Below are 72,089 nucleotides of genomic sequence, written 5' to 3'. Positions count from 1 at the left end.
GAACAGGGAATATCCATTGATTGGTGGCCATACTTACAACTGCAATCCAGATATAAGAAAGATATGGAAGAATACGGAATTGACATGGAACCAAAACAACTAGATAAATTAGTGATTGGCCCCGAAAGAAAATTAATATCTAAATTATACAATTATTTATTAGAATTCGACAGAGCAGAGGAAACAATCTGCTAACAAAATCGGTTGCCTATAAGGAAAACCAGTATAAAATGCTCTATCGTTGGCACTTGGTCCCAACAAGGCTGGCTAAAATGTACCCAAACCTAAGCCCCAAGTGCTGGAAATGCAACCAGCACCAAGGTACCTTCTTTCATGCTTGGCGGTTATGCCCTGAAGTGAAAAAGTATTGGACTAAAATACAAGGTTGGCTACAAGATTTAATAAATTGCCAAATTGAGAAACATTTCTCCTGGGAATATTAAAAACTAAATTTGATAAAAAAAAAAAAAGATATCTGATCCTACATATACTAACAGCAACAAGAATTGCATTCGCGCAACGTTGGAAGAAACATAATTTACCACCAGATAATTGATTATCCAGAAAATATTTGAATGTGACAAAATGAATGAAAAATGAAAAAATGAAAACCTTAGAATTAAAAGAAAAAGATGATTCAGAATATTATGCAGCTTGGGAAAATTGGTATAGGTGGATAGACAACAGAAACAAAAATAGGTAATATTTATAAGGAAGTTGAGGATGTATATATATGTATATAATGTAGATTTTACTTGAACTGTTAATCTAAAGCATATAAAAATGGAAAAAATAATAATCCTGTTCTTCAGCCTGTTTGTGCGGCTCGCTATACTTCTATATCTCCTTCCCGATGGTAGGAGGATAAAGAAGTGATGACCAGGGTGAGCGTCGTCCCTCTTCAGTAAGTCCAATTCTTCAGCATCCTAATCTAATTTTCCACTGTGGAAATGAACAAAAGCGACACAACATTATCTTCCCATGGCAAGGATAAATCCCTGCATTAAAATTCTGTTTCAGGAGGAAAACAGCGACCCAGATAATTCAGATAATCATCAACCTTAACAGTCACATTGAATCAAATGCTTGACTTTTATGTGGCTGTGATTTAGACTCGGAGCACATGCTAGTCTTGGGAGAGGCTGCCATTTTCAGCAATAGGCCTATGGTAAGAGTAGCAAAATCTGTCATACAGGCTGGATACGGCTAAAAGGTTTTCTTTGTTCCTTTACCTCTTTGTCTATTTGACACATAGCTAAACAGTAGCACTCAAAGCAGAAATGCTAATCAGAGTTCATCCCTTCTGGGTAGCATCACCTTAGCTTGCAACCCAACCTTTACTTAAATATATAGTCCAAAGTCCCAGGGCTGCACACGGCCCTTGAAAATGTTAAGAACAGAATCCAGAGCATCTTGAAAAATGACCGGCAAATTATAACGTGATGTGCAGTGAGATTGTAACGAAACATATAAAGACTATGAGGCAGGGGTGAAATGTAAAATTTGTTACTACCGGTTTTGTGGGCATGGCTTGGTGGTGGTGGGGTAATGTGACTGGGTAGGTGTGGCCGACTTTTTTTTATTTTTACTTTGAAAGCATTTTTTCTACAACTTCTTTGATGGAAGATGTTGTAAAAAATGCTTTTAAAAGCCTCTGATGATCAGGCAACTCAGCTGGGATCGCCAGAGGAGCCTTTTAAAAGCATTTTTTTAACAGCCTCTTTGGCCGAAGAGGTTATAGAAAAAATGCTTTTAAAGTGTTCTGATGATCCCAGCTGAGATGCCTGATCGCCAGAACCCTTTAAAAGCATTTTTTTCCAGCCTCTTGGCGGAAGAGGCTGTAAAAAAAAATACTTTCAAAAGGTTTTTCTGCTGAAGGAAAAATGCTTTTAAAAGTAAAAAAAAATACCTCTAATGATTGTGCGGCTCAGCTGGGCATGGGGAAGGGGGAGGGATTTTTGCTACCGGTTCTCTGAACCACCCACCGCCATTGCTACCAGATTGGGCAATCTGGTTCAAACCGGGAGCATTTCACCCCCTGCTATGAGGTCTGAATAAGTTTGGAGCTCATTCTATCCACAGATTCTGAGGACTGAAAATGTGTTCTTTTTTTTTAGCCAATGAGAAGCTGGGTCTTGTAGCTTCTTCATGGGCTGGTTGGCCATTAAAACAGCCAGAATAAACATCAGTTCCAGAGCTGGGCTAATAACTGAAAGCAGATTTAGAGAGAGAGGTGTCCGTGCAACCCTACCCCCATCCCCCTGGAAACTTCTCCATTCCCTAGCCAGACATGTTGTTGTTACATTATTGTTAGGGGAATTCATAAGAAGAAACTGCCCAAGGGGTAGGTAGTCAGGTGCTGTTTGGTTCCCTTCCCTTAATGTTATGGTAAGGAAATGTTTTAAAATGGGGGCTCTCTGCTCTTTTTAGTAACTCTTTTAGAGGTAGTTTCATCTTCTTCTTTCCCTGATACTCTCTTCACATTCAAGGTCACAAGAAACTACTTTTGTTTGAAAGTGTCTGAATTTCATGTCTTTGTGGACAATCCCCAGTTTGCTCCAGTTTCTCTCTTGCCTGCAGGCCATTTTCTTCTTTGGCTTTTCTTCCTCAGATTTATCCCGGTACCTGTGGTCAATGCAGGGTATTTATCTGCAGTTGCTGAAGCTATCATCCAGTTTTCCTCCCAGCACTCTTTGCCTGCCTTTCTTATCAGACCGGCTGGCATGTATGAACCAGGGAAAGATGGAAGGGAAGAAATTATTTATCTCTTATTCTCTGCCTGACTTCTAATAAGCAGTGTTAAAGAGCACAAGAACCTAGAGAATTAGGTCCTTTAAAACACCTTCAGGAACTTGAGAAAGAACTGAAAAAACACCAAACTTCAGTATTTCTAAGTTACAAATAAGGGGGATCGGACAACTTGCCACAGCCAACTCATTGCAGCCAACTTGCCATAGCCAACTGCCATGGCCAGCTTGCCATGGCCAACTTGTTTTGGTACAACTTGCCATGGCCAACTCACCACTGGACAACTAGCTGCAGGACAATTTAACAATTCAATTCAATTTAAATTTAATTTAACACTGACCTCTCATCTCTTGATTGGCAAGTTCTATTCTCTGGCTGTAATACTGCCAAAGACCATTATAACATTTTCTTGCTCGAAATCAATAGAGTTATTAAACTATATGTGCCACTAATCACCACCAAAACCAGGAAAAACAAATCACCCATATCAATAAGAAAGCTCCAATCCAAAAAAAATAAATAAATCCCTCTGGTGAAAAAACAAAACTGACTATGTAGCTAACTTTAAAAGCCACTACAAAAATATATCCCACCGAATAAAGACTGAAAGCACCAATTACCACACCAAGCAACAAGAGGACCTACTGTGCATGAAATCTAACCACAGCTTCTATAATTTTATAAACAACAAATTTAAAGACTCAAGATCCATCCCACCTCTAAAAGGACCTAACGGTAAAGAATGCAATGATGAAGCATTTAAAGCAAACCTCTTCAACACATTCTTCGGCTCAGTCTTTGTAAACAGCAATGGCTCATGCCCAACATTCCCTAGTCATACCACAAATAACTACAATGATCTAACACAAATAGATTTCATAGAATATAATGTTGAGAAGGCACTACACAGACTAAAGCCATCTCTATCTATTGGACCTAATGGACTATGTGCATACTTCTTAAAAAAGCTTTCCATTGCTATAGCAGAACCCCTAAGCATAATCTTTGAAAAAATCCTTCAGGACCAGCCCCCCAATCTATGGTCACTAGCCATGGTCATCCCTATCTTCAAAAAGGGAGATCCCAGCCTAGTTGAAAATTACAGACCAATCTCTTTATGCTGCATCACCTGCAAAGTCATGGAATCAATCATTAACCAATTCATTACCCCCCACCTAGAAACAAACAACCTATTCTCTAATAAACAATTTGGTTTTAGAAAAAAATTATCCTGTAATCTACAACTTCTACACTGCAAAAACATACGGACTACAAATGTCAATCAGGGCAAAGCAATAGACTCAATTTACATAGACTTCTGTAAAGCCTTTGTTTCAGTGGTACATGACAAATTACGTATAAAACTAAAATCCTATGGCATCTCCGGACCCCTACATAATTGGATTGCTGCATTTCTGTCAGACAGACAAATGGTCAAAATAGGGAGCTCTCTATCAAATCCTGCACCTGTTAGTAGCGGTGTCCCCCAAGGCAGCATTCTAGAACCAACACTCTTCATACTATACATAAATGACCTTTGCAATATTAGAAGCAACTGTGTTCTCTTCGCCGATGATATAAAAATATTTAACACCACCAGCAGTGCTGCTACCCTTCAAAAAGACCTTTACTTTGTGTCAGAATGGTCAAACAATTGGCAACTCCAAATCTCAACCAACAAATACTCTGTCTTACACATTGGCAAAAAGAACCAGACCACAAAATACAAGCTAAGTGGACATGACCTTGTAGATGACCCTCACTCTGTCAAGGACCTTGGAGTATTTATATTTAATGATCTAAGCACCAAAGCCACTGTAACAACATCGCCAAAAAGGCATTAAAGTTGTAAACCTTATCTTGTGTAGCTTCTTCTCCGGTAATATCACACTATTAACCAGAGCATACAAAACATTTGCTAGAGCAATTCTTGAATACAACTCATCTGTCTGGAACCTGCACTGCATATTGGACATTAATACAAAATTGAACGTGTCCAGAAATATTTCACAAGAAGAGTCCTCCACTCCTCTGCTCGCAACAAAATATCTTATGCCACCAGACTTGAAATTCTAAATTTAGAAAACTTAGAACTATGCTGCCTTCGGTATGACCTAAGCATAGCTCATAAAATTATCTGCTACAATGTACTACCTGTCAATTACTACTTCAGCTTCAACCACAACAATACACGAGCATACAATAGATAAAAACTTAAAGTGAACCGCTCCAAATTCAATTGCAGAAAATATGACTTCAGCAACAAAGTGGTCAGTGCCTGGAATGAGCTACCTGACTCTGTGTTTTCTTCCCGAAACCCCCAAAACTTTAACCTTTGGCTGTCTACTGTTGACCTCACCCCTTTCCTAAGAGATCTGTAAGGGCGTGCATAAGAGCACCAGCATGCCTACTATCCCTGTTCTAATGTTTCCCCTATTTGTATCTATTTTATGTATTCAATTCATGCTTATACTTATATATATTATCTGTTCTTTCAAATAAAAATAAATAAAATAAATAAAATTATTCAAAATAGATAAATATTTTAATTTTTGCCATTCACATTTCATTGAGTCCCTCCCTTTGCATCCTTTCTTTATTAATTCTATTCCACTATTTCTTTGATATTAGTGTCACTCTTGTCCCACAGCAAATTGCCCTGTGGCGAGTTGGCCATGGCAAGTTGTCCCGAGGCAAGTTGGCCATGGCAAGTGGGCTGTGGCAAGCTGGCCATGGCGACTTGGCCATGGTGAGTTGGCCGTAGCAAGTTGGCCATGGTGAATTGTCATAGACCCACAAATAATACCTGAGCTATTCATTGTCTAGGACCTAGGTTTTATTCTGTAAATCTGTGAATGCAAACATTTAAATCTGGAACATGACAGGTGAAAGAAAGAAGAGGGGCCCCTTTTTCTGAGCAGAGGCGCAAAAGATTTGCAGAAGGTGGAGGGCCCATTGGTGGACGGATATCTGTTTGCTTATTTCAACTGAATGATCCACCAGAGAGGAAAATAACCCTAAGCATTCATTGACCCTGCAGCAGAATCCCGCCTAACATATTGCTGCAATCCAGGATGCCAGTGGCATGGCCTGGGGTGGGGATAAATATTTACCAATGAATATGCACTCCTTACCATACTTATTCGAAAATGACACTCGTGGAATTTATTATTTATTTCCAAATAAACCATTGGTGCCTCCTTAGCTCTAGAATGTTTATTGCTCTTCTGTGAATGCAAACATTTAATAATCATATCCAATCATAGAAACTAAAAAAAAGAAGAACCCTCCGGCAAATATGATAAGTGGTTGTTCTGTCAACAGATCTGCTCAGCACCTATTTATGGCTATGCTGCACAAGCTTATGAAACAGGAAGTAGGTTAGTCCAGGGCCTGCATTGCTTTCCTTTGGGCTGTTGCAAGTTCAGGCTTCACCCAGAGAACCTCTTTAATATGCTTTGCTCCCTAAGCAGGAAAGTGCATGACGTAAACTGTGCTGCTCCTCACACAGTTGTGCTTTACTACACCTTAGCAATGAGGTTCTACTTAGAGTTTGTATTACATAGCAGTGAGTGGTAGGATGGTGGGAAAACAAACCACCAATTCCTCCATTGAACATGTGGCTTGGTGGGGTTGGGAAGTGATTTCTCCTACTTCATTGTATGGTCATGCATGCTCCATTGGCCAGCTAGTCAAAATATTTCTGGTATATGGCTTCTTAAAAATGCAAGCCTTAAGACAGCATCAGGCATCGGTTTAGTGCACTGCATCTAATGTTTATAGTAGGTTATGACTGATGTGTGGTTAATAAAGTAGATGCATATTGCTGTCTTGAATCTAGGGAAGGAATAGATAGTGGAACTGGTGAAGGTGATGAAAACTTTGTGGAAGAGGATTGATTCGGATAGTACATGGTGAAGAATTGTGTGAAGAGAGAAGATATGGGGAAGGATTGGAAAGATCGACTGTGGATGTTTGATGATCCTGAGGAAAGAGGTAGAGCTGCTGGAGTTTGCTGTGACTGGTTGCACAGTGCAGCTGGAGATTGGCTAGCTGAGCTTGTAACAGAAATATGAATACCTCATCTGTTTTTGAGTTAAATTTCAGGAAGCCACTTAATCAGCTGGTGGCCATCATTCCTGTCTGGATCTGGAGCAAAGTAGTTGATCGTGATTAAGTCTTAGGATGGCTTTGGCCTAGAGATGAGTTTGGCTGGCAAGGCCATAGACTCCATATGTTACAATATTGTTCCTTGTTGCCATGTGAGGAAAGGTGCCAATTCCAAGTGTGAGAGATTGTGAGAAAGCTTTGTGAGAAAGCTGAGAGTCAACTGGATGCTTATCTTGGAAAAGGCAACCCCGTCCACAGGCTGAGATACCTTGGGAAAAGCATTGCAAGTTGGTTGTACCCACAGCAGACCTAGGCAACGAAGAGAAGAGAAGAGAAGAGTTGGAGGGGACCTTGAGATCTTCTAGTCCAACCCCCTGCTCAGGCAGGAAACCCTATACCATTTCAGACAAATAGTTTTCCAATCTCTCCTTAAAAAGAGAGATTACAGTGTTGGAGCATTCACAACTTCTGCAGGCAAGTTTTTCCACTGATTAATTGTTCTAACTGTCAGTAAATTTCCCCTTAGTTCTTAGGTTCTCTACTTGATTGGTTTCCACCCATTGCTTCTTGTCCTGCCCTCAGGTGCTTTGGAGAATAGCTTGACTCCCTCATCTTTGTGGTTTGACTCTGTCTTCTTTGTGGCAGATATTGGATCACTGCTATCATGTCTCCCCTAGTCCTTCTTTTCATTAAACTAGACATATCCAATCCCAGCAGCTGTTCTTTATATGTTTTAGCCTCCAGTCCCCTAATAAGAGCTGAGGAGGATCTCTGTACCTAATCCCATCATTCCAGAATGTGTTGTGTCTCGCTCGCTCCCCCTGCCGCAGCCGGGCCCCTCTTATCTCCTGCCGGACGCTGATAGTTCGGAAGAATGTCCTGGAATGCCTCCAGCCCCCAGCCCTGGCACCATGCCCGGACAGGCCGAGCAAGACGAAGGGCCTGACGTGCCTTCAGCCCCCAGTCCTGGCACCATGCCCAGGCAAACGGAGCAACTAAACCCCTCCCCCACAGCATGTGAGCCTGAAGAATGTGAAGCCAGTCATGAGCTAAGATTACCAACAGCTGGAGGCTGGAGAGATCCTCGCTTCCAGAGAGTAGAGAGGCGACGTCAGCAAAAGGAAGGGAGGGGCAGGCCTGGATAAGTGCTGAGTCATGGAGCCACACCCCATGGCCTATATAAAGGATCTGCTTTCTGGCATTCTCTGAGTCAGGCAAAGTCTAACTTGGATTGCTGAAGTCACTTCCTGGTCTCCTGCCTGCCTTGAGAACTCTGATAGGACTTTGGCAGAGCTGCAGAGGCATGCTTGATACGGACTTCCCCGACCCGGCCGTCAGCGGAGGAGTGGGACACGACAGAATGTCACTGAAACACTAGATTTCCCACATGGGAAGGATTTGTGTTGGGAGAAGAATGTAAACCCCACTTCCAACCTGGAACAGCAAAAGAAGTCTTTAGAATGCTTCAGCCTATGCCTCAAGAACAGGAAGATATCCTTGTGTTGCGGCATGTAAAACATGAGGTTAAGTTATCTGCAAGACCAGCTGAACAAAAAAAAAATAGATTTTCCCATCTTTCCTTTAAAAAAAAAAAGATCGCTGCCCACAATGCTGAGTTCTTTTGTCTGATCCTGCAGAGACTCCCTAAGCATATCTCTTTAAGATCCTAGCCTTCGGATTTCAATGTCTCGGAAGCTTCAAAAGCAATATGTGAAAAATCTGCAAAAGAAGTATAAAATTGTATAGGAGAAAACAATCCATATTATCCTGTTATTGAATGGAAAGCCAAATTCCTTTGCTTTGAAGGAGGATTTGTATGGTGGGTGAAACGGCAATATAAACTTAATTGTACCATATAGGGAGGAGTGAACTGATGTTTGTGGCACTTGGGAATCCTTGATTTAAAAATGCTCTATCCTGGGAAATAAGATCGGATGTGATATCCCAGCATGTCTGGGTGATCTTAGGCTTGAGCGGGCTTGACAATTGAGCTAAGTCAGGGTAAGGCTGACTTAAAGCAGTACATGTATCCATAGCAGATTAATGAACACCGCACAAATAAGAGCAGAGTGGTGTATCTTTCTACATGAAGCTCTCTGCCTGAGAATACCTCATTGCTGGAAGCAATCTATTGCTTGTGAACTGGTAAAGCTGTTTACTCTTGTGTATTGGACTATGACTGTCATAGTGACTCTTTGATTACTACACCTTGATCTTTGCTCTCTTATCTTTGCCCTCTGGATCCTTCTTGAAGCTTTAGATTGGTTTGATTAAGGATTTCTGGTTTCATTTCTGTACGTCTCCCTGGCCACAACATTCTTCTGAATTTGATCCTTTGCTGACTCCCAATCCCAATCTGGGACAGGAAATTACAGAAATATCGCCCAGAGCTGGTTACATGAGGTTTTTCCACAGGGATTGGTATGCCAGCCGTGGACTTCTGAAATGGCAACACAATGAAAGCTTGTCAGTGAGAAATAGCAATGAGAGAGAAACAAGCAGCCATCGGGGAAATAGCTTTGAGAATTGAAGATGTAGTGGGAGAAAAACAATCAACAATGCCTGGGCTAGTGATGGAGCAACAGCCTCCTTGGACCTGTAAGTACAACCAACCGAGTGGAAGGCCCTGACATATCTCTGCCCCCTTCCTGGTCCTGCTGATCAAGTCCAATCTGTTAAGAAGACCTGACTTCAGGCAGCTCAGAATGTTTTTTTTCCCCAGGAATAAGCAAGGATTTGCAAAGAAGCTGAGGCTTCAGATAGGCTGTCTAGCTCTCCAGTTACTCCTTCAACGAGGAATAGAAAAAAAGATCTCGAAATAAAGTATGATTTTTTTTATACTTTGCCGGACATAGAGGTTAAGGTTTTCATAATGTTTCTGCTCCATTATTCATACAGATTGCTAAGTTGTCCCCTCAATCAGAGACGAGCACAAAAAGGCTCCCTAGCTCAGATACTCACACAGATGTACTTGCAATTCCTTGCAGGATTTATCCCTTTCTCTTAGGTTCAAGATGATCCGTATTGATTAAATCTGCAATCCACACCATCTTCCAACACGATCTCTGCCTATCGGTACTTGTTCTCTCACCCCCAAAACAGGGGTGAAATCCAGCAGGTTCTGACAGGTTCTGGAGAACTGGTAGCAGAAATTTTGAGTAGTTCAGAGAACTGGCAAATACCACCTCTGGCTGGCCCTAGGAGTGGGGAGGGAATGGGGATTTTGCAGTATCCTTCCCCTGCCATGCCCACAGAACCGGTAGAAAAAAAAATTAGATTTCACCACTGCCCCAAAATGGAAGTTTTAGTCCATAGGTGTCAAACTTGATTGCATCATGTGACATATCATGATGTATTGTGACTTTTAACAGAAATGTTGGGTTCAATTGTGGTGGTACATTGAGAACTACCTGTAACTGGCGTTACCCCTAAGAAAAAGTTAATATCTGGAAATGAGGAGGGGGAGACATATGGGAAGGGGATTCCCCATCAGCATTGCCTTGTAATAATCCCTTTTCTCTTCCAATATTTCCTCCTGTTAAAGCCTACAATAATTAGGATGTCAGAAGTAAGGTTCCCTCAAGGAGAGTAGGTTTCTAGGCAAATTGAGGGCTTTATTACTTGCCTTCTATAATATAAGTGGAGTTATCCTTCTATCTGGTACTGTATCTTTTATCAATAATTGTCCTCTAAGTTGTTGGAGTGAAATGGGGATCCATGTTTTGTCACTAGGTCAATAGAAGGGGGAGACAGAAATTCTTTATTTAAAAAAAAATACATTGATCCAATGTAAGTGTTGAATTGATATAAGCACTGAATCATTAGTTACATGACTTAGTTCCTTACACACACATTCACACCTATACAAACCTAAATATACTATGAGTGAAATGCATTGCATTAGTAAAGTTTGCTTACAGAAACATACATATTAGGCAAAATCAAATTAAATGTATCTCTTAAACAAAACAGAAATAAAAAATAGAAATAAGCAAAGTAAGCAAAAGTTTCTAAAAACTTTTCCTGCAATTTTATTTTTTGAACAACAACAAGGTGAAAATCAATGCTGAAATAAGAAAAAAATAATAGAATCTATAACCTGGTGGATATGTCCATTCTAACTTCTTCAATATAGGTGCCAAAGGCATGGACTTCAAGTCCCAGAATTCTCAGCAGAACAGTGTTGGTAGGGGAATTCTGAAGATAGAAGCCCTGGTGTCTGAACTTGCAGAAGCTTGGCCTGTTCTTCTTGGACTTTTTAGTAGCCAATAATTAGGATTGTCCCTGGGAAATTCTGCATGTAATGTATATGCCCTATTATTGAGCTATAGTAGGACATACACAGATCAAAATGGTGAATTTGACCAAGGATGGATTTTTTTTTTACCCTTTCACTTTTAAAGGTGAAAATGACCAGGTCTAATCTTCTATTGTGAATGCAGGCATATGTTTGAACATGTGGGATTCTTCTGATATTATTGGCAGACTTAGATCTCTGCATTGACTAAGGTTAGAGGATTCCTATTCAAACAACAAACCCTCTGGAAACCTTATTGTCAGTTTTGGCACAAATAATCTTTATTTGATGTTAGCACAAAAGAGCTTTCATGCGTTCACGTTTGAACCCTTCGCTGAAATAGAAAGAGAAACATGAAGGGTAAGCACCCTATGACTTTCCACAGCGCCGTCTCTTCTCTTCAGTGCTTTTGTTCTACCTCTGCTCTGCGGAACATAGATTAGGTGAAAACCCATTGTACAGTTTAGTATCTGTTGCTTCTAAAGGAAAGGCAGGATCAGACAGTGTGGCTCCAGAAGGTCTAGGTTTAATTTGTAGTTTAAAAACCGATTTGTATAATTATGGTAGTATCGTTTGAAAAGCAATGAATATTATGATATTATTGTAGAAAACAGAGCACAACAGACTCATTTTTGATAGGACTGAGATTTTCTTGTGGCTAAATATTTAAAGACGAGAGTCAAAATAAAGCATAAAACTGAACATAGGTAACCTGCTTGTTTTCTTGCCAAGTTCAAAGTGCTTCCTATAAACCAAATCACCTCCCTCATCAAGCACAGGGCACCCATCACATATTATTGTTCTTACTGTATATACCTGATGATCTAACTGTTGGCATAACATCTTGAGGGGAATGTATGAAATAGCTGCTGTGTACTATGCATGACAGGCGAGCAATGGTGACCGTGAAGAAGTACCATGATGATAGATTGCTGTTAACTTCCATATCGGGGTGAAATCCAGCAGATTCTGACAGATTCTGGAGAACCTGTAGTGGAAATTTTGAGCAGTTCAGAGAACCGGCAAATGCCACCTCTGGCTGGCCCCAGAGTGGGGTGGGAATGTAGATTTTGCAGTATCCTTCCCCTGGAGTGAGGTGGGAATGGAGACTTTGCAGTATCCTTCCCCTGGAGTGGGGTGGGAATGGAGATTTTGCAGTATCCTTCCCCTGGAGTGGGGTGGGAATGGAGATTTTGCAGTATCCTTCCCTGCCACGCCCACCAAGCCATGCCTACAGAACCTGTAGGGAAAATTTTTGACATATGGACATGTGCGAGGGCCTAATAAGCATTCTTTGTAGTGCTTAGCCTAAGATCAACCGAGATAGCTTGGGATAGAATTTCAGCCATTTCTCTTGCCTTGTATTCTGCTCTGCCAGTCTGCTTGCCTGATTCCAGTCACAATCCACTCCTGCGCTTCTTGAAGTGGTCTTGTCCAGTACTTTGATCCACCGTTCTATCTGTTCATTGAGTCTAAAAAAAAGTTCATATGAGTTTATTTTTTAAGGATAGGCAATGCCCGGTTTCATTCTAACTCAGCTCTGATTTTCTGTAATATTCCAGCCCTTCTATAAGATGCATTATAAGTTGCTAGCCTGTCAGAGGCTAAAGAACTTTAGTCAAGGAATAAAGTCTGGTGATACTTCACGGGGAAAAAAACACCTTCCTTTATTCTAGTCATTCCCCAGAAATATTACCCTTTCCCCGAGAGAAGAAGGTTAAAATCTGAGGTCTGGCAATCCTAAAATAAACCAACTGATGTGTAACATTACATCTTCCTTCAAAGGAAGAAATACTTGTTTTAGTCTAGATGTATGTCCAGAAATTTATCTCATGTCTAATTCACAGACCAGTCAAGATCTCTTTGATTCTTTTATAGATCTCTGTATCACTTGACAACCCTAAAGGCTTCCCACAGAAGAAGGAAGGAAGGGAGGGAGGGAGGGAGGGAGGGAGGGAGGGAGAGGAGGAAGGAAGGAAGGAAGGAAGAGAGGGAGAGAGGGAGGGAGGGAGAGAAGGAAGGAAGGAAGGAAGGAAGGAAGGAAGGAAGGAAGGAAATAAATTGCCAATTAAAAAAACAACATAACAAACACTGTCATTTTATTCGAAGTATTTAATCAAATAAAGTTGCTTTTTTACTTTACAAACCCCTACATTTTATATCAAAGCATGCAATAATACACACATTAAAAAGGATTTATCACGTAACACATAACACATTCAACCATATTAAAGGCAGTTAAGGCCTGGGGAAGAACCACATAAAAACTAAGTTTGGATGTGACCTCTTTGCAAATGGATCAAGGCAGGATATTGACTACCTGCTGATGTTTCCCTGTAGATACTACAAGCATGGAGAAAAAAACTCCACAATGTGGGATTTGTCTTTGATTTACGGAGCCACAAACAATGTAAAGGAAAACTAGAATTCGGGGAAGCATCCTCTTGCTTAGTGAGATATTGGAGGGTAAAATAGGAGCATCTCATGTGTTACAAAAGAAACAGAAGCTGAAAGAAGTGAAGCCCAGACCATTTTCATTGTTGGAGTCCTGCAAGCATTGGGCATTGGCTTTTCTGTGTAACCCATCTGTATCCCCATCTGCACTGTAATGTCTTTCCTATTGTTTCCAACCATTGTGGCCTTCCCTGTGGATATCCCTGGCTGATCTCATCTTGGACAAAGCGAAGGTACATATTACTGGAATAGCCAGCTTGTAATACTGCTTTTATTTGCAATGTATCAATTTGGAGCATTTTTTAAAATGGTGTTCCAGTTGAGTCAATTCCCAGGTTCGTTCTAGGCTTCAGAGAGCTCCTGGCTTGAGTGGAACAATTCTGCATGAGAATCAACGTAGCATTTGGCTCTCAGAAGGTGAACTGAAAAATATCCATAATGTAAACTCGTTGTTTTTCAATTGACCAACAAAGGTTATGGACAACAAAATTCCATGTTTCTTTCTTCTCCTGCCACACTTCATCCAAGGGATGGCTTGGGTTAGGGAGTTAAGTTCAACCCTCTTTTGCCCTCTCCAATGAATGTCTTCATATATTATAGTCTTGAGCCTGCAAACTTTTATTTCTTTGTTCATCTTAGTGCTAAACTGAGTAAGCCAGCGAATGGGCCACAAATCTAATTCTTTCCAAGACACTTGCAGATTTCAGTGTCTTAGTCCAGTTATCAACACTTGCAGATTTCAGTGTCTTAGTCCAGTTATCAAATCTGTTATTAGTCCTGTTATCAAATGAAGCAGAGTCTGGAATAGTGCAACACCCATTTCATGATCATTTTAATTAAGTAACTGTTATCTGGGAAATGTTTCTATAGCGCATTAAACATACAAATTATCATGCACTGTCATTATTCTTAAATAAGAGCAAATCTATTCATTCTGAATGATCTGCTGCTTACTACTTCCAGGCCAATAATTTGGAAGCCATATAAATGAACACATTGATCTTTGGAAATAATTTTGTGGCAATATTTAAATTACAATTTTATTTATGCAGTATTCAGTCCCTTTTCCTGGCTCACTAAAAAACTAGGCAGTCTCCCCAATTTTTCTTCCTGTCAGTCCTATAATGTTATATAGGTCCAGTAATAGGAATCTTAAAAGTCCATTAGAAGGGAGAAGTGTTGAGAATGACTTTGTCCAACCTACCCACTCTTCCTCATATCTTTTAGATCTGATTTTACATTCTGTGTAAATGTTTGTTCAGTGGCAGCTGCAGAATCCAATGATTTCATCAGAACCACTGCAAAAAAAACCCACCCTATCACAACTTTGTAATGTTGACTTCAGCCCTTAAATGTGTGTGTGTGTGTGTGTGTGTGTGACAAGATGTACACATTATGGCATTCTTTTTGATATTTGCCTCCTCTTGGTTCCTCTAGTCACCTATGTTTCTGTTTATGAGTTTTGATAATTACTTATTTACTTATCCAATTTATATAGATGTCATGTCACCAAGCAAGCAACCCTGGGCGCCCTAAATAATAATTAATCATGATAATGGTTTTAGGTATTTATTGAAAACATTTAAAAAGATTATAAAAACAGAATAGGAACAAAGAAATAGCAGACAAAAGGATGTTAATAATAATAATAACTATGGATAATAAAATGTTATTGATGCAAATCCCAGAGTCGTGTGATTGGGCAGAATACAATTTATTGTGTACGAAGTAAATAAAGCATCAAAGTCTAAATGATCCAGACAATTGAATATCAACTACTTAAGAAGAAGGCTAACTTGATAATAAATCCCATCTCTCCAAAGAGTTCTATTTAAGAATATATTTACTACCAGGAATTGGGGCGTGCTAGGCTGTAATGTGGAAAAATGGGCAGGTTATCATTTAATATGAACTGATTACCTTCTATTAATGGAATTGTTTCTGGAAAGGAATTATGACAGATCCTTGAGGATTCCCTACTTATCCAAAGGTGGAAGAAACACCCAAAAAGTTTAGCAAACCAACTGGAGAAGACCAAGATGCTTATCTTACTGAATACAGTGAGTCACCAACCCCAAACCTTAAACAAAGAGCCCCAGCAGGTTACAAACATAGAATTTACATAACAAGTATAGTGTCATTGTTAGCCAATGGCATGGATTGTTGCTTGGTAATGAAAGTGAAATAACCAACTTTTTTGGTGAGTTCCTAAATCTTGAACGTGAAGACAATTCTGATTACCTTAATATGAGATAATTAGATCAGTGACTACATACCTAGATGGCATTTAAAAGAGTATTACTATGCCTCTAAATGTATTTTGGTTAGATTGAATGTACAGAAGATCTGTTTTTAAATAAAATGTATCAAGTAACAAATGGCATACTTAAGTCTTCCACATAGAATAGAATAGAATAGAATAGATTTTTTTTTATTGGCCAAGTGTGATTGGACACACAAGGAATTTGTCTTGGTGCATATGCTCTCAGTGTACATAAAAGAAAAGATACCTTCATCAAGAATCATAAGGTACAATATTTAACGATAGTCATAGGCTATAAATAAGCAATCAGGAAACAATCAATATCAGTATAAATCGTAAGGATACAAGCAACAAAGTTACAGTCATAAGTGGAAGGAGATGGGTGATGGGAAGGATGAGAAGAGTAATAGTAGTGCAGATTTAGTAAATAGTTTGACAGTGTTGAGGGAATTATTTGTTTAGTAGAGTGATGGCCTTCGGGGAAAAAACATTTCACAGCACCTGCCATACCCTTGACCACTTTGGAACAATCCACTCATGGGTGAAGGCTTAATATGAGGGACTGGTCCTACTTAACATTTTTATTTTCTAAGAAAACATATGTGGCTCCTTTTCTCCACGAAAGTTGAATGTTGGAAGCCGATGCTTTGTTTTACAGCAAACCAGCTTCCCATTTTTTAAGAAAAGGGAAAATATTATTTAAAATGTAAAAAGAGAGTTTATTTATTTATTTCTTTATTTATTTAGTCACAACAGTATATATAAGCATAAGCATGAAAATAACTATACAATATATGAGCATATATATAAGCTTGAGTATGTAATAACTATATTAATTGGATATAATGAAAGGAAACAATAGGACAGGAACGGTAGGCACATTTGTGCTCTTATGCATGTCCCTTATAGACCTCTTAGGAATGGGGTGAGGTCAATAGTAGACAGCTTTTGGTTAAAGCTTTGGGGATTTTGAGAAGAGACCACAGAGTCAGGTAGTATGTTCCAAGCATTAACAACTCTGTTACAGAAGTCATATTTTCTGCAATCAAGATTGAAGCGGTTAACATTAAGTTTAAATCTATTGTTTGCTCTTGTATTGTTGTGATTGAAGCTGAAGTAGTCTTCAACAGGAAGGACATTGCAATAGATGATTCTATGAGTTAAACACAGGTCCTGTTGAAGGCGGCAGAGTTCTAAGTTTTCTAAACCGAAGATTTCAAGTCTGGTGGGATAAGGTATTTTGTTGTATACAGAGGAGTGGAGAACTCTTCTTGTAAAATATTTCTGGACATGTTCAATTGTATTGATGTCTGAAATATGGTATGGGTTCCAGACAGGCAAGCTGTATTCAAGAATTGGTCTAGCAAATGTTTTATATGCTCTGGTTTGTAGTGTAGTGTTTTTGGAGAAGAAGCTATGTAAGATTAGGTTTACAACTCTTAAAGCCTTTTTTGCGATGTAGTTGCAGTGGGCTTTCGCACTTAGATCATTGGATATGAAAACTCCATGGTCTTTAACAGGGTGGGGGTCATCTGTAAGGTAATGTTCATCGAGTTTGTATTTAGTGTTTAGATTCTTTTTTCCAATGTGTAAGACAGAGCATTTGCTGGTTGAGATTTGGAGTTGCCAAGTTTTTGACACAAAGTCAAGGTCTTTTTGAAGGGTAGCTGTATTTTTGGTAGTGTTAAATAGTTTGACATCGTCAGCGAAAAGAACACAATTACTTTTAATATGGTCACAGAGATCATTAATGTATAATATGAAGAGTGTTGGTCCAAGAACACTGCCTTGGGGAACTCCGCTATTGACAGGAACAGGATTTGATAGGGCACTACCTATTTTGACCACTTGTTGTCTGTTTGACAGGAACGCTGATATCCAATTGTGGAGGGGTCCGGGGATGCCGTAGGATTTTAGTTTTAGGAGAAGTTTGTCATGAGTCAAAAACTTTACAGAAGTCCATGTAAATTGCATCTATTGTTTTGCCTTGATCAAGATTTGTAGTCCATATGTTTTTGCAGTGAAGAAGTTGTAAGTTACATGGTAATTTTTTTCTGAAACCAAATTGTTTATTAGAGAGTAGATTGTTTGTTTCTAGGTGGAGGATGGTGGATTGGTTGATGATAGATTCCATAACTTTACAGGTGACGCAGCATAGAGAGATTGTTCTGTAATTTTCAACTAGGCTGGGGTCTCCTTTTTTGAAGACAGGGATGAGCGTGGCTAGTGACCAAAGTTTGGGAAGGGAACTGGTCGTGAAGGCTTTTCCAAAGATTATGCTTAGGGGTTCTGCTATATTAGTGGAAAGTTTTTTTAAGAAGTATGCACATAGTCCATCAGGTCCTATAGATAGGGATGGTTTCAGTTTGCGAAGAGCTTTTTCAACATTTTCTTCAGTGAAATCTATATGTGTTAGGTCATTGTTGGTGCGGTTGGGGAATGTCGGGTATGAGCCATTACTGTTAACAAAGACTGAGCTGAAGAATGTGTTAAAGAGGTTTGCTTTAACTGTTTCATCATTATTTTCTTTGCCGTTAGATTCTTTTAGTGGTGGGATGGATCTCGAGTCATTAAGTTTGTTGTTCACAAAATTATAAAAAGCACAATTGGAATTTGTGCACAGAAGGTCTTCTTCTTGCTTAGTGTGGTAATTGGTGCATTCAATTTTTATTTGGTTGCATATATCTCTGTATCAGTTTTTGAAATTAGCTACATGTCCCTTTTTGTTTTTTCTCCAAAGGGATTTTTTTTTTGATTGCAGCTTTTTTATTGATATGGCTAATTTGTTTTTCTTGATTTTTGTGGTGGTTTGTGGTACGTAGAGTTTAATGACTCTATTGATTTCGGGTAGGAAAACTCTGTAGTGGTCTTCAGCAGTGATACAGGATGAGAATAGCTTTTGCCAGTCAAGAAATGAGAAGTAGGTGTTTATAAGGTCATAGTTGGCTTTTTTGAAATTGTAGTTTGGAATACTATTATTATGATTTTTGTAAGGGTGCATATTGAGACAAAAGTTTATCATGCTGTGGTCACTGTTGGAAAAGGGTTCTTTTATTTGTAGTCCATAAATTGAGTTTGTGTTGTTGCAGAAGATGAGATCAAGGCGGTTGTTGATTCTTGTATTGTTAGTTACTAGTTGTTCAAGACCTAGATTTGTGATAGTGTTGTATAGAGTAGTATGGATGGGTTCAGTTGTACATTCGTTTGTTATCCAGTTAATATGAGGTAGATTGAGGTCACCCAGGAAGATGAGAGGATATGGGCAAGACGTAGCCCAAGTTAGTAGTGAGGTTAACATGTTCGCATGTGCGATGTTGTAGTCAGGGGTTCTGTAGCATAGTAGGAATCAAAGTGTGGTGTTAAGGGACAGGTCGCTTACAGTAGTTTCAGAGATAGCAAGTTTATGTGCAACTTGAACATTTTTTAGATTCAGTGACTTTTTATGAAAGATAGCTACTCCACCTCCTCTGCGGATTTCACGATCTGATCTAAAAACATGGTATTCTTTGTCTGAAATAATGGAGTCAGGGATGGATGAGTTCAGCCATGTTTCGCATACAAATATAATATCAAATGTACCATTGTTTAACATGAGTATAAATTCAGGCAATTTGTTTACAATGCTTCTTGCGTTTATCAATTTGCATTTAAGATCTGCAGCGTTAGGTGAAGAGGAAATAAGGGGTACCTAGTTATTAATGATAGTTGATTGGAGGTTCTGATCCATGGATGGTTGGAGGTTCTGTTCAACGTGCAGTTGGAGGTTGGTTGGTTGAACTACGATCGGTTGAGCAATGGATGGTTGAACAATGGATGTTTGGGGGTTCTATAAGAAGGATGTATGTATGTTGGTTGAGTGACAGTTGGCACGAGGTATTTGATAGGCATCAAGGGATGTGTCACAGGAATTGGCAACCCACAGGGGGAACCCAGATGTTTGACACCTTGTGTTTAGTGCAGTGGTGGGTTTCAAATTTTTTTACTACTGGTTCTGTGGCTTGGTGGGTGTGGCTTGGTGGGCGTGACAGGGGAGGGTTACTGCAAAATCCCCATTTCCTCCCAATTAGCTGAGACTTGGGAGGCAGAGAATAGATGGGGGCAGGGCCAGTCAGAATTTTTATTACAGGTTCTCTGAACTACTCAAAATTTCCGCTACTGGTTCTCCAGAACTGGTCAGAACCTGATGAAACCCACCTCTGTCTTAGTGATATATGATAGGTGTGTCAGACTCCCTAGTCAAGGTAACAGTACCACAAAATCCAAACTGCAAGTCTAACATTTTTATATACTCATTCTCCATTCAAAACAATCCTCAGTATAGTTTTGGGCCAATTTAGCACACATCATTTGTTTTTTTCACTTTGCACGGCAGCAAAAATCTCTGTGGCCACTTTTGCTGAGAAAAACAAAGCTAAGCAACCTCTTGTGCCTCTGTGTCTATTTTCCAATTGCCCGCTGATCTACTTCTGATATACTTGGTAGGAGTTCTGAAGATTGCTATTTGAACTTCCAGCTAGAATGCCAAGAGGGAAGAAGAGTTCTTTTGAACAAAGCTTCTCCACTCCACGAAGTTAGCCTGAGCTAACAGCACTCCGAAATTAAAAAATGGTGTGTGCAGAATTGGTCCCACTGAGGGGGTGATTGTGCCATTGGACATCTTCTGCTTCACAACCACATTAGTTCCTTGTGGCTCTTTAGCTGAGTGTTCTACTTTGTGAAACTGTGTCAGAAAAGAACACACTAGGCTGTTTGGCTGCTTATGTCCTGCACATCTGCTGGAACAACATGAAGCCTATCTGTTTGCTGCCCATTGTTTTGCTCCAGGATTTCATTTTCCAGATATTTGATGTCTGAATGAACATATGGAGATTCAGATATATATGACACAAAATTATAGGATTTTTGTTTTGTTTTGCGAGAAAGTCCTCCCTAGATGCTGACACAACTATGGCGGAAGTACAGCTATGTGGAAACTTCTGTTATGTGTGGTAGGCCTAAACTAGAGTAATAAGATGAAAGAAAAGATGACAATTATGTGATAGGTGCTTTCTAAGCTTTTACACAAAATAGGGACTAAAGACACAGTGAAACATTTAGAAAAAAAAAATCAGTTTAGTCAAGAAATAGGCCAAAATTTGTAAATCATATTTCTCTTTCTCCTTTCTCTTTTTGGGAGCAGGGTTATTTAAAAGCCCTTTAAAGCAGAGAAGATGAACTCTCAAGAAAATATGTTTTTTTTCCTGAAAATCTTTGCTGCAATTACCTTTACCTCTGGAGGACAAAAGAAGTTTTCTTTTAGCCACAATTAGAGGGTTATAGGTTATCTCTTCTGTAAAAAAAAACTTTTATCAAGTGGTTGGTAAACTGACAACTATGAGAACATCTTGGAATTATATTTAGCAAAATAATTGCCTTGTAAGGATCTCGTCCATTTATAAAATGGCTGTGAGGGAGAAAGGGAATATCTATTTACCAAAATGACAAATTCCAGCCCTTGTAAGTTCTTTCTGTATCTGTAAAATGCAGTAAAGATTACTTCACCAGAAATAGGCCTGATCCCCTACCAAAGTGACAAGAAGAAAATCAGCTAAAGTCAAAAAGAAACAGAAAATACGTGTAAGTGTCTTAGAGAAACCCCCTCCATAATTCACATGGGTATAAGAAAGGGAAGAAGTGGCACAATCAGATTTACAAGATCCTGTTATTATAGCACTTGGGAAAAATAGTTTCTCCCTGTGATGGAGTTGATTCTTGATCTGATCTATCTGGTAGAGCTGACAAAAGCCCACTTTAACATTTGCCTTGGTCCTGATTAAATGGACGTACTTCTAAATACAGCCTGTGGTTGCTTCTTGTGACAACATATATTATTATTATTATTAATTAATTAAATTTATCTTAAAGAAAAAAAGTCAATTGAGGCAGGGAGCATAGCAGATTCTAAGAGATGAACTTATAAGATTTTTTTTTTTATTCAAAAAGTTTTACAAAAAAAATTCCCCCCCCCTTTCCCCCCAACCCCTCTCCCTTCACAAACCCCCTCCCCCCTCCCCCCCTGGCTTCCCGGAACAAACACAAGGTATAGTTAAAAATAAAACAAACATATGCTAAAAATTTTTTTTCCCAAAACTATTATACCAATTCTCCCTCTCTAGCTCTGACTTCCTCCTTACATAACCAAATCCTTCAAAAAATTAACAATAAACAGTAATAAAATATATAAATCAGTAGAACAAATTAATCCTAAAATATTTAAAACCAGCTAAAGCATAAAAATCCAATCCAGTTCAGAGAATATCTCCCTTATAGCTTCTATAACCATATAACCATATAATTTCCCCCCCAAGTCTTTCTTACATAAGATCTTTCAAGAATATTCTATTTAAAATTCAATACAACAGATTATAAAATTTATAAAATTTCAATAGAGAAAATTACAATATTATTTAATTAATTACAATATCTATTCAACTTTAGTCCTTCCTCATCAAAATCCAGTATATCCAAATATCTAGTCTCTTATAATCACAAATTGTCTTTCGGGGACACTAATATTTTTGTCTATTAATATTTTAAAAAAACCTTGTTTCAAGAATAATACTTTTGTCTCTTGCCATTTTTTTGGTGCATTAATCTCTGTCTTTCCTTCGTTGCTCCCTTTAAAAGTCAATCACAATATTTCCTAGTAATTCCTTATGTCCAGAAATCCAAAAATTACTGCCGATATTCCATCAGTCCAAAAGAGAACTCTTGGGAAACATTAAGCTTGTGAGTCTTTTCCATTTGAGGACAATCTCCTGTAGCACAAATTCAGGCAGCTCATCCAAACTATTTAAAGAAAACTTCTTTAGATCACCTTGTTTCTTCACGATCAAATCTTCATATTTATCCACTTTTATTTGTATGTCCTCCATTCCATTTTCCGAATAATTGCACTGGTTAATTTGCTCCAAACTCTCATCCAAAACGTCCCCCATTTTTATCAATTGTATTTTGAATAATTAAATACATACTTTCTGTGTAGTCCTGTATAAAGTCACAAATCCATTCTTCTGAAAGAACCTCCATAACAAAATTCCTGCTGAGAATCCCCTTGTAAAATACTTAAACAGCGTAATATAATCCAACAGTCCACAGTCAAACACAATAAGATAAAATCTCCATTCAGTTTCGATTCAACAGCAAAGCTCCCTTTGATGTATCGCTCTGCTTTCAGTTTCTCTAAAACGAAACTGAAGGGGGGGGGGCGAAAATTCCTCTTTTTTTTTTTAAAAAAAAGGGTAGAAGTCAGAAAATCAAAAATACTTGCAAACCAATAGTTGTTCCTCACACTCGTTCCGCCTGCTTTTCGTATCCACAAAAAGAAATCAATTGCTAGCAGAAGTGGACACCTTCCTCTTTTCCTGTTTTTTCAGGAGCGCAGAGAATACTGGAGGTTGGGGGAGGGGTAAATAAGGGGATTCGACCGTTCAGGACTTTGTATTACAAAAACAAAGCCCCTAGGGGAATCTACCCAATTCCTCCCCCTTGCTCTGTCTCTCTCTTTCAACCAGAGAGAGAAATGAAGCCGGGATCAGTTGTTAAATCCGGCTTTTACCATATTCAATGCGGAGTGCCATAAATTAGCACCCAGTGAGAAAGGTGGCGCCACCCAGAAGCCTATGAACTTACAAGATTTTAATAGGTATAATATTGCCTATTGCTGGTGTAAAGAATGGCAAGGGTGAAATGAGATCTATATTAATAGGTCTTCTGAAGTTAAGGATAGGTGCTATATGGCATAACCATGTTTTATGAAGCAGTTTATCTTGAATTAGACACTGGTCTATGTAGTCTAATCTTATCAGGTCTGACAAGAAGCAGCATTTCAAAGTTTCAGCCAGAGCTTTTATAAGCCATGCCATTTTATGAAGCCAGCATATTGAAACTTCCTGTGAGGTAATACTGACCCATATAATGGACCCAGCTGACCATGCAAAGTGATCTTATGGAAGCAGAGGCAGAACAAAACATTGAATTCTGAAGCAATAAAGCTCAGAGTTATATTCCTCTTCAGGTTCCAATTATTATTCCTCAGTGGATTTACAGACATTTTCTTACATTTGGAAATATATATATCTAAAACTGGAGGATCACCCCTCTTATATATAAATACAGGAAAGGGAGGGAAAAAATACTTTCAGGAAATTTGGATATTCAAAAGATTTAATTTCCCATTTAGATTTTAAATCTCCTCAACATTAAGAGCAATATGTTAGCAAAGGAAGGCTTAGTTCTCTGCACTCGGAAGAGGTGAGAATCAGGGTGAAATGCTACTGGTTCGCACCGATTTGGGCAAACTGCTAGTAATAAAAGCTACCGGTTCAGGCAAATCGGTATTAAAAAAAAACCTACCGGTTTGTCCCAACCGGTATTTCCGACAATCAGCTATGCCGTGCGATTTGTATTTGCTAGCGAATATAAATCGCGCGGCACAGCTGTCCTCCTCCTCACTTCTACGTACCTTCATAAGCCTCCTTTTTCTGCATGAAGCGTGCATTTGGTGCACACTGCACATGTGTGCATGTGCGGTGTACATTTGTTATGCACAGCACATGCACACTTGCAGCATGTATTTGGTGCATACTCTGCATGTGTGCGCAGCGTGGGTTTGGCACATACTGTGCACGCACAGCACATGTTTGCTGCACACTGTGCATGCGTGGGCAGCAAATTGGTGGCAACCCACGGAGGATTTCACCACTGGTAAGAATCCTCCCTTATCTAGAAATACACAATAAAGTTTCAAGAAGACATGGTTCGGAAGGTCCATTTGATTAGAGGTATAGATCTTGCAAGAGGAGAATGAAGAGGTAGCTAGGGGAAAACCAGGAAGGAACTTTCACATTTATCCTTCAAAATTTGACCACTCAGTTCTCCTGAGACCTACATCTAATTACTTATTGAGAACTCTTACTGGCTTTTAATTAAAACTGTCAAGCAAGGTAAAAATTCTCAACTTTTTAAAATGAAAGATCATTCAAGTAATCAAGAAGAAATCCCATATCTCTACGGCATTTCAATATCACAGTCAAAATGGTCTCATAAGCCATCTTTGTGTATTCAAAGAGTTGGGTGTGATAAGAGGGGATGACAAGAGGTTTATAAGTTTGGCTTCCCATTACTCTTTTCATGTGCAGGCTGAGCATGTGAAGCAAAATCTATGAAGAGAGACACCAAATGATATTGTGTTTCGAAGACTATTTTACAAATGACAATCAAATCAGAGCTGGAACTAACGTGCTTGTTCTCTCAACCTTCTTCATTAATAAATAGCATTTTAAATACTGGAATAGGCTCATTAATTTCTGCAACCTAAGAATATATCCCTTTTCACCCAATTCTGGAAAAGTTCTTCATATGAAGATTGGCTATTGGAGTGTTCCATTGTCTTTTCTGCAGATCCTGAAAGTTGTGCTCATTTCTTCAAGTTTCTCAAATATCCAATTCCGATTGCCACTTAACAATGCACATGACCTGAATAATCATGGAGGAAAATATATCCAAGATGCAAAAGACCACTCAGATACTACGGAAGTGGATCCATGGAATATCTGCACACCTACTAAATCTGCTTCCTTCATCTCTGAATGGACGGAGTAACATGGCTTGAAGGAAAAATACATTTAACTAAATTTAGTTAAACGTAGCTTGCAATCTTCCCTTCAACTGACAACCTAACTAAGGGGAGGATTACAATTGCTTCTAGCTGTAGGAAGTTAAAACCCACCCCTCTCCTAGAAAATGAAATATTTTAGGAAATATTAAAAGGGCAGAATATTTCCCTTAAAAGGGAGGCAGAAACACTGCCCCCCACCTTTGTTAATGACCATTAAGGCCTGAGCCAGTCCATTCTACATAAGAAATTGCTCTTCATTGCATCACTCAACAAGATCCAACCAAACTTAGCACACAGATAACCTACAAAGCTAGCCATGACCTCTGACAGCAACTCTTCCTTTGTCCCAGGAAGTTCAAAGCCAGAGTGGGTATAAAACCCAGGGACTCTCAGCATCTCTTCCCTTTTTTCGCCCAAGATCTCCAAGGCATGTGATTCTGTTCATCAATAAACCTTCTTTCCAAACAACTTTCATGAATCCAGTGTCTTTTTCCCCACTTGGAACTGAACCCAGAAGGATATTTCTTCCAACATAGGAAAACATGACTACAGGGTATCCTCAAGCCTTCCTTTCAGTATGGAAAGGACATCAGAGCAGAGCAAAGACTAGTCCAGGGGTCTGTAACCTTAAACACTCAAAGAGCCATTTGGACCCATTTCCCAAAGAAAAGAAAATACCGGGAGCCACAAAACCCTTCCCTGTGCCTGACTATTTCCTGAGCGGCCACAAAACTAGCATATGTAGTTTAATTAAACATTCTGTTTTCTTCTGAAACTTTTCTTTTCTTGGATTTATCCATGGTTGGCCTACCAGGAATCAAAAAGCTCAGTAAATCATTTGCTAGCAGGTGTCTCACATTGTTGGTTGTGACACATATTTTGAGCAACAGGGAGCCACAGCAGAGGGATGAAAGAGCCATATGCGGCTCCAGCGCCGTGGGTTGCTGACCCCTGGACTAGTCCTTCCATGTATACTTTTACATGAATTTCTGAATGGGGCCATAGTTAGAAGACAAGGCTCTGCTTACAGAATACTGTGCTTTAGATTGTGTGTGATAAGTAGATATAGGATCCATCTTGTGACAGAACATGCGGGCCAATAAACTTTCTAATCCTTTAAATATTGAATAAACTGAAGAATGTTGAGAGAGCACCAGGGTTCTAAACTATATTTCTAAATTTCCTGAAGTCAGCACAAACATATTGTCAAGAGATAAGAAAGCATTTTAGTGATTTCAACTTCAGGATTTTTTTAATGCAACAATTGGAAGAAAAATGCAGTTGATAGAGTAAAGTAATTGCTGCTTTAAATTGAAAAACTACACTTTGGGGACTAGGAGTAAATGAATTCAGTGGAACTTATAGGTGAGTGGACAGTATAATATTATGTTGCTAATCTTAGATTGAATTGAAATAGGTGTGAAGACAAATAGATTTGAAACAGGAATATAATTTTTTTTCAAGAGATTTTGGAATGAAAGCAGAATACTATTCATGTCAACTCCTCCTTATTTTAGATTAAATCCTTAATTTTAGCTTGTGATATTTACATTTAGGATCAAATGTCATTTTGTATAATGGTTTCCCTAAATTATAATTATCAAATGTCTTTTCAATTCTGATTGCTGGTTTAAACAATTTATGGAATAATACAGGTAGCTTAAAATAACCATTTAGGAATGTTTTGGAAATTGCTTTCCCACCTGTGTGAATAAGCACATGAAAAAACATGTACACTTTCATATTTTAATGGTCATTTTTTTAAAAAAAGTGTCTCAATCCCTTTCTTTTTCACATCTAAAAAAAAAAAAAAGAAATATGAAGTTGACCAAGGATTCGGATCCATGGCTATATAGTTAGCGTTGAGTTTGAGATAGGACACTTGGCTCATTCTGTATTTCTTCAATTTCCTTTAAGGAGGTTTGCTGTGCTATAACAGGGCTCCATGGAGAAACAATCAGGTAGTGACTTTGTTAAAAACAAGGCTTTAGTATGGGCACAAAGAGTAACAAGTATGAGAGTAAAAGGCTGTGAATCAGTTCACAGCTATAACTTGGCTCTGTGTATTCCTGCTCACTGCTTCTCTTCCTGTAAAAGCAATCTGTTATTTAGTCCTGCTGTTTCAACAGCTCTAGCTATTTTTATTGGCCAATCTTTGGAGCTTCACATGTCCTTTACTATATTTAGTTTCCAGAGGTATTGTAGTCACATCAAAATGGAGAATGAAACGTCCTGGGAACAATGTGCCAATTATTTGTTTTAGCAAGGGCATGCTGCACGAAAATCAGAAAAAATGTGACTCTGTAATGACTATTCGTTTCCTTATTTATGGAATAATCCTAACATATACAGTGTCTACTAGCATTCAGTTATTGAGGGTGAGATTATTGTCTAGCATCATAGTGATATCATACATAGTGGTTTTTTACCAGCACAGCCATATTTTGCTGGAGAATTAAGAGGGTTTCTCATTGATAAATATGTTCTATGTAGCTCCTATGTCTCTTGGCAATAATTGTTGCATTCCCTTTTTATTCTTCTGTATGTTTTTGCAGAGAGATGACTATTAAATAAGCAAAATCCTCATAGAAAAGGAATAACATGGGGCTTTAAAGCTACATCAAATATTGGCTACTTGTTTTATGTATGAGATCCAAAAAGAAAGACAACAGACAGACAGACAGACAGACAGACAGACAGACAGACAGACAGACAGACAGACAGACATAGTGACCCTTCTATTCCAACTTCAAAGTCCAATAGAAAGGACAACTTTCCAATAGAAAGTTGGCCTTGAACGTCCTTGGTGTATGTTTTGGATGTAAGATGGTCCCTGGTTTGGGCTCCATATTTCCCGGTAGGGAAGGGGAAATCTTCATCATGAGACTCTGGGGAATAGTACACAGTCTAACAAAACTTTTCCCATTTTTAGCTAATCCCTGCAAAAACATGTTCTGGGAATAACTTTTTTTTTCCGTGCCATGTTTTGTGACGCCTTAATCTCATCTCCAGGCCATGAAGGAGACAACCTTTATGGTCCTTAGCTGCAACAGCATTAACAAAGTCTTTCTCATCCATTTCAACATGGTCCAAAAGCAATTTCAACTTGGAGCAGTTTCACTATTAGGGCAAAACTCCAAAAAGAGAAAAGGAAAATACAAATGATAATATTAGCCAGTGAAGATACAGCTACAATAGTCACAGTCAAGATACCACTTTTTCAGTAGGGATATTAATATTCCTTCATAGGTTTTCAAGCTGTAAAATTTAATCATATATCAATCATATATAAAATCATATGTGTATTTATCCTGACCATGTGTTGAATATAAGTAGCTTGTGAATTAAAATTATACCATCTTTGTTCTGTGAGGGAATTTGCTTGCTTTGTTTGCATAAACATATACGAAAACAACAACAAAAAAATGGAGATGGACTATCATTACCCAAATTGATAGCAGCTGTGCTTACTGAAAAATGTTTTCCTCAAATCTGTTGACATGTTGGAAATTAAAAGAAACGCTTCACATGGTGCGTTCCATGTTCCATTCCACATTTGCTCTGAGAGATTCTCTCCGTGCTTATTGGTCCATTTCTTGTGTCACTCTAGTCAGGGAAGTTTGTTTTGAGGCGGGGCCATCCAACCAAACAGGAGGAGTTGGTTTCTTAATGGATCAAGAGCAATGAGTGTTTTTCTTGAACTGCAAGAATGAACACTTTATGGACTGGAAATTCAGATACTATATCCCAACAATCAAGCTGATAATTCTTGACCTGCACTTCAGAAAAGTATAATTGGGGCTGTAATAGACCTTAGTGAGAGATATTGGGGGCATAATTGATGCCAAGGTTGGCCCTTGAACTCTGCAATGCAGGGGTGTACAATTCTTTTGTGGCCTAAAGCCATATACTGGGAACACAGTCTGAAAAATAAGTAAAAGGTAAAGGTAAAGGTTTCTCCTGTCCTGTTGTATCTGACTCTAGGGAACAGTGCTCATCTCCATCTCTTAGCCCAGGGAGTCAGCATTGTCTGAAAATATTTCCATGGTCATGTGGCCAGCACGACTATATGCTAAAGGCTTTGTGGTTAAAGACCCTGAACTTGTCAGACGGAAAGCAGACAGCCCAGGTTTCAGACCTGAGTGCCCTGCAATAGAGTGAGCTCCCGTTACTTGCCCTAGCTCCTGCTCAGCTAGCAGTTTGAAAAGCATGCAAATCCAGTTAAATAGGTATCACTTTGGTGGGATGGTAACAGTGTTCTGAAAAATAGAATAAAAACTACTTTGGATACAATTCGATTACATCTTATGAAAGTTGTTGTTGTTAGTTGTGAAGTCGTGTCCGACCCATTGTGACCCCAAGGACAACGTTCCTCCAGCCTTCCTATCCTCTGCCATCCTCTGGAGTCCATTTAAGCTCACGCCGACTGCTTCAGTGACTCCATCAGCCACCTCATTCTCTGTCGTCCCCTTCTTCTTTTGCCCTCAATCTTTCCCAGCATTAGGCTCTTCTCCAGTGAGTCCTTCATTCTCATTAGGTGGCCAAAGTATTTGAGTTTCACCTTCAGGATCTGGCCTTCTAAAGAGCAGTCAGGGTTGATCTCCTCTAGGACTGACCGGTTTGATTGCCTTGCAGTCCAAGGGACTCGCAGGAATCTTCTCCAGCACCAGAGTTCAAAGGCCTCAATTCTTTGGCATTCAGCCTTTAAGTTAGCTATAATATAACTCTGGCATGGTACATGGCATGGCTCTCACACCTGAAAGTCACAATTAATATAACTCTGGCTCTCACACCTGAACCTTTATTCCAGGAGAATCTTTCCGACAATTCCCTTTTGTTTCTCCTGCAAAAAAGGTTTCTCACCCAGTATCTAAGCAAAGGAAGGCATCCCTATGTTTGATGCTCACTGTTATTCCTTTAGGGCCAACCTGCTCCCCTTCCTTTCCCTCCCCTCCCTCACCACCCATCTCTACAGGGAGGTGATGTCATAGAGCATTATGCCAAGTCTCCCATGATGTCTACCTGGAAATTGCTGGAAGGCATAAAGTGCCTAGCGAGGACTGTATTATTAGATCAATGCTGGTTTCACTTTCAGGAATGTGAAAAAGAGCAATTCTCAGGAGGACTGCCAAACAATGTGAGGGGGAAAAAAAAAAGGCCAAGTCTACTCTTGTCCCTTTATCAGCAGTTTGATGTTCCGACATCAGCCAAGGATGCTTGCCACTGAAGGGAATATCACTTGCTAAAATTTTGCACAGCAATGTGCTATTAAAAGGAACAGCTGCAGGGGGCCAGCTGAGAAACTGGCAAGGCTTAGTTCTGAATCTCGAACACAAGGAAAGCGGAGGAGATGTTTCTGAGGGAGCTCCTGGAGGGAGAAGAAATTTGTTTGGTTGACAAAAGGGAGATCCGGAAGATGGGAAAGTTTGGGTAGCAAAGGAAGCTAGCTTATTTCACTGGATATCAGCTGTGTTTTCCCTCTCCAGTTTAGTAGAAGCCTAATGCTCTGACAGAACATTGTCATTGATTCAGGTTCCTTCTCCTACTACAGAAGTTCAGGCAAAATCCTCCCTCCCCACTTGACATTACAAATCTATCTAAAGTTTAGCTTTGGAATAATCCTCCCTGCAAAGCAAAAGAAGCTACCCTTGGAGTCTAAATCCCACTGGAAAGCTGGCCTACCTAAGGGGGTTGAAAGTACTATTGGATTAAAGAGCATCAAACAGAATTTGACAAGTTAAACATAATTTTCAAGAAAAACATCCCCCCCCATGCCTGAAAAAAAAAGTTTTTGATCAGTGTGTGCTACCTATTCTAACATAAGCCAATGAAACATGGACACTAACTTTCACAATCGATACAAAAGCTATGAGTGGTGCAAATAGCTATGGAAAGATACATACCCAGCATCAAAAGGCAAGATAGAAAGACCTGCACATGGATTAGAGAACAAACAAAAGTATACGATATCATCAAGAGAGTAAAAGAACTGAAATGGAAATGGGCTGGTCACATAGCAAGTAGAACTGATGGTAGGTGGACCAAGGCAGTCATAGAATGGACTCCACTTGATAAAAAGCATCCACGAAAGAGACCTAAACCAAGATGGAGCGACGACATCAGCAAGTATTGCGGTCCCAACTGGCAAAAGAAAGCTCAAGACAGTATTGGTTGGAGACATGCGGAAGAGGCCTTCATCCTGCAGTGGATAGACAATGGCTACAATGATGATGATGAAAACAGAATGAAATTGCAAAAACACACATAATGCTTCTGCTTGGTCCTAAGAGGTCAATTTCCCACCAGAAAGTCACTGAGTGAGCAATCTGATATTGGTTCCCAAAATAAAATGCAAACTCCTAACAGGAGTCATGTCCAACCTGAGTTGGGATGACAACTTCCAGAAATCCTGGAGGATGAACTTCAACCACAGCCTTGTTTCAGATTTTAAACTAGCTTTCACTTTTTGATTATGTTTCTAGTTTAGTGATTGAAACTTCATTATTATCATATTGCAAAGAGATATATGGCAGTGTGATCTAGTGCCTAAGGCACCAGGCTAGAAAGCAGGATGAGCTTTACTTGAGTTCAAGTCCTGCCTTAGCTGAAAGCCAGCTGGGTGAGTTTGGGCTGGTCACTATCTCTCTCAGCCCAACCTATCTCACAGGGTTGTTGTTGTGGGGAAAATAGGAGGAGGAAGGCATGCCGGAACTATTTGCCATCTTCAGTTATTTGTAAAAATAATATAACTAGGAAATGCACATGTCATTTATATATGTCAAACTCCTCAAAAAGTGTAGGCCCAAGCCAAGGTGAATAATTCCAAATCATATTTCTATTCCTATTCCCCAGTGTAGGATCATTGCAAAATGTTGGGAGTTCGGAACAAGCAAGTTGATATACACATTTTCTAAGAACACATTGCTTGGGATGAAACTAATCCTTTAGGTGTGAGCTAGTTTGGTGTAGTGGTTAAGGCATCAGACCAGAAACTGAGAGACTGAATTCTGCCTTAGGCATAAAGCCACCTTTGGACCAGCCACTATCTCTTGGCCCTGAGAAGGAAGCAATGGCAAACCACTTCCAAAAATCCTTGCCAAGAAAACTGCAGGGACTTGTCCAGGCAGTTGCCAGGAGTCAACACCGATGCACTCACACAGCCCTTAATGCAGCATGGGTTCTAAATTTAAGAGTAGCTGGAATCCAGTATTTTCCATTGTTTGCCTTCCTTTCCTTGTATTTTCTACCTACTCTGTCACCATTACATATGTGTGCTTTGGAAAAATACTGTGGCATCCAAATTATCAGTATGTTTGTGTATGTCTGACAATGTGTTAAAGCACTCTTGCAAATCATTTCAGGAAAGTGAATATAAATAAGTGAAAGTAAATATAACATCTTCTACTGAATCCAGAAAGAAGTGGGGAAGTGCGGGAGCCGAGGGGGAGGAAACAGGCAAAACAGCAGGGGATCATGTATGTGTTTGAAAACACTAAGATTTGGAAACATCAGAATTCAGGGAGATAAATCTGATGAAGAATATTTCAAAAACATCCTGCCTTAATTGCTATACTTCACCGAATGTGCAGTAGTGAAAGAGCAGTTCCACCTCTGGGTCTAAACCTCCTTTTCTGCTCCCATTCTTATTACTTGAGAATGCTAATGTCTATTTATGTGACAATCCATTTCTCCACTTGTGCTGTGTCTGTTGCAGTGTTTGCTGAAGTGCCCCATTAAATAATTACCATTGTCAAGGATAATGTACTTGCGCTCCCATTTAGAAATTTCCGGAGCAGAAATCCTCTGATGTTTGAAATCTAAGGCTGAGTTTCTGCGCTTGCACATATATTGTGCGGTAGAAAGAGGTGCAGAGTCTGAGATTCCAGGGCCAGGGGGCCTCTCAAGAGCTATAAACGGGACCCTCAAAGCTCTGGTAGGATTTGCCACTGAATTATGGTATTTTTAAGTGCCAGAAGGGGAATGGATTATATACATGATGTCGCTTTTAATTTAAATATAGTTAAATATAAATTAGATTAAATCAAATGCAGCCCTGCTCTCCTCCACTTCCATGTCTTGGTCTCATCAACTTTTTACTCAGCAACTCCCAACATGCCATTTAAAGGTCAAATTGTGCCTTCAGCCTATGGGGGAAAAATGCATAACTGTGAAGTACTAAGTCCTATTAACTCCCTTTTGCATTTCACCAGTTAGCAAAGCAAAATATCTGAAACAAAGAAACAAACAAAAAAAGAGTTTTCATCAAAAATAAATTTTCCTTTGCCCCAAGGAGGTGATCTAATTGGGACTAAGATGATAAAGTAGCAGAGGGTTAGCAATTGATTCATTTCCTGCAGCAGGGAGGAAAGAAACATGACTTTAAAAATCCTTGATATATATATATATGGCTCATCATCTTGAAATTAGCCTTTCGTGCCATTTACCAGAGTTTGGTCACAAGCCATTCCTAGGATCTCAGTTTGATGGGGAAGGTGTTTCACAGCTGATACTCAAAGAGGCAATTGCCTAAAGAATAGTCTTTCAGAGCCACTGCGTGGCTAATGGAGTCTCTAATAGGGATCGAGACTTTATCCTTCAGGTCACCAGGTGTGACAGGATATTATTAAAATATGAAAGCAGTTCAGCGACTTGCATGGAAAGAGCTGATTCCATAAATCCTCAGCTTTGCAGTTCAGTTAGCCAAAGCCAAGTGTCAGCATCAGGCATTTAAGCCATCATTAAGAATGGACTGGGGTGACCTTTTTTCTAACAAGGCTGATGCCTGAAACACACACACACAAATCTGGGGCTAGTCTCAGTTTGGGCTACTACTCCTCGGTCTCCCTACAAATTATGAAGTAGGATGGCCACTATTATATCTGCCCTCCGTAGCTCTGCCTGTTAAAATGAGGAATAGGAGGATTGGTTAGTGAAATGGGTAGGGTTGAAAGACCATAGTGAGGAACTGGGAGAAGAGAGGCAGCTTGGTGAGAATCTCGGGGCCTGTAAAAAGGGATCAGCTGCGTTGGCTCATAAAGTGAGCTCTGGAACAGGGGTCTCCAACCTTAGTAACTTTAAGGCTTGTGGACTTCAACTCCTAGAGTTCCTCAGCCAGCTTTCCTGGCTGAGGAACTCTGGGAGTTGAAGTCCACAAGCCTTAAAGTTACTAAGGTTGGAGGCCCCTGCTCTGGAAGAAAGTGGACTAAGAAAGCAGATCAAAGACCAAGCAGCAGAGATCTCTTCATCTTTGTTGAGCAACATAATTCATTTTCTATATCTGTGATTGTGTTCACGGCTTCAGCAGATATTCAGCTTCCAACCTCAAGACTGTTCTGTTGCCACTTTTTCTTCTCTTTTAGCCTAGGACAGGGTGAAGTCCCAAGAACAGGGTCCATCTCAGCTCCTCAATACATAGGACACGGTTGTTCGCTACTGATATTAACAAACTAATTTGGACACCTTCAAGTTAAACAGTAGCATAGGTGTGGTTGTGCATTTAGTCTCTCTGTCTCACCAATGTACACACATAGATATACACAAAATAAGTATAAAGCCAAGGTTCCTAACCGTAACCCTAACCGTAACCCTAACCCTAACCGTAACCCTAACCCTAACCCTAACCCTAACCCTAACCCTAACCCTAACCCTAACCCTAACCCTAACCCTAACCCTAACCCTAACCCTAACCCTAACCTAACCCTAACCCTAACCCTAACCCTAACCCTAACCCTAACCCTAACCCTAACCCTAACCCTAACCCTAACCCTAACCCTAACCCTAACCCTAACCCTAACCCTAACCCTAACCCATCAATTGATGAATTGAAATGATAGGAAATATCCTAAACCCTTAAACTAAATTTGGTATTCTACAAATAGAACAATTCTACCCAAATTAAAGAAAAACCAAGCCTCAATTCAACGGAGCTTATTTCTATGTAACCCTGCAAAGAAATTTGTTGACTGTCATGCAATTGCTTAGGAGTATAATTGTCTAACAGAGATTTCCAATCATCCAGTTCATGGTTGTCTGAAAGGTTTTTCAAAAGGCAACTGGATTTTCTTTGTTTTTTCTTGAAGACTGAAACTGAACTGAAGGGAACTGAAGGAGCTTCTTGGATGAGAAGTGAAACATCTTCAAGGAAAAACAAAAAAGTCCAGTTGCCTTCTGAAAAAACACATTTGAGACTAAGGAGTATACATGTTTGCTTAAGCATGGTTTACCGAATAAATAATATTTGGCTGGATTTCTAAACCCACTAACTAGCACGACTTACAAACCACAATGACCAGATTAAGTTAAAATCAGACAAACTATACTATATGTTCTGTCCTCCCTCGCTTCCATCCGAATGATGGCTTAATTAGCCGTCACTATCAGCTCTGGCAGCAGAATAGCCAGCGTCTGACAAGAGCCTCCGTTATCTTCTACGACGCTGGTGACACCTAGAAACAAACTTCAGCTCTTAATCAGTGGATTTGCCTGTTACAAAGAGACACAGCAGCTCTGGCTGCCTTTTATATCCTGTGAGGTGGGCTCCATGACTCAGCACTTCCTAGGCCTGCCCCTCCCCTGCTTCTGTTGTTCTCTTCTCTCCTGCCTTCGAAACCTGGGATTGAGCCAAGCCTGATTGCCATCAGCTGGGTCTGCAGGCGTGGCCTGGGGGGAGGGAAGAGTCAGGGGATAGAGGCCTCGTGATCTCTTCCACCTAGCCTGTTTCTGGCTCCTGGAGCTGAGCCAGGCAAGCCAGTGCTCCCGAGGTAAATCCTGACGGCCCTTCCCCCTCACTGTCCAAGTCACTTTCTGGCAGCAGGCCTGGCTCAGGGGGCGCAGACACAACACTATAGTTTGGTATTCATGTGCCTACGATTAGGCATGTGATATGGATAGATCACAAGGTAGTCTAAGAAAATGGGGCAAGACTTTTGCATGTCAAGAAATGACTCCGATAGGTAGGATCACTGAAGAAGTCAGACTATGTAAGTGCTGTGCAGATGGAGACACACACTTAGAAGCCACAAGTGGCCAACTTTTGAATGAGCCTTTGCCACTGCCCCGTTAACAGCAGTTTGCTTTGAAATAATTAGGGGTCATTGAAAGTGATTGACTTTCTGTAGCTAAAATGCTTCCTTCCTTTTCATCAGACTTCTGGGAACAGAGAATGCTAAGTTGCTCTTGGTTTATTTTCATCCACCTACTAGGGCAGTTGAGAAGCTCATGTGGACTTTGCATGTGAAAATCCCATTTCCTTGAAGAGGGGGGGGAGGGTAGGGGGGAGAAAGAACCAAAGGAAAACAGACACCCAAACACTTCATTTCTGTTTAACAAGAAGTTGAGATCAGGAGCATTTTAAGGCTAATTATTTTATCAGCTTAGTGTCTCTGACTCATACATTATGTAAGAAGTCTTTTTTTCTTTCTCTCTTTTCTAGTTTGGAAAAAAAAATACTTGGGAACAAGAGGTCTGTAAGGGCCGTGCATAAGTGCACCAGCATGCCAACCGTCCCTGTCCTAATGTTTTCTTTTATTCGTATCCTTTACATGTATTTATAATTATATTTACACTTGTATCTGTCATAAAATTCGTGCTTGACAAAAAAAATAAAAAAAGGCCATGTGGCGTATATAGTTAGTTTTGCAGGAACAAGGACGACCTTCATTTGGCAGATAAAGCAGATAAATAATGACAAAGGTGGAAAATCATCAGAGACAGACATACACCCCCCACACACAAAGAGATTGCAGGAAATGTCAAACTCTCATTGACTTTCTTCTTTATTTAGATACAGAGATGCTAAGTAACTCTTACACTAAAACTGGGCTGGATTTGCTTGGACTTATCTGGACATATATATACAAAGTTCAAGCCCTCACTTGATCATGGAGCTTACTCTCCATTTTCTCTCCGTTTGATATAGTTCAAAAGGTGGCTATCGTGGGGATGAAATTAGCATAGAACCTACACTTCTCACGTACAGTGGTGAAATCCAATTTTTTTTTACTACCGGTTCTGTGGACATGGCTTGGTGGGCATGGTGTGGCTTGGGGGGGCATGGCTCGGTGGGCGTGCCAGGATACTGCAAAATCCCCATTCCCACTCCACTCCAGCGGAAGGATACTGCAAAATCCCCATTCCCTCCCCACTCCTGGGGGAAGGATACTGAAAAATCTCCATTCCCACCCCACTCTGGGGCCAGCCAGAGGTGGTGTTTGCTGGTTCTCTGAACTGCTCAAAATTTCTGCTACCGGTTCTCCAAAACCTGCTGGATTTCACCCCTGTTCTCATAGGAAAGGCCAGTTATATACAACGAACTAGGGAGATAAACATGAGCATCCTATTCCCCCCATTTTCTGTCTCTTTTCTGGTATCATTTTGCATTATGATTACCATTTTCTTCATCCTCTTACACTTCTGAATTTCTCTTATATCCTTTAATTTCTCTTATATCCAGAAATGACACTAATATGCATAGTTGTTAATAATGCCCAGAGAATAAACATCTTTAAATTCTGTTTTCTATCCCTACAATCCAGTTTCAGTCCTTAGATGCAGTATATGAATAGGACATTTGTAAATCCATTGAAAGCATGAGTCCTACTATTCTTGCTGTCATACCAATTATTATACTGCTAGCTACTCCTTCCTACAGCTATATGTCCTGCTTCTGCACATGAAAAATCGTGTTGTTCTTAGAAGAATTTGCTCTGAGGCCCATACATTCCTTCTTCACTCTGCTATTCAGAACATAAAGCATTTTTACTACATCATGTTTGGGTATATTGCAAATTGCTTGGTCTTTACAAGGAAATGTTGGCCTCTAGATGTTGCTCAGCTACAACTTCAGGTAGTCCACTTAGCATGGCTGATGGTGAAAGATGTTGGTAGCCATAGGTCAATAACAGTTGGAGAGCTACAGATCATCTCTGGATATGAATGTCCCCATGTGAAAGTTAGACAAATATCTGGCAGATCCTTTCAACATTTGGGTTAGCCATTGAGATCCAAGTCTGGATTAGCCAAGGGATCCTGACTATAAGTCAATCTTCTCAGAGATCCAGCTGAAATGGGCCTTGCCCTAGCTAACAAGCAGGTTCCAGTACTAACTGCCTGCAGCTGAACTATAACTCCTGCTTATCTGGCCATAAATTGAATTTGTGGAGCTCTTTTGTTTGGTTCTTCCTGAGGCAGATGTTGAAACGTCTGACTCTTTCCAATATTTGTGTAACTAGCTGTCTTTGCCTACCTAAACCACACCCCAGAAAAACCTCATAACCACACCCCAGAAAACCTCCTGGTCCAAAATCCAGACAGTTCAAAATCCAAGTAAAAGCTGTAACAATCATGTTTTGTTTCCGCTTTGTAAGGAAAAAAATGTTCTTCACTGTATTGGTATTTACATTAGATAGTAGAATTTTGCAGTGAAGTTTATGGATTTTCTCCCTACCTTATAAGAAAAGCTATGGTAGTCAGAAGGGCTCTCCACTCCCATAGAGCTAGCAAAGAGTTAGAGTTTAGCTAGTTTTGTGAATCCCTATGACTATAAAGTTCCTTGTTTGACTATAAGAATGCACAGTCCCAGATTATATATATTTGCCATGTCAACTAAAAAAAAAATTCTTCAAAACACAAGTACTTTGTACATTCTTAAAATTGTATATAGAAGAAAGGGACCTATTTCTGGCTATATGCTGGAAGCCAGGAATAGCATTAAGTATAGAAAAGATATAAATCCTATTATTCTGCCTTGGCCACAGTAGAACAATTATGGTGTAGTTTTAGCTATTGTAGCAGAGAGAAAAGTTACAAAGCTTCCAATGGTGAATAGAGAAGAGTTCTGAAGCTGATTGTCTTCCTAATGGGAAGTGCACAATGATGAGGAGACAGGATGAAAAAGCTGAAATCCTCAGTAGTGCAGAATTTAAGCATGCAAGGTGCAAGCTTAAATCTAAAAGATACAGCGAATGTCAAGCCAAGTTATTATTTTTGTCCAGGCACTGATAATAGGGCATAGAATGGAAAGTGGAAATTTCAAAGAGCAAAAACACACCAAAGAAACGCAAAGAAATAATTTTCTGTTCAAAACAGTATAAAAGTGAACCTGGGACATACTGTGCATCATTGTCGAACTTAAGCACTTGGGCAATCCAAGAAGTGACACAATTCCATTTCCAGGAGATCAAGAATGTATATTGGAAGGGTAATAAGGCATAGCTTATCTCCAGATGTCTTTCAACTTCTCATGGCCTTAGTGGGGAGTTTATTCTTCCTCACGCAGTCACTAGAATTGTCTGTGGTGTTTCAAGGAGACTGTAGGTCAAATGAAAATCCCAGGCTCTTGACCATTGTTTTGTGTGTGCTGCTGATTTTAAAGTATGGATTGTAAGGTATTTGGAGGAAATGACTCATGAGTAAATGGAGGGTTTTTCTTCTGCCTAACTCTGAACAATGTTATGGTCTTGTGGATATTAAGTGAAGATCAAGCATTTTAACGAGCCCAGTGTAGCCTTCTAGCATGGCTATAGTTCTCTGCTGTGGTGGCTATGAATGGAAAGATTATATAAAAAGGAAACATCACAGATCTGTAAAAACATTAATACAAATGGCATAATCTACTATGTAAATGTTTTCCCCCGAACGCCATCACTCCGCTAAACAAATAATTCCCTCAACTCTGTCAAACTACTCACTAAGTCCACCTTACTATTACTATTAATCTTCTCATTGTTCCTATCACCCATCTCCTCCCACTTATGACAGTATGACTGTAACATGTTGCTGTATCCTTACGATTTATATTGATTGTTTCCTATGAAACAATTTGATTGCTTATTTGTATCCTATGACTATCATTAAGTGTTTTACCTTATGATTCTTACTGAATGTATCTTTTCTTTTTATGTACAATGAGAGCATATGCACCAAAGACAAATTCCTTGTGTGTCCAATCACACTTGGCCAATACAGAATTCAAAATCTTCCAAATCTAAATCTAACCTACCCACTTTCACACAAATTATTTCTACGTACTTCTAAACAGTGCCAAGGTAACATGTTAGGGGCAAGAGGACCATCAGACAGATTTTCTTAGAAATCTTCTAACCTTTATGTCACCTAGATGTGACAAAGCAGTTGAGAGAAAATAAATAGATGTTCCTATTACTCAATAGGAGATGTTGTTGATTGCAGAATTTTTTTTTTTAATAGGATGGATGGAAAAAAATAGTCTAATAGAATAGAAGGTATAGAGGAGGACCTTGAAGGACAGAGAGAAGATTGGTTCGCAAAGCAACATTCAGATCAACATGGCTTAAACTCAGACTAAGATACAGCTTTACAAAAATACCTAAGGCAGCCCATCTGTCCCATTCACAGGAAGGTAAATGAGGGAGAAAGAGTCTGCTGTTATAGCTGTTCTAATAAAAATAGCTTTATTTTTATTATTTATTTATTTATTTGTCGAACACATATAAGATTACAGATATAAGTATAGACATGATTATGAATACAGGATAAGGATATGAATAAATGGGGACAGTAGGACAGGGACAGTAGGCATGTTGGTGCGCTTATGCTAATACAGCATCTATTTCTTAATCTGGTCTAACCTTATGCCAGATTAAGAACAGGTTCCATCTCTGCATAGTGCTGATAGATGAATGAAATGGAAACAGATCACAATTTTCTGTGAAGCTTAAGGAAAATGGAGACTATTTGAAGAAATCTGAAGAAGAAATCTGAAGTACAATAGGTTAGGACTTTGATAGCTGTTTGGAGACAAAAAACATCCAAAGCAAGAGACTACACTTTTTTTTCAGGTAAACATCAAATATACTCAAAAAGTGACTGGAATTGGATCTCCAAGACTCTTTTGTTACTTATCAAAGAAGTGCAAGGTTGTCCAATAGCATGTGCAGATCACAATGTAATCATAACATTGTTTTAAGGGGAAAACTACCTTTTAGATGGAGATTAGCAATAGCATTTAGACTTACATACTGCTTCATAGTGCTTTACAGCCGTCTCTAAATGGTTTACAGAGTCAGCATATTGCACCCAACAATCTGGGTCTTCATTTTACCTCCCTTGGAAAGATGGAAGTCTGAGTCAACCTTGAGCCCTGTTAGGATCGAACTGCTGGCAGTGGGCAGAGTCAGCCTGCAATACTGCATTCTAACCACTGCCCCACAATGATGAATAATTATTACTATGTCATAATTTGGAATGGATATTTCTACGGGAGGTTTTTGATAAAATAAATCTTGGAAAAGGATTCAGAAAACCTGGATGGAGAGCAGGTCTCAATGGCAAGCAGTGAAGATTATAGCAAAGGGAACACTCTCTGCAAATGTCTCAGTATGTAATGGTACACAGCAGAGGTGGGTTTCAGTAGGTTCTGACCAGTTCTGGAGAACCAGAAATTTTGAGTAGTTCGGAGAACCGGTAGTAAAAAATCTGAGTGGCCCCGCCCCCATCTATTCTCTGGCTCCCGAGTCCCAGCCGATCAGGAGGAAATGGGGATTTTGCAATATCTTTCCCCTGCCATGCCCACCAACCACACCCACAAAGCCACACACACAGAACTGCCACGCCCACCAACCACACCCACAAAGCCACACACACAGAACTGGTAGAAAAAACCCACCACTGGTACACAGCAAGGGCATTCACTTTTACCTTTATTTATCTTTTGTAATTGTTTTGGAAATTCCAGCAAACAAGATCTGAAAAGATAAACAACTAGAAGCAAAAGTCAAGCAAAAAAATACAAGATGAAATGCTGTGCAGATGATATAACACTAACAAGTACATAAGCATAAAACTCCATACCACAATTGATGGTAGTAATAAAAGATTTTGGCTGTCTTTCTGGCTATAAAACTGATGAAAAGAAAACAAAGATAATAACAAGGCATTTAACTTTTGTCAAGGAAGATTGTGTCAAGAAACAGTATATCTGCGATAACAAAAGTTTCAGTAAAATACTTAAGACTCTATTAGACAGGAAGTAGTAAAATGTGTTTCAAACTGTTGCAATCAATTATGGAAAGAATTAATGGAATGAATTAATGGAATTAATGGAAATAATTTATGGAAAGAAATAAAACAAGATGGAGAAGTTTAAAATTTTCCTGAGTAAAGTTTATTGCAATAACCAAAATGAAAATAGTATCCAAGATGAATTCTCTATTATAAATGACACTGATTCCAATTTCGATAAAAATCTGCAGATTGGCAAAGAACAGTTCATCGATTTAAATAGAGTGGGATAAAAATCTCGTAAGATTCAATGTCTTTCAAGATTCAAAAGAAAGAGGCGGATTATAATTTCTAAAATTTAGGCTGTATAATAGACTAAATGAGAATGCATGTATAACAAAATGAATAAAATCTGTTAGCAGCTATAATAGAGCAGCCTTACCAATGATCTTCACAGTTATACAGCATTTATGGTACAAAGACACAAGATAAGAAACTAACTTCAAAGGACATAAGATATTGTTTTTTTTAAAATGGAGTTGTCTAAAAGTATGGATATATTCTGCAACTTCACCATTAACATCATCATTAAATGCTTTTTTCTCCAAGGACAACTATGGTAAAAAAAAACAACCCAAAACAACCAGCTTAATTATATGTTCCAATACGACATATCCAGATTCAGAAAACAGACTGAAGACAAAACAGGGACTACTCAGTAAAAGAAGGAATCTTCTATTTTCAAATAACATATTTTCAAGTATTTTCAAAAAACTGGAAAAATGCTACATTGAAGACTGACTATTTTACCACATTTGATGCTTTTGCCAAAAAAATACCAAAAATACCAGAAATAAGACTGTTCAATGTGTCCTAAAATAAATTTTGAACGGAAACCACAGATATTTTTGTGAGATATGATTCCAGAAAACAATGAAATATTCCAATTTACTAAGATGCCCATTAACAAGAACAACAAGAACAAATCTGGGGGACATCGAAAAAGAGAAATATATGCCTATAACATCAGAAGAAACAAAAATTGGAGAATAATGATAATGGAGAAATTGCATATATTCACAGTAGATGTTTAACCAAGTTCAAGCAAGCTCCCTTCTATAAAATATTTAAACAACAAAACAGATTTGGAATACAGTTTCTAGAATTTAAACCACAATTAATAACAATTATTGATTGTTCAGTGTAAAGTGCAAAAATGTTCAAACTGTGGTTACTTGTTGAGGCCTCAAATGGAAAGCACAGGCAGCATGTGTTATTAAAAAGTCTTTTCACTTTGCTTTTTGAAAAACAAATCAACATTTAGTATCTCTCTCTCTCTCTTTCTATTATTTTAATAGAAATTATATATATATATTTGCTTTCTGAGGTTTTCACGGGTATTTGTATGTAGGCCTTTGGTTCTTCGGGTTTTCTCCCGCATAAAATTGGAAGTATCTTGGCGACGTTTTGACGAAGTCTCATTCGTCATCTTCAGGCTGGTGTTTACAGCTTCGTGCTTCTAGGAGCAACTTGCTCCTATTTAAAAGACTAGAACAGTACCTTGGCTGGAAAAGGGTAGGAGTAACCTAGATAATAAAAGACTATCTTGTCTGTTAAATTTATTTTTTTCTGATTCTTTGTTTACTGCTCCTGCCCTTCCCACTTTCGGCATTAATTCAGTTGAGTGGAACTATGCTATCATATGATCTCTAAATATGATTCCCCAAACAAAGACTTAGGTTTTTTGGTATTACAGCTATAAGAATGACCCTCAGAATTTCACAGGTTCAGTATATAATGGTTTGTACTACCTATTTCTTTAAGGGAATGAAATTACCCTCATGGATTTGTTATTTGTCCCAAAATATTAAGAGTCTGAATTAGATTTTATTCTTATTTTTGAGATGTGAACTCTCTTTACAATGCAAAGGAGAGCTTACTCAGCAAATACTGTTATAATACATAATACTATCATAGAGAAGTCATACCTGGACCAATAAAACTTTCATAATGTTATAAATTTTTATAATATTCTCCACATTCTATATTTTCTATATTTTTGCTTGTTAAGGATACACTGATTTGAGATGAATTCCTTCCTGAATTCTTTCTCAGCTTCTAAAATGGAATTATTACAATCCTTCTGCAATCTTCTACTACAGGAGCCTGGAGCTGCCCTAAATAAAGACTTGGAGCACATCCTCACCCCTTACAAACTATGGCATGAAGATGTCTCAATATTGATTCTTCAAGGGCATCTCCATGAAATTGAGTCAGCCCAACAATTGTTAATGTTTGGTGCTGTTGGGACATATTTTCATTATTTTAATTAAATGTAATCACAGAACTAAATTACAGTTCTACAACGTGAATCACAATCAAGAAACACCAGCTAAAAAGGAGGTCTATGTTCTCAAATGTTCAGTTGCTAATCCTAACTTTTCTGGGTTTTTTCATTTTACTACTCTGCATTCTGCATCAGAAAGATTGGTTTGACTGAGATAAACATGATTATTTTGCAGAGAGTTGCTAAGTTAAACTAAGTCTCAGCCATAAATGGAAGAAAAGTGAATATAAATTCCAGCTAAAAGATACATGGAAAGAAACCATCAAATTTGGACAAACAATGTTGATTTAAGATTATTTATCCAAGAAACTGCTGAAGTATCAAGTACCTTGATGTACCTGCTAAAGAACATGGGAATAAATGTGCTTAGCGTTAGCTCTGGTGGGATCCTGACATATCTGTAGTTACCTCCGGACTTTGTTCTTCTGAATTAGTCTTAGACCCTCTGCTCTCCATTAGGATGTTGTGGTTGCATAGCTATTTAGTCCAGACTGTTCATGATCAATAATCCATTGGCTTAACAAAACAGAGGCAGTGAATAAAGAGAAGCAAGCTGCAATGTGCAAAAGAATTTTTACCACGGATATCATCAAAAACGCTTCTTTTTAGGGCAAGTCCTAGACATACAATAGAGAATATAAATATAGAACAGAATCAGGAAATGATTACATATAAAGATCTTTTGTATACTGAAAGAGGTAATTTGCAATTAAAATCTCTGCACGTATTAAAAGAGGAAGGGAAAAATTATACTTGGTTTCAATATGAGCAACTACGTGCTAGATGGAAGGAAGATCAGAAAATTGGTATAGAGCAGAACGAGGGAAATTTGGTAAAGCAAATTAGAAATCAGTCTCAGGAGCATATAAAGAGATTGTATAATGTGTTACTTGAAATAGATTCTGAAAGGGACTTGGTAAAGGACTGTATGATAAAGTGGGCACAAAATTTTCAGGAGCCAATATTATTGGAAACTTGGGGAAAAATTTGGGTTAGAAATGTTAAATTCACGCAGGCACAGAATCTGAGGAAAATTTTTATAAAATGTTTTATAGATGGCATCTAGATCCTAAAAAATTATCGTGTATGTATCCAGATATGCAAGCAAAATGTTGGAGATGTAATTGTGATGACGCTACATATTTTCACATTTGGTGGACTTGTAAGGACATAAAGGCCTTTTGGATAAAAATTTGGTGGATTTTACAAAATGTTTTGAAAAAGAAGATAAAGTTCCTGCCGCAATTTTTCTTGTTGGGAATTATTACGGATTGTACAGTAATTGAGACTAAATTGATTTTAAATCTAATAACAGCAGCAAGATTACTAATAGGACAATACTGGAAGAAAAAAGAAGTACCTACAATAGAAGAATGGATATTGAAGGTTGCCAATTTGGCTGAGATGGCGAAGATATCAGCCTTTTTGAAAGACAATACGCAAGAAAGATACTTAAAGGAATGGAAAAAATGGATTGACTATATTCAACGAGATATCAGACTAAGAGTTATCAGACTGTTTTGAATGATTATGATGTATTATTTTGATTGTTTTTGGGGGAAGTTGGGATTTGATGATTGTAGGGGTATAATTAAGTTGGGATGAAAATTTTTTAGCATATGTTTGTTTTATTTTTAACTATACCTTGTGCCCATTCCGGAAAGTCGGGGGGGGAGGGGGGTTGTGAAGGGAGGGAGGAGGGGAAAGGGGAAAATGTTGTAAAACTTTTGAATAAAAAAAAAAATTTTCAGGAGCCAATATTATTGGAAACTTGGGAAAAATTTTTGGTTAGAAATGTTAAATTCACATGAGCACAGAATCTGAGGAAAATTTTTATAAAATGTTTTATAGATGGCATTTAGATCCTAAAAAATTATCGTGTATGTATCCAGATATGCAAGCAAAATGTTGGAGATGTAATTGTGATGACGCTACATATTTTCACATTTGGTGGACTTGTAAGGACATAAAGGCCTTTTGGATAAAAATTTGGTGGATTTTACAAAATGTTTTGAAAAAGAAGATAAAGTTCCTGCATAATTTTTTTTGTTGGGAATTATTACGGACTGTACAGTAATTGAGACTAAATTGATTTTAAACCTAATAACAGCAGCAAGATTACTAATAGGACAATACTGGAAGAAAAAAGAAGTACCTACAATAGAAGAATGGATATTGAAGGTTGCCAATTTGGCTGAGATGGCGAAGATATCAGCCTTTTTGAAAGACAATACGCAAGAAAGATACTTAAAGGAATGGAAAAAATGGATTGACTATATTCAACGTAGATATCAGACTAAGAGTTATCAGACTGTTTTGAATGATTATGATGTATTATTCTTGATTGTTTTGGGGGGAAGTTAGGAATTGATGATTGTAGGGGTATAATTAAGTTGGGATGAAAATTTTTTAGCATATGTTTGTTTTATTTTTAACTATACCTTGTGCCCGTTCCGGGAAGTCGGGGGGGGGAGGGGGGTTGTGAAGGGAGGGGAGAGGAGGGGGGGAAAGGGGGAAAAAAAATTTGTAAAACTTTTTGAATAAAAAAAACGCTTCTTTTTAAAGAAGAAAAGTCACAAAAGTCACATTCATTTAACTGTCTTCTCAAGAAAGGCTAAGCAATAGTCCCTTCATTCCAGAAGATTACAGTCCCTGAAACAACCATTCTCTCATTATCTTTATGGGTATATCAGTTCTTGTCCTGACTATGCTGCTAAAAATAAACACACGCTCGTAATGGCAAGCATTGCTTCGCTGGGCCAGCTGCTAAGCAAATAAACTTCCCAATAAAAATGTTGTCATTGTGAAATAAGAGATATTTAATTAAATAAAGGCGAAAAAAAGGCAAACTGCCATTACAAGAACATAAAACTGTAAGGCACAAGATAAAGCTAAATTATTACAAGACAGCTTACTTCATCTAATCCTTCAAGATAAAGATGAAACCCAGAGATTGCATGTGTTGTGAAATCAGCATAAGCCCTAAGCAAATATTAACTGGGGCAATATAAACTGATTTATAATAAATACAAACAAGGATGCTAGGTTAGGTTGAGGAAATGCAAATAGAATTGCACTGGGGTATAAAATAAGCCATGTTTAAGTTGGGAAACTCAAAAAAGAGTCGTATCTCAGGGCATCCAAATCTTAACCAAGTACAGGTAGTCCTTGCCTTACAACAGTTAATTTAGTGACTGTTCAAAGTTACAAAAGCACTGAAAAAAGTGACTTGGGACCATTTTGCACACTTATGACCGTTGCAGCATCTCCATGGTCAGATGATCAAAATTCAGATGCTTGGCAACTGGTTTATATTTATGATGGGTTGCAGTGTCCCAGGGTCACGTGATTAGTTTTTGCGACCTTCTGTCAATGGGGAAGCCCAGATTCACTTAACAACCCTGGCAAGAAAGGTTGTGCAATCGGGCAAAATTCACTTAACAAATATTTCACTTAGCAACATACATTTTGGGCTCAGTTGTGGTCATCACTCGAGAACTACCTGTATCAAACGTAAAAAATCAGGGTAGCAACCCCGTAAATGAACAAGGAAGCATTTCAACATAGACTTGATTCCTGCTGATGCTATGCACAACTGATATATGTATTCATCAGAAGCCTCCCACCTGCTTGACATTCTGGGGAGGTTTGGCCTGTGAGATAGGACAATGGAAAAGTTAGCAATTTCTGTCTTCTTTAATCTAACTGGCTTTCCAACTGTTCTCCTTCCCTTAGACCTCTAATCTTGCTTCAAGGACAATATTTGGAATGAAAAGTGAAAGATGGGTAGAACCCAGCTTAAGCACCGCAGCATTGTTTTTCTGCTCCAGATTGCCCTTGAGAGAAAACTCTTGTTGTGCTCTTATTTTATTATCTCTATATGCAATCTTCTCTTGGATCTTCAACAATGATTTTAAGAAACGTGTGTGTGTGTGTGTATCTATCTATCTATCTATCTATCTATCTATCTATCTATCTATCTATCTATCTATCTATCTATCTATCTATCTATCTCACATATATGGAAAATGATATTCCTAATACAGTGGTGGGATTCCAAATTTTTTACTATCGGTTCTGTGGGTGTGGCCTGGTGGGCGTGGCCTTGTCGGCATGGCAGGGGAAAGATATTGTAAAATATTCCAGGGGAAGGTAACTGCAAAATCCCCATTTCCTCCCGATCAGCTGGGACTCGGGAGCCAGACAATAGATGGAGGCGGGGCCAGTCGGAGGTGGTATTTACCAGTTCTCTGAACTCCTCAAAATTTCCGCTACCGGTTCTCCAGAACTGGTCAGAACCTGCTGAATACCACCTCTGCCCTAATATAATATTTGAAGGCTGTGGTACTTTAATCTCTTGAAAGCCCTCCCTCCAAGATTTGTTTGTTTTGCAAATGCATATGGCAGTCTAAATTTGAGTGACAAACAAGCATAAATCATACATAAAAACAAAAGAAAAAACAATAACAGTGCCAGGTAAAAACTCTAATCAAACCAATCAAAGATTGGCTAGGTTCCATTAAGATTTTAGTCTTGGGCTTGAAGAAAGATTCATAGCTTCTCCCCCTTCATTTTGGAGTACCTTTTTTAGGGAGGAAATGTCTCCCTTTGATCTTACATCTTTCTGACTTTGGTGCTGGGAGGGAGCCAACAGAGGCATCTAGATAGGGGTTGTGAACCTATTTGCAGCCACTGCTCTTCCAAGCCATGCTTGTATCCCCAGCAGAAAGAGCAACCTTAGAAATCCTAGAGATGGATTCACCACTTTTTCTTTTCCAGTGAAGAAGTCAAGTCTCCTATGAGAGGAGGTGAACCCTCAGCAACAACAGTGAAGTGGCTTATCATACCTTTTTCCCCAGCTTTTTGTTTGTTTGTGTGACTTTCCAGTCTGTCCTGTGCCCTCATAATTCCCTTGTGTCTCCCACCCATGTAGTAAACAGGTCAGGCCTGGCTAGGCTGTTTTGAGATCAGCCTCTTGAGCTAGATTACTTTTTAATAAAGATGTTTGTAAAAGCCACTCTAGTTTCTTAGCTTTCTGCAAGAAGGGTTATTTTTTTCCCTTTCTCCAAAAGTTCTGTTGCATTGAGATCTTCAAAGTAGCCAATAGGCTTATTCTTGATTTGCATTTTGAGCTTCTTGTCTCAAAGGCTTGTACTATATGTGGTCATTTATGGCCACATTTATTTGAGCCAAAGCTGGCAAGAAAGTTCAAAATCATGAGTGATCTTGACAACATTGAAATATTCATTTCCTACAATCCCTGCTTTTTTGGGGCTCTGTCTTTCAGCCTGCATCAGCCACGGTGACACAGTGGTTAGAATGCAGTATTGCAGGCTAACTCTGCCCATTGCCACCAGTTTGATCCTAACGGAGCTCAAGGTTGACTCAGCCTTCCATACTTCCGAGGTCAGTAAAATGAGGACTGAGATTGTTTGGGGCAATATGCTGACATTGTAAACCACTGAGAGAGTATTGTAACACATTATGGGCCTGTATATAAGTCTTAAGTGCTATGGCTATTGCTATCGCATTTGACACAGGCACTCCTGTGACATAGGTACTTCTACTTTGGCCACTTCCAGAGATGAAGCAACTCAATTTGCTTCAATGGATTCCAAGTCCATGACAAGCTGTGTAATCAAAAGTACTTGAATTTGGTACTAAATACAACCGTTTAGTACGATTTATTCCTGAACAGGGGTTTATTGGATGGCAGCATTGCTACTTCTGATTACGTAGGGCTACTGTATCTGGGTCGAAAAAAAATCTGAGTACCACTCAGGTGGTAATTAAAGTATCTCTTTTCCGAGATCTACTGCAGGGATTTTGAAATGCTTTTCAAGATATTGAAGTAGTTATTTAAACAACAGCAACAACCCTGAAACTTTTGATCAAGAGGTAAAGTGATAAATCATCATGAGCACAAATGTTATTGGGAGTGGGAGCTTCTGAATGTCGGCTGATGAGTTCCACCTTTCTAGTATTCCTTACAAAAATTGCTATGGATACCTCTGCCAACATACAGGGAACGTTTCCCCCCCCCTTAGTTTTTCATTCAACATCATAAAGTTGAATTTGAAAAACCCGGGTTTAGTGGTTGCACAGATTTTTCTGCACATGTGCAGAAGAGGTGCGCGTGCACTCCAGAGCACTCCCATTCCCAAACCGGTAACAAAAGTAAGTGGATTTCACCCCTGGGTATCACCCCATTAATTGGCCATAGAGATGTTTTATGAGATAAAACATCTACAGACATGAGGCAAATTACAGTCATTCTTTCTCTCTGTTTAAAGAACTTCATGATGTACAAGGGACCATCACTATGAGGTTGCTAACCTAGGTTGTTAGAATCAGAGCTACAATTATTAGGTTTCTCTGGCACTATTAAATTCTCTGGGGGATTTAAGGCGGCAGTAACACAAACTGTTTCATACAATCTGGTTAAAAGAGAGAAAGTTCCTTACAAGCATGTTAAGCTGAAAAGTAAACAGAGAAAGAAAAAGAAAAGATTGCTTCAGCAGTTTTTTCCCTGAAAAAAAATCTATTTAAACTGTCATTTGCCTTATATTTGGCTTGTTAAGATGTTCTTCTAATCAAGCACTTCTCAAATGGAAATTTCAAAATTTTGTGCACAATAATTAGTAAAATGGGAAAAAAGGGTCATTTTACCAAAAAGTATCTAGGTATGCATCTGTAATTTCATGAATTCTATGCTGCTATATGACTATAGTTCAGGGATGGTTATATATTCTTTTTACACATCAGCAATTTTTAATGTTTCCTGCTTGAATGTACCTTGCCATCTCTCGCCTCCCAGCAGGAAGTTAAAATCAGCAGACAGGGTGCATAACATTGCACAATCTGCAGTTTGGATTCAGGAGGTGTTTGCGTTGGTTCATCTTCAGCCCTCTGTAACCTCCGCTTACCCATCAAACCCTTTGCAGTATAGGTATGCGGTGACAGGTATAGGCAGTTGTGGGGCATTCTAAATCAGCCTTAACAGAACACTTGCCTAGCTCAACTTACAACTAGGATAATTAAGGTGGACTTACTCTGAACCTTTTTCTCATATTTTTACTATCCTTAATTCAGGAATCATTTTGTCCTGTAATGGTCATGCTCGCATCTTCATTTTCCCAAAGTTTGTTATATACTCTATCACACACACACATGTATAATGGTACTGCACTGTCTACAATGACTCCCAACATCAAATGATAATACTTCTTTGGTCAAATACTCAAATAGACCAGATACCATCATGTCAATTTTCTTTTATCAAATTTAAACCCAGACACTTCTTATGTGCTGGCAAAATTTGTCTAGACAGCAAGATTGGATAAGTGCACATTAGGAGTTTGACTTGGTGCCAGGTTTTCTTGTTTCTAATCTTTTAATGTGCTTAGTTTTATCATTTTAATATTGTTTTATGTATTATTTTAACTTTTGATTGGAAGACACCCAGGGTTGGTTCAAAAACTGGCAGCTATATAAATAAATAAAATAATAAAACAAAATAATAAAACAAAATAAAATAATAGAATAAAATAATAAATGAAATATAAAATAAAATAAAATATTTTTCAGTTGCTGATTTCTAAATATGTTAGATAATATAAATCTTATTATCCCAGTTATGATGGCTCTGGATAATGGGAGTTCCATTCAAACTGAATGGAAAAGGACAGAATTGTGGAAATGATTGCTGTAGAATTTAAGTTCAGCCAACTTTGAATCAAAAAATGACCTTTCAATCTCTGTATGTCCCCTCAAACTCTGCCTATTCCTGTTGACTTTGTTTCCATTTTTGTCCTCTAACATGACTAGCAGAAAGCTGTGGTTTCGCTATTGTTGTTTATTTTTTTAAAAAAGAAAAACAGTGCTCAAATCTTACACCTGCCAAGAAGCTCTAGGTTTGATGTTGACAAAAGTAAGCTCTGCATGAGTTTCTTCTTTAGGCCAAAACAATAATCTTCCTGTGAAAAGATGGTTGGCTGAAAATGAACACATTAGTTGACTTGACAACTGGTCCTTTCAACAATTCCCAATTTTACTCTTTTTGATTGATATTTTTTTCTTTGTGTTAGTGTCCTTCTATTATCAGCTCATTTATTGTTCTGTAGCAATATAGTGGGATATCACAGACTTTCTCGGAATCCCAAGTTGACATTTTCTTGAGTGATGTTCTCTTTCTTCTCATGCTTCTCAGCACCAGGTCTTCCTTCCTTCCTTCCTTCCTTCCTTCCTTCCTTCCTTCCTTCCTTCCTTCCTTCCTTCTTTCCTTCCCCTGTCCCCCTCCTCCTCCTTTCTTTCTTTCTTTCTTTCCTTCCTTCCTTCCTTCCCTCCTTCCTTCCTTCCTTCCTTCTTTCCTTCCCCTGTCCCCCTCCTCCTCCTTTCTTTCTTTCTTTCCTTCCTTCCTTCCTTCCTTCCTTCCTTCCTTCCTTCCTTCCTTCCTTCTTTCTTTCTCGTTGTTTTATTTCACTCTTTCATTTTCCCACAATGTCCCTAAAACCTAAAACTTCTCCTCGATCAGTTCATAACATGATCTTTAACAAAGCTTTGCACAAATTTAAAAAAGCTTTCCACTAATATAGCAGAACCCCAAAGCATAATCTTTGAAAAAGCTTTCACGACCAGCTCCCTTCCCAAACTATGGTCACTAGCCACGATCATCCCTTTCTTCAAAAAAGGAGACCCCAGCCTAGTTGAAAATTACAGACCAATTTCTTTATGCTGCGTCAACTGCAAAGTAATGGAATCAATCATCAACCAATCCATTACCCTCCACCTAGAAACAAAAAACCTACTCTCTAATAAACAATATGGTTTCAGAAAAAAATTATCCTGTAATTTACAACTTCTTCACTGCAAAAACATATGGACTACAAATCTTGATCAGGGCAAAGCAATAGATACAATTTACATAGACTTCTGTAAAGCTTTTGACTCAGTGGTACATGACAAACTTCTCCTAAAACTAAAATCCTACGGCATCTCCGGACCCCTCCACAATTGGATAACAGCGTTCCTGTCAAACAGACAACAAGTGGTCAAAATAGGCAGTGCCCTATCAAATGCTGTTCCTGTCAATAGCGGCATTCCCCAAGGCAGTGTTCTTGGACCAACACTCTTTATATTATACATTAATGATCTCTGTGACCATATTATAAGTAATTGTGTTCTCTTCGCTGACGATGTTAAACTATTTAATACTAGCAACAATACAGCTACCCTTCAAAAAGACTTTGACTTTGTGTCAGAATGGTCAAAAACTTGGCAACTCTAAATCTCAACCAGCAAATGCTCTGTCTTACACACTGGAAAAAAGAATCTAAACACTAAATACAAACTCGATGGACATTACCTTACAGATGACCCCCACCCCGTTAAAGACCTTGGAGTTTTCATATTAAATGATCTAAGTGCCAAAGCCCACTGCAACTACATCGCAAAAAAGGCTTTAAGAGTTGTAAACTTAATGTTGTGTAGCTTCTTCTCCAGAAACACTACACTACTAACCAGAGCATATAAAACATTTGCTAGACCAATTCTTGAATACAGCTCGACTGTCTGGAACCCATACCACATCTCTGACATCAATACAATTGAGCGTGTCCAGAAATATTTTACAAGAGTTCTCCACTCCTCTGAATACAATAAAATACCTTATGTCACCAGACTTGAAATCCTGGGTTTAGGAAATTTAGAACTCCATCGACTCCGACAAGACCTGAGCCTAACTCATAGAATCATCTGTTACAATGTCCTTCCTGTTGAAGACTACTTTAGCTTCAATTGCAACAATACACGAGCTCACAATAGATTTAAGCTTAATGTCAACCGCTCCAATCTTGATTGCAGAAAATATGACTTCAGTAACAGAGTTGTTAATGCCTGGAATGCACTACCAAATGCTGTTCCTGTCAATAGCGGCATTCCCCAAGGCAGCGTTCTTGGACCAACACTCTTCATATTATACATTAATGATCTCTGTGACCATATTATAAGTAATTGTGTTCTCTTCGCTGACGATGTTAAACTATTTAACACTAGCAACAATACAGCTACCCTTCAAAAAGACTTTGACTTTGTGTCAGAATGGTCAAAAACTTGGCAACTCTAAATCTCAACCAGCAAATGCTCTGTCTTACACACTGGAAAAAAGAATCTAAACACTAAATACAAACTCGATGGACATTACCTTACAGATGACCCCCACCCCATTAAAGACCTTGGAGTTTTCATATTAAATGATCTAAGTGCCAAAGCCCACTGCAACTACATCGCAAAAAAGGCTTTAAGAGTTGTAAACTTAATGTTGTGTAGCTTCTTCTCCAGAAACACTACACTACTAACCAGAGCATATAAAACATTTGCTAGACCAATTCTTGAATACAGCTCGCCTGTCTGGAACCCATACCTCATTTCGGACATTAATACAATTGAGCGTTTCCAAAAATATTTTACTAGAAGAGTTCTCCACTCCTCTGATTACAACAAAATACCTTATCCCACCAGACTTGGAATCCTGGGTTTAGAAAATTTAGAACTACGCCGCCTTCGACATGACCTGAGTTTAACTCATAGAATCATCTGTTACAATATCCTTCCAGTTGAAGACTACTTCAGCTTCAATCACAACAATACACGAGCACAATAGATTTAAGCTTAATGTGAACCGCTCCAATCTTGATTGCAGAAAATATGACTTCAGTAACAGAGTTGTTAATGCCTGGAATGCACTACCAGACTCTGTGGTCTCTGCCCAAAATCCCCAAAGCTTTAACCAAAAACTATCTACTATTGACCTCATCCCATTCCTAAGAGGTCTGTAAGGGGTGTGCATAAGTGCACCAACGTGCCTACCGTTCCTGTCCTAATGTTCCCTTGATTGTATCCAATTTTGTATAGTTATTACATACTTATGCTTATATATATGCTTATATATCGTATAGTTATTTCATGCTTATGCTTATATATACTGTTGTGAGAAATAAATAAATAAATAATAAATAATCTCTTTTTCAATTTCTGTTCAACATTCTTATTGTTATGTTATACAAGACTTCAGCAGAAAATCCAATTTGCTAACAAAGAAAAATATGAGAAAAATATGGCTACAATTCCCTTTGCTTAAGTCTAAAAACAAAACAAAACCAGCTCCTATATAACCTGGGAGAAATGAATATATTTATCATTTCCCATTCCTCTATGAAGATACTATATATCTTGCTTTGATGCTATATGAAGAATATTTCAGTTGATTTGTTCCCATTCTTTAATCCAAAAGTGGAAGACTTCCATGCCATATTATGATTCACTTTCATATTGCACTCATTCCAGATATAAGTTGTCAAAACAACTGGATGAATTATATAGAGAACAAAGCTATTTATTCTATATGGCCACTTTCTAATTTTGTTATGGCCCAAAGTAGTTGCTAAAATAGGTGATAGAAATAACATTTTCAATCAATTTTATTAAAAAATAACAGCACAATAAGTGTTATATACACAATGGTTGCAGAAAAGTAGCGAAGAAAATTTAATTATACTTAGGGAAACCTTATTTGGAGCAACTGTGCCTTTATCTGCATTTCTGATGTCTGATGAAGCTGAAGATAAAACTCATGTTCCATGTTGCACACAGAAAAGCAGGCTCATGCACAAAAAGGGATGTCCATTGTAAGATTGAAAAACAAAGTAAAACGAAGCACAACTGAACAGATCTAGTGTTGACTTCTGAATGCAGATATACATCCATAGATGGCCCTTGTCTTTTTTTAAACAGGCTGACAAATCAACGTCATTGTATTCTGAAAAATGTTCAACTTGATCCTTACAATATTATCCCCCAAAATGGAAAATAAGATAAAATAAGATGTCGGTTGGCGGCCCCCAGGGGGAGGGCCTTCTTTGTGGCAGCACCGGCCCTATGGAACGAGCTGCCTCCGGGATTATGACAACTCCCCGACCTCCGGGCCTTCAAACGTGAACTGAAGACTTTATTATTTCATCGTGCGGGACTAGCCTAAGAAATATTTTATTGTAAGAAATATTTTATTGTAATTTTAAACGGGTTTTAAATCGGTCTTTGACCGTTTTAGCTGTTTTGGCCATTAAATATTTGGTTTTAATTCGTTTTTAAAATATTGTTATTTATATGTGTATTTTAATATGGCTGTAAACCGCCCTGAGTCCTTCGGGAGAAGGGCGGTATAGAAATTCAATTATAAATAAATAAATAAAATAAATACCATGGCTGTCTTCGTCTCAATAAGGCAGTTACATTATTTTGAAACCTTTGGCTTAAATAAAACATGAAACCTTGCCCCTTTGAGGATATATATATATATACATATACAAAACCTCAGAAAACAAATATACATATACATATATATATATATATATATTTCACCTTTCAGCCCCAATCCAGGAGCCCTCACAAGCAGTCGTTTTCACGACAAACTATTTCATGTTAAATTTATATTTACTGACAAAGAAACAAAGGGAAACTAGTTTAGATCTATTTCAAGCTATTTAGCTCTCATCAGCTGGCTATACCCTTCTGGGATTTGAACCTGGACTTGCTTGCATATTAGGCAAATATATTAACCTCTAAGCCACAGGTTCTCCTCACTTTGTCAGCTGTACCAGGGGAAAAATTAAGTGTTTTTTTTCCTATCGAAGCAACCTGGTCTAACCAAATATGGGAGGGAACATACTGCTTCCCTTTTGCCTTTCAGCCCCAATCCAGGAGCCCTCACAGGCAATCGCTTTCATGACAAACTATTTTGTGTTAAATTTATATTTACTGATAAAGAAATAAAGGGAGACTAGTATAAATCTATTTCAAGCTATTTAGTTCTCATCAGCTTCTGGGCTTGCTTGCATATTTAGTGGTTAATACATCTGCCTAGGTGGCTCAGGGGTTAGGATGTTGAGCTTGTTGATCGAAAGTTCAGCAGCTCAGTGGTTCGAATCCCTAGTGCTGCCGTGTAACAGGGTGAGCTCCCGTTACTTGTCTCAGCTTCTGCCAACCTAGCAGTTTCGAAAGCACGTAAAAATGCAAGTAGAAAAAATAGGGACCACCTTTGGTGGGAAGGTAACAGCGTTCCGTGCGCCTTTGGCGTTGAGTCATGCCGGCCACATGACCACGGAGACATGTTTGGACAGCACTGGCTCTTTGGCTTTGAAACGGAGATGAGCACCGCCCCCTAGAGTCAGCAACGACTAGCATGTATGTGCAAGGGGAACCTTTACCTTTACATTTACCTTTACATCTGCCTAATATGCAAGCAAGCCCAGGTTTGAATCCCAGAAGGGTATGGCTCTCTCTATATATATCCCTTCCTCCCCCCTCCCTTTGCCCCTCCCCCTCCCCCTTATTTCTGAGTAGATGAATCAAAGATTGGACCGTGAATATCTGTAAGTATTTTTTTTTAAAGAAACAGCTTGGTGAAAACAAGTAATATTTCTCAGCAAAGTGTTGACAGAAGCTTAAAAATGATGTGAATAATGGAGCACTCGTAAATTCTTTCTGTCCCCTTTCTGGGAGAAAAAGAAAGACCGTTTTTTTAAAAAAAAAATATCAAGCATATGTTCTGAAAATCTGATTAGTTTTGTTCATCTAAAAAAGTTTAGCCAACCCTTTTTTATTAGCCTGTCATACCATACTAGACAGATGTCTTTTCAATAAATCCCACACCTTTCAATTTCTTTTGTAAACATTCTTTTGGTATCTGTCAAATACTGATTTTATCAAGTGTTTCGCTTTATTGTATAAATGCATTTTGCCATGTGGCTCTACAGCTTTGCATTTTGAAATGGTTCTCCGAACATTGGACAGATATGATTTTAAATTGCAGCCCCAGCAAACAGTATTCTAAACCCTATAAAGTTAGATTCCTTTGACTCTATTGGTCCAAGCATATGTAACTGAGAACAAGCCCCGTTGTGCTGAATAGTTTATCTTTTTGAAGTGGGTCTTCTTGCAAACCAAATAATGGATTGTAGCCAACTTTTTACTTTTGGAGTGCCAACTGAGACAACAGGCCGAAATATATTTCTCTTCTTGCAGAGCAGAAGCAAGCAGGGCCCCCGCATGGAGCCAACAACAACAACAACAACAACAACAACAACAACAACAACAACAACAACAATAATAATAATAATAATAATAATAATAATAATAAAATATTTAATTTGTATATCGCCCTTCTCCCGAAGGACTCAGGGCGGTGAACAGTCACAATAAAAACAAACAGTCAATAAATACAATACAGATAAAACAATAAATAAAAAACTTATTCAAATTTGGCCCAAAAATTTAAAATACATTTAAAACCCAAAAAACCAATTAAAATTAAAAACAATAATAACATCTAAAAAATCTATGCCAGTCCTGCGCGGAAAAATAGGTACGTCTTCAGCTCGCGGCGGAAGGTCCGACGGTCAGGAAGTTGTCGGAGTCCAGGGGGAAGTTCGTTCCACAGGGTAGGAGCCCCCACAGAGAAGGCCCTTCCCCTGGGGGCCGCCAGCCGACATTGCTTGGCTGACGGCACCCTAAGGAGTCCCTCTCTGTGGGAGCGCACGGGTCGGTGGGAGGCAAATGGTGGCAAGGCCTCATATGTACTGCAGATATTCATATTTTATGAATGTCCCCCTCTACTTTGGTGTAGAGAGTCAGAGAGATGGCCCTGAGGGGAATAGACAATAAATTTAATAGATTCAAAGAGGGCTGAAATGTTTGGGTTTTCCAGGGAAGCATGGTATTATTCAGAAGTGACTCAGGCTGGTCCCTCCTTGATTCACTCGAATATAAGAAAGAGGGAAGGTAAATCAAAACTAGGCATGGAAGATTCTGTTACTGTTGTTTATTTTGATAAACATACTTGTAATGTTCCTGTGGGATTGGTATCCTGATCTGGTGTACCTTGCGGGGCTCACATCTGGTCTGCTTGAAGGAGAATATGGTCTGACTCAAGTCAGTGTCTACATAGAGCCCTTCAGTTCCCAAGGGGAAAAAAAAACTTTGGATCATGTATAACATCTGTCAACTTGACCCAAATGTTTCTTTTCCTGGAATCATGCTGCAGCTATATCGAAAACAGCCACAGGATCCTGGGAGATACTGTAGAGCAGGGGTATCAAACTCGATTTCTTTGAGAGCCGCATCATTGAGGGCCATTGTGTTTGACCTCAGGGGGGCCAAGTGGGTGTGGCCAGGGTGGGCGTGACCAGATCCTGCAGCCTGCTCACAGCCCTCCTGAGTGCCATTTTCACTGGCAGAGGCACTGCAGGCCGGTCCTTCGCTGTTTCCAGGGTGGCCCCATGGGCCAGATCCAAGCACCCCATGGGCCTTGAGTTTGACACCCCTGCTGTAGAGAGTTTTCAATAGATGCTGTGTGAAATATTCCCATAGGCTCCAGGTTATATTTTCCTCAGTGCTGCACAACTCTAATACAGATAGCCTTGTGCAACAAACAAAAATGGTTCACTCCTGAGATTTCTAAATATATAGCTGTAAAGCATAGTTTTTGATGATGGAAAAGGTTGTTGCATCTTGGCTTAAGTATATGGTGTGGCTTAATGCACCATGCTGAACTTCAATTCTGCTAACTATGGTTTGTTCCAAAAACCTTAAATGGCTGAGTTCACAAGTTTTCCTAAGCAGGGATGATAAGGCGTAGTCTCAGGCTGTGTGCCATCCTCAGTTCTCCTTTTTGCATCTTCTGAAGCTGTTGAATGCTTAAAAAAAAAACCCCAACCATTCTGCTCTTCTGAAGATCCTCTTATGGCCAGATGCTTGAGTTTTGGAAGAACAGGGTCATCTCCTTTGGCTATGAATGTTATCCCTAAGGAGGTACATTTGCCCTCCCCTCTCTCAGCATCTGATTGAGAGATTGATTATGTGCCATCAAATGGTTTTGGACTCTAAGTGGTTTTCTCCATGACTCCCAGCATTTAAATAGATGATAAAAATAAGATCTCTTCTGATGTTTCAGTATTATTATAATGAACTTGTTTAATTTTGATTTTCACTGCCATAATTCCATTTTGTTTGTGTGTGTGTGTGTATCTCTTTCCCTCCCTCTGTCTCTGTCTGTCTCTCTGTCTCTCTGTCTGTGTGTCTGTCTGTGTGTCTGTGTGTCTGTCTGTCTGTCTGTCTGTCTCTCTCTCTCTCTCTCTCTTTTTTTTTATTCAAAAAGTTTTACAAAATTTTCCCCCCTTCCCCCCCTCTCCCCCTCCCTTCACAACCCCCCTCCCCCCCCGACTTCCCGGAACGAACACAAGGTATAGTTAAAAATAAAACAAACATATGCTAAAAAATTTTCATCCCAACTTAATTATACCCCTACAATCATCAATTCCTAACTTCCCCCGAAAACAATCAAAAATAATACATCATAATCATTCAAAAACAGTCTGATAACTCTTAGTCTGATATCTACGTTGAATATAGTCAATCCATTTTCTCTCTCTCTCTCTATATATATATATATATATGCAGGTTTTGGTATGTTTGGGTCTTTTCCCGTGTAAATGAACATACCAAAACCTGCATACATGTACCCGTGAAAACCTACGAAAACATATATATAATATTTATAATATTTATATATTTATTTATATATATATATTTATAATATAACATATATATAATATATATAATATTTTTTTCAAACCTGAAATAAGCGCTTGGTCTTATTGCCATGCACTCAAAAGCCTGATTGGGCTTATTATTGTCTTATTTTGGAGGAAACAGGGTGTGTGTGTGTGTGTATATGTGTGTGTGTGTGTGTGTGTGTGTGTGTGTGCATGCGCGCACGCATGTGCGGGTGTGAGCGTGTGTGTGTATAAAATGTATTTACATAGTATATGGTAAATAAAACTGTATAACCCCTTGAGTCCTGCACGAGGCAGAAAGATGAGGGTATAAGTCAATAATATATGTACAAAGCAAAACACCTTTTTCAAATGCTTTGTATTGTCCTAATAATGTTTTCTTTCTTCTATTTTGAAAAAAATATATATAACAGTTTTGAAGAAGCAGTCACAGCACTATCTGACCTGGCTTCTTTACTTATGCTTCTCTTGTCTGATTTCTGAAGTATTTAGGGCCAGTCATGATATCAGGAATGTAAAAGTTGTCTTATGCCATTTATTCCAGCAACACAATCTCTCTTGCTCGCTCGCTCTCAACCAAAACAACAAAAGTCATGGATTTATCAACTGATTGCTCTTCATCATAGTACATGAACAATAATGCAGAACAACAAAGGAAAACATATTTCTTGTATAGAATTTTTTTTTAAAAAAAACACCACATCAGATACTGACACTTATTTGACATTCTCCCTTTGTTTAAACACCTCTCTCTATCTGGATGGATCCCAGGTGTCCTTCATAAACTTCTGTAGCAATTCCTTGGGGAAAAGGGAAAAACATGGCAGAAACTACTAATTTAAATGGGCTGCTTTCAAAACACTGACATGTTATTACCTATTTTGAGAGACAAATCTTTACTTATGCAGCATGACACTGAAACAAAATAGAATGCATTGTAACACCTGATCTCATCAGATCCTAGCAGAAACATTACTGTAGCTGTGTCATGTTCTATAAAATGTTTCATATAACCGGAGAAAATGCATTATGGGATGAAATCTTTTCCAATATAATATTTTAAACCATCTGTTTGCTGTTTGTTTGTTTTTAAAAAAAATCTTGACTGAAAGCCCATGTGGCACTTTCGGATTTGAAAGAACTAAGGAACGTTTAGGACTACAGTAAACTGAATACATAAACAGAAATATTTAAAGTTCAGTTGAGCCAATATTAGGCAGAAAATTGAAGATACCAAAAGTTCCACCATGGATATTTTAGACTTATTCTTTGAGAGTGTGTTTATGTATATTTATGTGTATGTGCACTAATATATATATGAATGTGTTTTTACATTTTATATATATATATATTGCTCCTAGAAGCATGAAGCTGATAATATCAGCCTGACGATGATGAATGAGACTTCGTCGAAACGTTGTCAAGACACTTCCAATTTTACACGGGAAAAAACCCAAATAACCAAAGACCTACATACAAACACCCACGAAAACCTCAGAAAACATATATTACAATATATAGAATAGAATAGAATAGAATAGAATAGAATAGAATAGAATAGAATAGAATAGAATAGAATAGAATTTTTTATTGGCCAAGTGTGATTGGACACACAAGGAATTTGTCTTGGTGCATATGCTCTCAGTGTACATAAAAGAAAAGATACGTTCATCAAGGTACAACATTTACAACACAATTGATGATCAATATATCAATATAAATCATAAGGATTGCCAGCATACACACACACACACACATATACATGCATATGTGAAATCTTAAGAAAGTTTGGTAGTCTTCTCTACACTTTTGTGAACTGAATTCAAAATTACTTATGCCACAAAATCCATGTTTTTAATCTCAGACTCACAAGATTTGGCTATGGACCCAGAAGGGCTAAACTGAAATTTCCTGGTGTGGGCCAGTTGTTTCTTTAGATATTTTTATCCTTGATCTTGATCCTCTTATCCCTATGGGTGGTCTGTGTCAGGGGTGGGTTCTGTGCATGCACAGATTGTCCATAATTACATCCAGACAGGTGGGCAGAGCCTCCCACTACTTTTACTACCGGTTCGCAGCAACCTACCACTGGTCTGTGTCTGCCTCAATCTTGGGTCCTCTACTATGGGTCTTGAGTTTCTGTGCTGTATTGTAACTGTTCCTAGCACTGCAGTCTTCTAAACAGAGAGCTTTGATGATGTTCCTAGGATCTGTTGAAGCCATTCTCCCAGTTTAAGAGTCAAAGCCTTCAGTGCTTCCACCACTACTGGAACCACTTTGCCGTTTGCTTTTCACATCCTTTACAGTTCCTCCTTCAGGTCCTGGTTCTTTTTCTGCTCCCCCCCCCCCCAAGAGTCATGGTAGTGCAGTAGTTAGAATGCAGTATTGCAGGCTAATTCTGCTGACTGCAAACTACCAGCTGTTTGGCAGTTGAAATCTCACCAGGCTCAAGGTTGACTCAGCTTCCATCCTTCTGAGGTTGGTAAAATGTGGACCTAGATTGTTGGGGGCAATAGGCTGACTCTGTAAAACTGCTTAGAGAGGGCTGTAAAAGCACTATGAAGCGGTATATAAGTCTAACTTCTATTTCTAATGTTGATTTCTAATGTACAAACACACATCTAATTTCATATTTAGAATAGAATAGAATAGAATTTTATTGGCCAAGTGTGATTGGACACACAAGGAATATATCTTGGTGCATATGCTCTCAGTGTACATAAAAGAAAAGTTACGTTCATCAAGGTACAACATTTACAACACAATTGATGGTCAATATATCAATATAAATCATAAGGATTGCCAGCAACAAGTTATAGTCATACAGTCATAAGTGGAAAGAGATTGGTGATGGGAACTATGAAACGATTAATAGTAGTGCAGATTCAGTAAATAGTCTGACAGTGTTGATGGAATTATTTGTTTAGCAGAGTGATGGCCTTCGGGAAAAAACTGTTCTTGTGTCTAGTTGTTCTGGTGTGCAGTGCTCTATAGCGTCGTTTTGAGGGTAGGAGTTTATGTCCAGGATGTGAAGAATCTGCAAATATTTTCACGGCCCTCTTCTTGATTCGTGCAGTATACAGGTCCTCAATGGAAGGCAGGTTGGTAGCAATTATTTTTTCTGCAGTTCTAATTATCCTCTGAAGTCTGTGTTTTTCTTGTTGGGTTGCAGAACCGAACCAGACAGTTATAGAGGTGCAAATGACAGACTCAATAATTCCTCTGTAGAATTGGATCAGCAGCTCCTTGGACAGTTTGAGCTTATGAAATCTTGTTTCAATGGATAGATGATAGATAGATAAATAGATAGATAGATAGATAGATAGATAGATAGATAGATAGATAGATAGATAGATAGACAGACAGACAGACAGACAGATAGATGTAGTTGTATACACATACATAAACACACATTCCATCCTGTACACTGAGAACAAGGAAGGAATTTCAGCCTTATTCATGCTGTATCTCATTCTCTCTCGTGTTGCATTTCCTAAGCTTCTGAATGCCTGTAGAGGGCTCCTTTATCTTTTTATAGGCAGTAATAAAAAGGAATCATGGCACCAGAGTAGGTAACTACTCCCCTACCCTGATGGCTGAACTTTAAATATGATTGTCATCCCTTGATTGAAAAAAAATGAATCACTTTGCCTAACACAGAGCTTCTGGATAGGAATACGTATTCTCTACCAAAAATGGTGTATATATTATTTCAAGAACTGATCAGTCACAAGCAGGTGATTAAGTCAAATTAAAGTATTATCTGCAGTGAGTTAACTCGGTTACGATATTTAACATCTTCACCTGGGTTGTGAAAATTATTCAGCTAATAATTTTAAAAACAGCAAGGAGGGAATGTACCGTATATACTCGAGTATAAGCCGATCCGAATATAAGCCGAGGCACCTAATTTTACCACAAAAACTGGGAAAAACTATTGACTCGAGTATAAGCCGAGGGTGGGAAATGAGGCAGCTACTGGTCAATGTAAAAAATAAAGATAGAGCCAAGTAAAATAACATGAATATTTATTTGAACGAAAAACAATAAAAGTGCAAAAGGGGGAAGGAGGATTCCCAGCATTAGAAAATTTAGAACTACGCCGCCTTTGGTATGACCTGAGCATAGCTCATAAAATTATCTGCTACAATGTACTTCCTATCAATGACTACTTCAGCTTCAACCACAACAATACACGAGAACACAATAGATTCAAACTTAAAAGTGAACCTCTCCAATCTAGATTGCAGAAAATGTGACTTCAGTAACAGAGTTGTTAATGCCTGGAATGTGCTACCTGACTCTGGTCTCTTCCCAAAATCCCCAAAGCCTTAACCAAAGACTATCTAGTATTGACCTCACCCCATTCCTAAGAGGTCTGTAAGGCGTGCATAAGAGCACCAGCGTGCCTACCGTCCCTGTCCTAATGTTCCCTTTAGTTGTATTCCTTTTATGTATTCAATTCATGCTTATATTTATATAATTATTTAATATGTATTTGACAAAATAAAATGAATGAATGAATGAATAGAATAGAATAGAATAGAATTTTTATTGGCTAAGTGTGATTGGACACACAAGGAATGAATGAATGAATGAATGAGTGAGTGAGTTACTTCAACAACATTGTCTCACAGAAATTGACAATACAACTGCAAGCATGAAAATGAGTCCTCCTTTAGCTTCCAAGGGACCAGGGTGCCTCTGAAGGTCAGTGCTCTAAGCACTAAGAACCCAGCACAAATCTAAGCCTGTATGCACACCAATAGTGAAAATACCCTGCACAGTGTCTCTTGGCAGAGAAGGTTAATTTTCATAGACGTTGGGGTGGCTCTTTTTTTTTTTGGCAGGGCAATAAGGGTCTCTAATATCATTAAACCCAAGTGTGAGGAAAAAGACAGCAGCTAAAATGTTAAGGCCAGTTGTGTGACCTTCTCCAATACAGTTGGCCTGGCTGTTTGCCAAAACTTAAAACACCCTCCCATCCCCCCCTCCCTGCTAAAGCTTCTTTCTTAAAACAATTGTGGTCTTTGCCTTTCATGTCGCTCAACCTTTCACCTGCCAGGTTCCTAGCCCTTCACCCTTGACCCACTGCTGTGTTTGCTTAGCATTGTGCCAATCGACTTTAGAAGTCTGTGTGTGTGTGTGTGTGTGTGTGTGTGTGTGAGAGAGAGAGAGAGAGAGAGAGGGAGGGAGGGAGGGAGGGAGTGCAAAAGGGGGAAGGAGGATTCCCAGCTCTAAACAAAGGGAAATCCCGGAATGCCAGCGCGAAAGGCGGTGCTCGCGTTCCTCCTCCCTTGCTCAAAAGCCCCAATAACCTTCACCAGCAAGGCAGACCCCCACGGGAAGGAAGGGGACGGGCTGACTCACCGAGCATCTGGCTGAAGAGCAGCTGCTCCAGGTCGCCCAGTACGGTGAAGCACGGAGGGAGAAGAAAGAATGAAAGAAGGGGAGGAACGGCCCCTCCTTTCTCTCTCTCTCTCTCTCTTCCAGCGCTGAACAGAAGGGGACTAGGCGCGCACACACGCCCAGCTTCTGAAGCACGGAGGAGAAGAAAGAATGAAAGAAGGAGGAACGGCCCTCCTTTCTCTCTCTCTCTCTCTTCCAGCGGAAAGCTCTTTCGCTTGCGGGGAGAGGAGGGAGGAGGGAGGAGGTTGGCTTATTCAACCCTTCCGGCTAGCCATCCAGCCCTTCCCAGGAGAAGGCGAGGAGTTTTGGGCGGCGACCTTTTTGCTAAGCGGCAGCAGCTGCCCCAATACCACCAGTTGGGGCGGGAGCCGGGTGAGCCGCAGTAACTCCCGCCAGGCTATGGATTGGCGCGGGGAAGCCCTGGCGGTGCAGTCCTTCTCGGCTGAGGAGGAGGGTTTCCCGACCCTGAGCTGCAGCGCGAGCCACCCAAAGGCCAGAAGAAAAGGTCATTCCATCGAGTAATGGGCGAAGGCTCCTTCCTCTCCCGCCTTACCCATGCTGTGCGAGCCGGCTGGGCTGCAACCCCGCCGCCGCTCCTTCCTCAGCCTCCCGGGGCTCGCGCTCTAGCAGCTGCCAAGCTCAGGCGGACTCGGCAGCTCCCCATCAGCACTGCGCGGCGCGATTCGGGCAGGAGGAGTCGGGCTCGCTCTGTGGCGGTGGCGTCGGCGGCGGCGGCGGCGGGCGCCACCGCCACAGAGCGAGCCCGACTCCTCCTGCCCGAATCGCGCCGTGCGAGTGCTGATGGGGAGCTGCCGAGTCCGCCTGAGCTTGGCGGCTGCTAGGCGCGAGCCCGGGAGGCTGAGGAAGGAGCGGCGGCGGCGGGGTTGCAGCCCAGCCGGGCTCGCACAGCATGGGTAAGCGGAGGAAGAGCCGCCATCCATACTCGATGGAATGACCTTTCTTCTGGCCTTTGGGTGGCTCTCGCGGCGGCGGCGGCGGTCGGGAAACCTCCTCCTCAGCCGAGAAGGCTGGCGGCTCCTGCCCAGCCCTCTCACTGCACCACCAGGGCTTCCCGCGCCAATGCACAGTCCGCCAAGTTTGCGCGTCCGCCCACCAGACACGGGAATGGGGGCCGGCCTGGGGGCGACAAATCCCGCGAGACCTCGGCGGGCCCGCTCCCCGTCCCTCCCATGGGAGTCCGTTCGGTACCCCCTCCTGTGCGGGGTTCCCGAAGACGTAGGCTCGGGTATAAGCCGAGGGGACGTTTTTCAGCACAAAAAACGTGCTGAAAAACTCGGCTTATACTCGAGTATATACGGTAAGTAATGTAGAACTTAAAGAAAATTTGTGCTGATATGAACTGGGGCTGTGAACTTTTTGCAGGGGTTCAAAATTCTTACCATCAGTCTGATCTTGCATCCGATGATCTGCTCCTTGTAAGAAATAGCTTCACTGTTGGATTCATTTCTTTTAACTGTTAACAACTACTTATCACTGACCTTATAGCAGGGATCCCCAACCATCCATGGACCGGCACTGGGCTGTGGCATGCCAGGAACCATGTCGCGCAAACAAACAAAGGCCCATCTGCACCTGATGGGATGCAGACAGCACACAAAATCACACCCCCTCTGGTTTGTGGAAAATCCTCTCTCCACGGAACTGGTCTGTGGTGACCAAAAGATTGGGGGCCGCTTCCTTATAGTTCTATTCAGTCAGGAGAAGGAGATTAGAAGAAGAAAATGGACAATGCCACAGGTGCTGCCTCTGCTTTGTTGAAGCATGAAGAACAATCCTCAAAGCCACATTCGGGGCATCCCATCAACAAAGGCGTGGCTAGGATCAAAATGATGGAATAGAGGCTGGGAGTAGAAGCTAATTTCAAGTTCAGAAATCCATAAACATGTACAATTTTCAAGGACCTATCTTTCATACACACACACACACACACATACACACACTCATACACACACACACTCCTTGACTTATAACAGTTCATTTAGTGATCATTCAAAGTTACAACGGCCACTGAAAAAAGTGACTTATGACCATTTTCCACGGTTACAACCTTTGCAGCATCCCCATGATCGTGTGGTCAAAATTCAAATGCCCAAGAAGTGATTTACTTACGGGACCGCCTACTGCGACCGAATACCTCTCACTGACTCGTGCGCTATCATAGAGAGGGACTCCTCAGGGTGCCGTCAGCGAGGCAATGTCGTCTGGCGACGCCCAGGGGAAGGGCCTTCTCTGTGGGGGCTCCCACCCTCTGGAACAAACTGCCCCCAGGACTTCGTCAGCTTCCGGACCTTCGGACCTTCCGCCGCGAGCTTAAAACACACTTATTTATTTGCGCGGGACTGAGTTAGATTTTAAATTTATGGGTTTTAAATTGGGTTTTAGTTTTATATTTTTAATCATAATTTTAACTATCGGGCTTTTAGAATAAGTTTTTTAATTGTTTTTATGTTGTATTTATGTATTTATATGTTTTTTAAGTGCCTGTTAACCGCCCCGAGTCCTTCGGGAGATAGGGCGGTATATAAATATGATTAAATAATAATAATAATAAATAATAATAATAATTCATATTTATGACTGTTGCTGTGTTCCCAGGTTATGTGATCTCCTTTTGTGACCTTCTGACAAGCAAAATCGATGAAGGAAGCCAGATTCACTTAACAGCTAGACTACTAACTTGTCAACTGCAGTGATTCACTTAGCAACTGTGGCAAGAAAAGTCGTAAAGTGGGGCAAAACTCACTTAACAAATGTCTCACTTAACAACAGAAATTTTGGGCTCCAGGACTACCTGTACACACACACACATATATATTGCATTACCCACACATATGTATGTATATATGTGTATATACATACGTACACACACAAATGCACACACATATCATACTTTTCAGAGTATAAGACCCACTTTTTTGCCCCCTAAAAGAAGGTGGAAATGTTGGTGCATCTTATACACCGAATACAGCCATTTTTGGCCTCCCCAAACTCTGCCCTATGCATCTCATTTTCACTAAAAAACAGGCCCGTTTTTCACAAAAAGGGGATGTGCAGAGGGTTTGGGGGCCTGCAGAGTGCTCCAGGGGGCCGGGGAAGGCAAAAACTGGACGGGCAGAGGCCAAAAACTATTTTATTCCTGTTTTCCTCTTCGAAATCTTGGTGCGTCTTATACTCCGGTGTGTCTTGTAGTCCGAAAAATACAGTATACAGTATATTGTGATTTCAAATCTTTTTCTCTATCTTCCTACCTAACAGGACTTGTCAGCCCTTGCAAGGCTGAAAAACTCAGGGAACAAGAGTCACTTGGATTTTGTGAAAGTGCTTTATTGCTTGGAGCGTAATGCAGTAGCATCATGAAAGCCTGTCAAAGTAATTCTCTGCTCACCTTACACCTGGCACAATTAAGGCAGAATTGCTTTGAGTCTCTTTCTGATGGTTCCCCCACGCTCTGGACTGAGATGTCCTTTCTTCCTCCTCTACTTTCCCAGAGTCTGTAGACTGGATCTGTCTTTTTTTTTTCTCTTCTATTTCGAGACACTTGCTGTAATTTGAAAATGGCCCCTCCTGTAGCATGATTGCGATTTTTATTTACTGTAAAAAACAACACTTACCATCATTTTTACTGCCAGCTATAAATCTATGGCAGGTATTTGTAACCTCTTATCTTACCGTTACATTGTATAACTCTTCCAGATTCTCCCGTCATAACGGTACTCCTATTTCCTTGTGACCAGCAGAGCTTGCACAGGGATGGGTGCAAGCGTAAGTGTGTGTGCAGCTAGTGTCAAAGGTGTGGGTTTTTTTTTTCTCATCAAAAATTGCCTGCAGAGAAATGAGAGCAAGGTATGGGAAGGGTGAGCACACAGACAGGGTGGAGGGAGAACAACAAGACAAGCAGGAATAGGGTTGTTGTGGAAGAAGGCATGGGAATATGTGAATGCACGCCACTTTTTTCAAAAGCCGAAGAAGAGATGGAAGCAGAACCAAGCAATCTCTTCTAAAATACAGTACTGAAATCTTGGAATTGTCAAGGACAAAACAGTGACAAATCAGGGTCGCAACCATTGCAGTCATCAAAAGCAGAAAGCTTGGTGCAAGCAACTGGACTCAAGCAACTTGACTATTGCATTATTGATATTCCCTCCTGGTGGGGCAGCTCCTTTTGCACAACAGGCTCAGGGAGGAACCAGCCAGCCTGCTGCAATCAGGAGAGGATGGCCTGTTACTTACGAGTTACTTACTTCGGAGTGGTATGAGGGTTTTCATGCTAAGATGGTGGGGGTCATTCCTGCTTCCTGTTACTTATGCTGGGAGAGACCCCTTCAGGGTGGGAAGCATCAAGAAGTTTGGCAATGGTAGTACCTGGCCTCCCCTGATTCACGTGGGCCTTGGAGCCTGCTCCTTCAATAGGATTCGATATGACTGAAGGATTCTGGGTTGAAGGAAACTGGCCTGTTAGGAGGTGTTCAAGAGCCAACACCTGCTGACACTGACTGATCATGTGAAATAATAAGTGCAAGCATTTGAAATGGAAATACTTTTAATAATTTCTGATAACAACCGGAGAAATAGTATAGATGCAAGGATAACAGAATGACAGAATAACCGAGTTGGAAGAGACCTTGGAGGTCTTCTAGTCCAAATGTGCTCAAGCAGGAAACCCTATATCAGTGATGGCTAACCTTTTTGCTGTTGAGTGGCAAAGCAGGGGAGCACGAGTCGATGTGTGGGGCCACACACATAATTCAATGCACCTCGCCCTCCACATGCATACATGCGCGACCCCCATACGCTTTTGGCACATGATGGCACAGTGGACCCAGTAGGCCCATTTTTCGCCCTCCCCAGGTTCCAGAGGCTTTCTAGGAGCCTGGGGAGAGCGAAAACGACTTTCCCCCCAGGCCTTCTGGAGGCCAGAAATGGCCTGTTTCCTGACTTCTGGTGGGCCCAGAAGGCCCAAAACTCAGCTGGCCAGCGCAGCCATGCAGGCTGGAGCTAAGCTAGGGCAACGCTTGCATGCCACAGATATGGCTCCGCGTGCCACCTGTGGCATGCGTGCCCTAGGTTTGCCATCACGGCCCTATATCATTTCAGAAAATGGTTGTCCAATCTCTTCTTAAAAGCCTGCAGTGTTGGAAAATCCACAATTTCTGGAGGTAAATCATCTACTGATTATT

This window comes from Ahaetulla prasina, chromosome 1, assembly GCF_028640845.1.
Source record: "Ahaetulla prasina isolate Xishuangbanna chromosome 1, ASM2864084v1, whole genome shotgun sequence".
NCBI classification, from domain to species: Eukaryota; Metazoa; Chordata; class Lepidosauria; order Squamata; family Colubridae; genus Ahaetulla; species Ahaetulla prasina.
This window is presented reverse-complemented; position numbering follows the sequence as displayed.